Here is a 72089-nt window from a genome sequence, read left to right as displayed (position 1 = left end):
ACTTTACTGAAATAGTGAAATGGCCCTTGTTGGGTTGACCCTCTTAAAGGCCAAAAAAGCCTTAAAATGAAGTTGACAGACATGAAGGTGTCACTCACTCCCACCCTAAAATTCAAACAAACCACAATTGTTGTCTCCCACAAAATAATTCACTTCTTCCTGTTGTAATCAATGGAATAAGTTCTTCTTATATAATTGATTGAATTTTTTTTTTTGGATGATTGGAAAATGAATATTTGGAGAATATATTTTTTTAAAATTAAAAGACATATATTGCAATTGTTGGTAGGGCTGAGCAGGAACCTGACCCACCCGACTTGACCCGATGAGATTTGGGAGGGTTTGAGAATAACCCAGCAGCACAAATTATTGAGTTAGAATTGCAATTGTTGCAATAGTTGTAAACAATTCTAACCCAACAATTTGTTGGGTCAGAATTGTTTACAACTATTGTACTAGGTACCAGCAAGCAAATACCATGTGAAAAATTCACAAAGGTCAATTATGAAAAACTCATTGTGTTTATGTAAAGTGGATTATAGATCCAACCACTTTATTGTATTAATTCTTGTGTTTATATCAAGTGGACTATAAATTCATCTCTGATAAAAGACTTAATAAAAAAATAATAGGTTAATCTTCTGTAGAGAATTTTTATCTTCAGAAGTTATGTAATTTTTCTTTGCCAAAAATCTGTGTCAATGGCTCACTGCACGCAACAAGTTAAGGAATAGCCCTTGGTTGGACAAATTAATGGAGTAGTTGGATTTTAATTGTCTTCATTGGAATAATTTTTCTTTAGAATAGCAACATATACTGTATTCATAGCAATATGCAAAGCCTAAAGTCCAAAGATAAAGTTCATCTTTATCTTAAGGCTCCCAGCATGGCTCTATCTCTCCTTTTCCAAATTTCAATGGATGTCATTTTCTTTTGCTTTAGTAGGTACACGCTTTTCCGACTTATTAATATTGCATCCTTTTCCTGTGGGACAGGTCCTGTCATGCAACATAGCAATGCTTTTCATTGGAAGAGTTTAATGTAAAAATGATACTCAAACTTCGATTTTAGCTATTTGCACTCCAAGCTAAGCAGTTATTATTATTATTATCATTTTGTTGGGTATCAAGCTTAACAATGATTCATGGTAGATTACCTGTTTCTCATCTCCCAAATCCTTTTATCAACTCTATCTCTTTGATGTGTATTAGGGGTATTACACTTGGTTTGGGACTTTTGGTTGAATAATGATTACAGAATGAAACAAAATGACCATATAATATTGTCTTAGAATATCCAAAGTAAACCATTTATTAACCAAAAAATGAACTATTAGGAACATGGAAAATGTAAATTATCACTTTTTCCTTGATACAGTAATTAGGCTTTATCTATTGTAACAATTTCTACCCGGGCTAATTGGCATTAATCCTTGGGAAACAGTAAAAGGGTTAAGAATTTTCCAGGGGTTTTAATTTTAGCATTCACAAACTTCTAGTGTTGGATTATTACTCGTTGATATTCTTTTGGAAGTTATGATCTCCTATCTGGCTATCTCACAACTATTAATTCAGGTTACAAACTTATACACATATAATTGTCCTTTGCATCCACCACGCACCATTGGTACGGTAGTTACTCTACAAGTATAAATGCTTGTGAGGTGTGGGAGGTAAGGGTCGGGGTTCAAGTCTCTAAGAGGAAGCTTCACACACATATACACTTAGATTAAATTAGACTAGAGTAAAAATTCTATATATCTTGTATCAAAAAAAGAAAAAAAAAGTCCTTTGCATCCATTAAAATTCAAAAAAAAAAAATCATAAAAAGAAGGCCTGATATAAGTCAGAATTGACCATCTACATTAATTATAAATAAATAAATAAATTAAAAAAAAATAAAAAAAAAAAAAAAAACTTGTCCTATTAATCACCAAATTAGTAAATTGTTCCCTGAACAATTAAATGAAAGTTAACCCCACAAATTAAAGTCGAGGTTTATTTTTTGAAGTTAGACCTTATATTAGTTAGAAGTGACCATCTAAATTGAAAACCCTTGTCCAATCATGAAATCATTAAGAGTGCATCCTGTCGAATTAAATTGGAAAAAAAAATGAGTTTTTTTATTTATAATAAAATTTGAACTTAATTATGACATGCGTTAATTTCATGATTATTACTTTTTATCATTACTTCAATGCACTAATAATTCTTCATTATTATTATTAACGAGATTCGATCTCAAGTCACTTATTTGACAACAAAATATTTTACTTGTTGGAATAACTAAAATCCATATATAAAGGTTGAGATTTTATTACATATAAAAGTCATGATACATGTTGCACTGAAAAACAATCTAATAGCTAGCTACTAGAAAAACGAGTAAAAACAAGAAAAAAACAAAATATTAGCTTTAATTAAGACAATACTTACATCCAAATATGAAGTTGAGTTTTGATTATGCATAAATGCCATGATACATATACACCAAAAACAATCTAATCGTTTTACTCAAAAAAAAAAAAAGCTAGTAGTTGTTACACTACAAGAAATAGGGGCTTTCCGTTTTTTTAAGTTACATTTAATAAACACGGCTATATGTTTAGTGGTGTAGCTGCGTTTATATCAAATACGACTCAAAGCCATTCTATAGTTGCGTTTTTGTAAACACGACTCAAAAAAACGCAGCTAAAAAATGCATTTTTTTTTTAGCGCTAGGAAAAAGAGTAAAATAAGAAGAAATAAGAAGAATAAAATATTGACTTTGAGAGCCATTTAATTTCTATATGTAAGACAATAATTGCCCACACTCTAAATCCTGAATTCTACAAATAATAATTATGATGTGTTTGGATTCACAGTTGGATATGAAACAATAATTAATAGAGAGTGAAAAGGCAACATTGAAAAGTCATAACCTTCAAAATACAACTAAAATAGTTACTAAGCATTGTTAGTAATAGTAATTTTTACTCTTAGGCATTTTTTGTATGATTCTAAATAATTCTAAAAATTCAATTGATTTCGCTCAATACTTTGCTCAAGTGAATTGCTTAGTTCAATCAAACCATTGAGAGAATCTTTAAATACCTTAAATAGAAAGTTTGATAAACCTTTATATAACATTCACTCAAGCAATCATTGAACTAAAACATCCCTCGACTCTCATGACACTTCACTCTAGAGACTCGCTTAAGCTAACTTTTAAATATGATCGTTATATTTTGTCTCGTTGGATCCTACACTTCTAAACTATGATTAACAAATAAATTACAACCTATATATAACAATAGCATCAAGATTAAAATAAGTTACACGAGCAGTAACAATGCTCCATTAATGTAAATGCGACATGTGTGCTCATTTTTTTATTATTCATCTCCATGACTTATTGAAAGTGTTTAGTTTGGTAACGTGAATCAACAATCCCATAGTTCTGTCAGGAGCCAAACCCTAGAGAACACTGATTATCTTTAACTAGTTTTTGGCACCTAATAATTATTTCATGTGTGTTTTTAGTAAAGATACTGTGATCTCACTTTCTTGTAATGGTCATGTCATGTGCAAGCCAATTCTTGTATTCGTTGCCACGTGCATGTGGTGTGACGGCCATCAATGGCAAAAATAGTTTTGTGCCATTTGAGTAAGCTTTGGAAAAGATGTTAAAGGTATAATGATCCATGTCATGAAAAAGCAACAACAAGAATCCAATGGCAACCAAAGGAAGTGCGAAGCTTTCTCAGTCTCGTATGAGAATCTTCTAAAGCGTTCCCATTTGAGGGTCAAAGAAGCAATGAAGTTGATCAAAAGCGAAAGCCAAAAAAAGAGAGTAACCTAATGATGAACAAGATGAAAAAGAAAGAAAAGCTTCAAACTTTGACAGTTTCTTCGAGTGGACTGTGTGCACTGGAGTTTCAATATGGGTACGGGTCTTGTCACTTGTGGCCCATCCTATGCACTCAGGTAGTGTCTAACATAGGACACTGACATAGATTTGCAAGTTACAGGATTATAAAATAGGCATTGTCATCATATGTGACTGTGTATTTCGGAGACAACATGGTTAAGAAATGGCACAATAAAACTGCATTGTAGGGCACCATTTGTTCTTAGTGCTATTTTTAGTGCGCGTGAATTCAACTAGGGCATCATTATGTAGGCTGAACTTCAAGAACCCTTATCCCTTTATGTAAGTTAGGTTTTCGAAAGCTGCCGTTTGTTTCACGGGGCTCTCGCGTTCCAATGAAACCGATGAATTTGTCGGCGGGCCTTCTCTCTGAGTTTGCAAGTTGCAACTCTATTAATCTTTAAAGACGACAGGCTTTGACCTAAGAATCACTTTTGGTAACCTAGAAAATACATGACGTGTGTTATCAAAGCTATCCCATATTGGTTGACTGTTTTGAGTTCTTACCTTAGCTCTCTAGCTATGATTGGGCATGGTTCAAGTCACTATAAAAAGATATCAAAATATATAATTCATTTATCAAATTCAGTGCATGGGTTAAGTTACAAGAGATGGGTCTGATGAGCCATCTGTGTGCGGAAATATAAAGGGTACAGGTTACAATTTCTGTAAACTGGGATACAAGAGATAAGAAAAGTCATCTGTTTACAATTAGTAAAGAGAGGGAGGGTTTTCTGAGGAAGAGACTTCTGTAAATTTAAGCCTACTTCAGACTGGAGAGGAGGCTCACTTATATAGAGGAAGGGAGCGTCTTCCACTGCTGAAAATCCGGAAGGTAAATTGCTTTTACTCGGGTGAATAATCATTTCAGCCGAAAGCAAATAGTAACCTCGTGATTATTTGTCGGGGCACTGTAGAGTGAACAGTAAAGGTCACTGTACATGAATAGTGTCTTGTCCGGGTACTGTAGCTGTGCAGAATCTTGCATAGTAACCGGATCTGAAAAACTGTACCAAATAGTGACTGGTACTAATTCTTAATCTTCATCCAAATTGTAACCATCATAAGGATCCTGGGCATCCTGGAATGGGTCGAATGAATTTTTGTTGACTGAGGCTGCAGAAGAGGTAGGAGAACTTTTTTCTTCTGACTCTAGCTTTTCTGCCTGACTCTGGATCTGCAGGGCAAGATCCCTTAGTTCTCTGCTAGATTTTCCGGAGATCTGGACGGAGTCTAGGCTGGACTGAGACCTTGTATTGTAAGGGATGGATTTCTGAACCGGGAGAGGGAAGTCTTTATAAATCTTGCGGATGACTTCATTGAACCTGAAGCTATCCCACCATTTTATAGAGAATTCTCTGTCAAGGAGGCTGGGGTTAAGAGCATAGTTCCACTTACTTATCCAGTGGATCCTGTACATGACTGTCATGTGAAGAATCGCCGGAAACTGGGAGCCGTGGGCTGAGAGAGGGAACTTGGAGCTGAAGTACCTGAATGCATCCTGTAAAGGTTCTGGGAGAATTTGGGGAATTAAACCAAACATTTCCCACCACTTTAGAAACCACACAGGTATCGGGCCTTTGAAGCTTCTTTCAAACATCATAAACCAGGAGTGGTCAAAATCCTGGTTTTGGTAGAAGAGGATTTTCTCAAAGGCATCCATGTAGTCGTAGTAGCTATACTGGAGTTCTGTGAGTCCTCTGGTTTCTTTGAGAGTTTTGAGGAGGGAGGGGTGAGGTCCCCACTCAGCACAACTGACAAAGCCTTTGATGATGAACTTGTGGTAAAGAACCTGTGAAGGGTCTTTTTTGTTCATGATATTATCTACTTGAACAGACTTTTCTTGGATAAGGATGTTCTTGTAGTATCTGATGTTTTTTCCAGGGCTTTTGGGGAGGAAGTGCCATCCGTTGGGTAGGATTTCCATAGCTAAGGCCAAGGGATCTGTTATATGGACCAGGTGAGGTTCTATATAAGAGATGTGTTGGACAAAGGGTTTCTTCATGTAGGAAGAGGTGGATTGTCTGGACTGGTAGGAAGGCTTTTGGGGTATAATGGGTCCAAAAGGGTCTTCGACAGTATATGGTGTGATTTGCTTGGGAGGCGGAGAGGCTAAGGCCGAGCAATAACTAGGTTGGCCTTGGGGCGGTCTCTGGTAGTTAGGACGGGGAATGGTGGAGACAACATATCTGTTGGCAATAGTGGAGGCAGGGAGTGGAACTAACTGTTGACCAGGAGGGTGCTTGACCTGACTGGTGTTTGAGGTAGTTTGCTGTTTAAGGGGTTTTGGGGGTTGGGGTTGTACGGGCTTTTTCCCGGACATCTTGGTTTTTATTCTGCAAAAATTCACGGGTTAGGAAATCAGGAATACTGTTTTGAGTTCCTTTTATGAATTCAATATTAAAATCAAAAATTGAAAGGATGGCTTGCCATCGAGCAAAAATTTGTTTTGATGCAATGTTTAGAACATCTTTTTCTAAAACATGTTTTGCTGATTTACAATCAATCCTTAATAAAAACTTTTGATTCAAAAGATCACTTTGAAATTTTGAAATGCATAGTACTATGGATAAAATTTCTTTCTTAATAGTACTATAATTTATTTGTGTGGGAGTCCAAATTCCTGAATGGAAACGAACAATTTGTTCGGGAGAATTGGGACTAGTACGCTGGAGGAGAATGCCACCATAACCAATGTTAGAGGCATCAGTCTGTACTATCTTGAAGGAATTATCTGATGGAATTCCTAGGCAAGGGAGAGACTTGGCATATTTTTTGATTGCTTGGACAGTGGTAGTATGACTTGGGGTCCAAGGAGGTGGATTGGCACGAAGTCTATCAAAAAGAGGCTTGCATTGTTGCCTGAGATTTTGATAAAAATCTGCTATGTAATTGAGAGATCCTAAGAACCTTTGGAGTTGGGTCTTTTCTAGGATTTCATCAGGAAATTTGTCTGCAAACTGAATAGCTCTTTCAATGGGTTTGATGACACCTTGGTGGATATCAAAGCCTAAGAACCTTACTTTAGTTTGGAACAATTTAATTTTTGGGGCTGAAACAACAAGACCATTGAGTTTGACTGTATGAAGAAATGCTCTCAGGTGTTTTCTATGTTGGTCCAGGGATTCAGAGAAGATGAGTACATCATCGATGTAAACAATGGTGTGATTGGAGAATGGATTGAATATCTCATTCATAATGTTCTGGAATTCAGAAGGTGCATTTTTGAGACCAAAGGGCATTACGTTCCATTCGTAATGGCCAAAGGGTGTGGTGAAGGCTGTCTTATACCTATCAGACTCTGTGATTTGTATTTGCCAAAAACCACTCTTCATGTCAAACTTACTGAATATCACAGCTTTGCTAAGCCTGTTAACTAAGTCTCTTTTGTTTGGGATTGGGTACCTTATCCATTCTAAGACTTTGTTAAGGGGCATGTAGTTAATGACTAACCTAGGGACACCTCTCTCAATCTCAGCGTTTTTCTGGACATAAAAGGCTGGGCAAGACCAGGGGGACCTAGAATTTCTGATGATTCCCTTTTTAAGGAGGTCTTCAATCTCGGCTCTGCAAGTATCCATGAGTTCTTGATTCATCTGGATAGGTCGAGCTTTGGTTGGGATATCCTTTTCATGGAAATCTTTGACATAAGGAAGAGCAACCTCGTGTCTCTTCCTGTGCCAAAAGGCTGTTGGTAGATCAGAACAGACTTCCTTTTTGAGTTTTTCTTCAAACTCTCTGATCTCTCTTTGGATGGATTCACCAGTTAATTGTTCCTCAATTCTCTTGTATTTTAAATCATCTTGGAGGTGATTGAGGTGGTGAGTTTTGGCTTGTATAAGGTTAAGGTTCTTAGAAATGGCTTCTTCCTGGAGAGTATTAATGTCTCTAGGTTGAGGGCCTCTAAGGAACTTGAACTTAACTGGTTGGCCAAAAGGATGGGTAGTGATTCCTTCACTAGCCGTGGTAAAAGGATATAATAGACACATAAAGGGATTTCCTAATATCACTCTATCTGTCATGTTCTTAACTAGGACAAATGTGGTTTTAAAGCATGTATTGTCCTGGCACACATGGGCTTTTGGGATTTTGAATTTAATCTGCATTTTTCCTCCACTTGCAGAAGTTAACCTCTCTCTGGTTTTCTGGAAGTACTTAGAGGGAATGATTCCTTCTTGAATGCAATTGAGGTCAGCACCTGAATCCATCAAGGCAATGGTCTCGAATTCAAAATCTTTGCTTATGACAATCCTGACTTTGGAGTGCCATTTCTGGAAATTAATCCGACTGATGTTTACCAAGAACTTGTCACTAGGTGGGACAGGGACTTGATCAACTCTAAGGGTGGGTAACTCTTTCTTAAGGGTTACAACCTCAGACTTAGTTTCTTTGATCTCTTTCTGAAGGTCATTGATAGTAACTTCTTTGTTGGAGATCACCTTGGGTTCATGAAGCCTAGTTTCTGGTTTGTTGGTTTTGTTGACTAGGGGTTCCTCAGTGCTGGAAGAAACCTTGGTTTGGTTACTAATGAGGGTATTGGTAAGGGATTTGGCCTTAGCTTGACACTTTTTACGGGGATGACCTTTCTGACCACAAGTGAAGCACTTTCCAGATGCTTTAGGTATGAATTTTCCTATGGATTTGGACTTACTTTTCTTGTAGGAGTCCTCTTCACTGTATTTTTGCTTCCTGTAAACCTTGGACTTGGTTTTGCTCCTATAAGGATGGTTAGAGGTTTCCTTGTCCCTATGTTTGGATTTCCTTTTGGGAAGGGTAGGAGGTAAGTCTTTGGTAGACTGGCTTTCTAGGTGTTCTATTTCCTTGTCACTGTCTGAGGAGGAGGTACTAGAACTGCTAGAGGCTGTATGAATGTCTAAAACAACTAATCTGTTGGTTTGAAGACGAGGATCAACACTGGTTGAAGTACTAACAGGTGGAGGAGTGACTGGCTCCTGCTTCACTAGTTCTTCAAGCTTTTGGTTGACAATTTCTAAGGCTGTTTTATCCTTAGATCTAAGGCTGGGTTGCTTAGTTGTAGGAAGCTTGACTAAAGGCTTTTCTAAGGCTTTGACAGGTTTGCTAGGGTTTCCTGGCTGGGGAATAACCTTGCTGTCTACCTTGTCTTCTAGTCTATCCAGCTGTTTTCCTATGACACCTAAACACTGGTTGGTGTAGTTGTTTTGCTCTATGACCTTCTTCACAACCGTTTCTTCTGAGGTGGTAGGGGTTTTGAAGGGAGAGGCAACTAGATCTGTTCCACGGTGGTTGAAGACTATGGCTTCCTGAGGTGGATGGTGAGATCTAACAACTTCTGGAGGTTTGGGTTTGCCACTAGCGTCCTTGCTAGGGGGTTTTGTCCAATTGGTTTTGGTGAGAACACAAGTCTTCTTATGCCACTCAAAATGAGTCTCGAAGTACTCAAAGAAAGGGACATTACTTGATATTTCTTTCATGAAGGTCTGCCAATTTGCGAGAACTTCTTTCTTTTGCTCAAGGGTATGGTTTTTCTTTTATGCAACATGTGAGATGTTTCTTGGAATGGTTTGAAAGAGACATCATTTGTGATTGAAGAGTCAAGGTTCTGGTCTTGAGTTTGAGAATTGGAAAGGTTGAGGGTCTTTGAAACTGAAACATTTTGGAGAATGGTGATCTCATTCTGTTCAGGATTTCTGAGAAACTTAAACTTAACCGGTTGACCAAAAGGATGAGTAGTGATACCTTCATTATCTGTGGTGAAGGGATACAACAAACACATAAAGGGATTTCCTAGTATCACTTTATCTGTCATGTTCTTGACTAAGACAAATGAGGTTTTGAAATATGTGTTGTCCTTACACACCTGGGCTTTTGGTATTTTGGACATTGCTTGATATCTCTTTCATGAAGGTCTGCCAATTTGCGAGAACTTCTTTCTTTTGCTCAAGGGTATGGTTGGCTCTATAGGCTTCTCTTTTGAGTCTGTTCTTCTCCGACTCAAACTCATTACCTAAGGCATCCATATCAGGAGTGAACTCTTTCCTGATAGTCATGAGTTCTTTATCAATTCCAGGTTCTTGCTGGAAAGGATCTTGGGGTTCCTGTTGGTAGGGATTTACCATATCACTACCTGTTGGTGATGGGTCTTTCTTCTCTTCTTCCTCATCAGCAACTGATTCTTGTTTGGCTGTGTAGCAGGGTGTGCTAACCTGAATATATATATATATATATATATATGAGATAAGTTCAAGTTATACCTGATGTAACTCTAAAGAGTTACACATTTTTTAAACCGTTAGATTTAAATAGATTCAACGGTTAAAAAAAGACCCATTATTACAAATATTTTTATTAAGATCTCATTAATAAACCTCATTTACTTCCAAGAAACTTCACTACAATTTCCTTCTCCCTTCAATGCAGTCAACCAAAGCTTGGGGTATGAATCACAGATGCTTATCATGTGGGCATGGCTATGAGTCTATGAAGACAATAGGCCGCCCACAAACACTTTAAGGTCACTTCCAAGAAACTTCACTACAATTTCCTTCTCCCTTCAGTGCAGTCAACCCAAGCTTGGGGTATGAATCACAGATGCTTATCATGTGGGCATGACTGTAAGTCTATGAAGACAATAGGCTGCCCACAAACACTTTAAGGTCAATTCCAAGAAACTTCACTACAATTTCCTTCTCCCCTCAGTGCAGTCAACCAAAGCTTGGGAAAACAGGCAGATTCCTTGCAATTCCTATAAAGAAATAAATAAACAAAGACAAAGATAAGCAGGCTAGCCTGATCCACTTTTTTTTTTCCTGTCGGCAACCTATGGAGGTGGAGCAATGGTGGAGGAGACAGAGAGAGAGTCAAATGTCAAACGTTTTTGGGTTTAGAGATATGTTTAGAATGTAATAAATAAGGGCAATTAATGAGATCCTAATAAGAAATATTTGTAATAATGTGGGTCTTTTTTTAACTGTTGAATCTACTTAAATCCAATAGTTTAAAAAATGTGAACCCATCTATATATATATACTAGCATTATGCCTGTGTGATGCACGGCTTAATTAAAATTCATATGTAAATAGTTTTTTTTTAATTAATTTACTTAAAATTAAATAATAGAATATATAATAAAAATAATTAAATATTTTAATTTTAAGTTATATAATAAATTCATATTGTGTGAAACTAAGGTATTATGAAATGCATATATATATATATATATCATATACTATATAATAATACCTTTAACCTCAAACTTCTGGATCTATCCTTAGATCTGAAACAGGGTGTACAGAAACTTCGCCTAATCTTAGCACTCAACCTCCTATTGCCACGATCCTTACTGAGATAACTCCCTATGGCCCTATCCGTCGGGACTTACTGCGGGACACACACTCAGCTGGGGACTTACTGGACTAACTGGGTTGACAACGGCACAGATCACGGTCTTACGAGTCTCAACAGTACACATCTGCAACAAACTGGCTGGATAAAAACAGAAACAAGAAGAAGCAGATAACTGGGAAACAATTGATTAACATGAACGAATAATCAAAGAATAAAAGCAGATAGATTTAGGAGGCTCAGCCTTCCAACAAAAAGACAATAGTAACAACGGTACTCAAAGATAAAGAAGAGAGATGATAAATAGTAACTGGAGTATGATCAGAAAATAGATGTAAAACTGTTAGGAACATATAAATTCAAAATAATGAATATAAATGCATAAATGCACAAAATAATTTGGATAACTATGGCGGTAGAACCGGCCAACTTGATTTAATATATATATATATATATATATTTGATCAAAGTACCTTAAAATTTAGCCTATCTACGATTTTAGTCCTTGAAATTAAAGTAATCTACTCTAGTCCTTAACAAATTTAATCTTAATTCAAAGGCTTTTGATCATAATAAACTCCCTTTTCTAATTGAGTTAGTCCTAATCCTTTGTCCATCCTAGGTTTTGGAGATTCTTGTCAATCCTATTTGATGTAGGAGATTTCTAGTCGAACTAAATAGATGTAGAAGATTTCTAGTCGATCCTATTAGATGATTAAGACCTTTAGTCAATACTATGGGATGTAGGAGAGTTCTAGTTAGTCCTATTGGATAATAAGAGACTTCTGGTCAATCATATTGGATGAAGGTGATCTATAGTCAAATTATATTGAATGGTGGGGATTTCTAGTTGATCCTATTGGATGTAGGAGACTTCTAGTTGATCCTATTGGATGATGGGGGGCTTCTTGTAAACCCTATCGGATGTAAAAAGACTTCTGGTCAATCCTATTAAATGATGAACATATCTAGCTGATCTTATCGAGTGTAGAAAACTTATAGTTGATCTTATGATGATGGGAACTTCTAGTCGATTTTTGGGTTTGTAAAAACATACCATTAAATGTAGATTGACGTATATTAAAAAAATTTAGGGTAAAATACTATTTTGGCCCTTAAATTTTATTAAATATTTGTGTTTCATCTCTAATTAGGGATGAAAAAAGAATTTTTTTTTTTCAATAATTTAGGAGTGAAAAATAAATTTTTAGTAAAATTTAAGGACATAAATCAAACATTTTCAATAGTTTAAAACAAAAGATGAATTTTTTAATAATTTAGGAATGAAAAATAATCTTTTTAAAGTTTAGAGATGAAAAACAAACTTTTGGTAAAATTTAAGAACCAAAATAGTATTTTACCCAAAAATTTATCCTGTCAATGATTTTTGAAACACAATTTTTAATTATATTTGTGACGTCACAAATATAATTAAAAGGGTCGACCCTTTTAAATTTTATTCATATATATATTCTTTTAAATCCAATTTTCATATATATATATATATATATATATATTCTTTTAAATCCATGGTGTTGCAGAGCAATACCATTGTCTTTCACTAGAAATTGTCATTTATCATGAAATTTTTGCAATGACTTTGCATTTTTCTTTGAGCACATAAGGCTAAATACTAAATTGAATTTTGAATTTTCAACACTTGGAAAACATAATTTCATGTGTAAAACATTGTTAATATATAAACAATATAACAAATACCCTATCTCATTTTTGGAAGAAAATAGGCATTTGTTCATACTGCAGATTTTGAAACTATTTAACAAATGTCCATGTTTTTTAAACTTAATTTTAACAAAATCAAGTTACAAGTGGAACTTAACATTAGCAATGTCGAGTTCTATGCATATTTTGTTACTTAATTTTTTAAAAAAATTTAAGCGAAATTCAAAATTGCTAATGTTAAGTTCCACTTAAAAATATACATATAACTCGATTCTAAGGATATTAAATTTTACACATAACTTGATTTTGTTAAAATCAAGTTTAAAAAATAGGGAATAAGAGTATTTTGTTACTCAGTTTGTAAATTAAGGACAAATACCCTTTTTACACCCTTCATTTTTGGATTTTCTTTTCTTTTTTTTCTTTTTTTATCATCATTTTTTTTTTCTGTCGATAATTTGATAGCTACCATAGCGTGGATGGATTTGAACTCTTTACGTCTCATATAATATACATGCATTGTCAAATTCTAGCCCCCCACTGACAGCAATCTCATTCAAAGAAAATCGAAGTTACCAAACTCATTGCCCCTATATTTCAACGAGAAAGAGCATGGCTGAAGCAAAATCAAAACCTGAAATACTTGCTGCTTCAAATGGCTTATGGGCACCTCTAATTTCTGCACATTCGTCTTAAGAGCAAGGAGCTTCAGATGTCTCTTCTGTTCTATTATATCAGTTCGGCTAAGCTCTCTTCCTCTCCTCTGTGACTTTTTCTTCTTTTAAGCTCCTGCACACACTTCAACAGTGCACGTCTCCATGGCCTGTGTGCAAAATGCAAATCCTCAAAAAACGGAGGTCTTCTTTGCTGTTGTGCAGGATGGTTTGAATGGACAGATTCTTGATCTTCTGAAATTTTAAGTACACTTCCTGTGAGTGAGAGATATCTTGAGGAACGTAAACTGTTTTTGGTTGAGTTTGGAGATTACGGTAAGGCTTTGTGGGCTGCTTCAAAAATCAGGAACCTATTCATGTGCTGAGACTTGGGAACCAGTTAAGATTCAAGGCTCCAGTTGTAGATAAGTTTTTGAGTGCTTGTAAGGGCTTTTTTTTTTCTCTTGCCTGCTCTATCTTAAGAGTATTAAGAAAATAGTGCAGATGTACAGGCATTTATGGCAATATTATGATGTTACTTGTAATTTTGTGTTAGTGGCATTTGGCTACAGGATGAGTTGCTTAGATCTGAATTTGTGAAAGTATTTTTTTTTTTTTTTTCAGTCCATCTCCATTTCTGGCAGAGTAGCAGGAGCAGAATTCATTTTAATTAGTTTAGTCGTCTCAAAGCGCTGCTGAAAAGGCTACAGCTACAAAATTCTTGATAAGATTTGAGACATTATTCACATTCATTGCCACAGAAGGATGGAAGCATATTTAGCACCTGAAGATTTTGTTAAGGTTAACATTAATAAATATTGCTAGCGTGCTATTTAGTGTTCTCCAATTATGCATGTCAAGATGTTGTACATATGACTATTGTTTCGTAAAGTTGGTAATGGGTTAAAACAATTTTGCTTTAGCTGCAGGCAACCTTATTTCTTAATGACATACAGGTAAATGCCATTCTATGATTGAAAAAGAAAGCCCATGCCATCATTTCTTCTCCAAATTAGTACATTTTCCATGTTTACCACCATCAATTCTGATGCTCAAGTGGTCACATGTTGTCTGTTTTCGCTTACATTGACAAACCGATAATATAATTGGAATGCAGTAGCGAGAGCTTATGCAATCTTTCAACAAATACTTTGTCCTCCTATATTGGTGCTGATGAAGAAACTTATACCTTACCTATGAAGCCCCCCGCACCCCACACCCCCCCCCCCTTTTTTTTTTTTTTTTTTTTTTTTTTTTTTTTCAGCTAGCCTAGATTCTTATGAATTTTTTTCGGTTCCAAATCATGATTCCAGCAACAACTCCATCGACGACTGTGGCGCGGTGGAGTTCTGGTGTGAGGAGGAGGATATTTTAATTTTATGCTTAGGTTTCTAAAGTCTGAACGTGTTGTTGTGTTGTGCTGCTGATGGGTTTTAATTGGGTTCAAGTTTTGTATTTTAAGATTACTGTAAATAAGTTGTTTTGCTAATGTGGCAGGTCAGGATTAGCTAGCGTAAAACACACCTTTTACGCCAGCTCTTGACCCAATTTATTCTCTTTTAAAATAGCAAAATGTGATTTTCCAATTAATATGATCACACAGCTCAACCAGTGAGGATTATTAATTTCCTTGGAAGAATTTGTGGAAACTAAAAATCCCTTCATTGCCAGTTTGCTAGAGGCTAGAGTGGTGTGGTTCGGCGCACACCCCTGAGGATACACACCATGTTGCTACCCAATTGTTGAAGAGATCTTTGGGCTTGAAATAAAAAAACTAGTCAAGCAAATACAAAGACCCGCAAATAGATGTGAAGTCCCAAAAATGGGTGCAAAAAGCTATAAATGAAAAGGCCTATATAAGAGGCTACAATAGAGCGGAAAGGAACTCGTGAATGGGTGTAAAGGTCCATAAAGTGCTTAATTTCCAAAAGCATTAACCACAGCGTGGAGACATTTACAATTTTACCGAAGAGGGATGCAAATTACAAAATACCTATTTTATTTCTAACCGGACTTATTTGGGACCTTAATTTAAGCTTAATGAAAAAATATCTACTTCTAAATTCTTCAGAAATAGTTTCTTTAAATGAAAAAAGCATCAACACACAAGCCAAGATGCGTGTATATATATATATATATATACACACATACATATGAGTTTAAGGCATCCTCTGAAGCCTTTGTTGTTAAAGATGATAATCCATATTATTCCTATGATCAGACTCTTTTTGAGCATAACTCAGTTGCAACTCCATCCATAGTTGAAGACCGGTTTCCTATTTCAACTCTATAATTGCAAAAGATGATATTGTCGGCACATATCGACGAAATTGCTAAAGCCACTTCTGACATCACTATTGTCAGCACATTCCAACAAATTTCAACTCAATTTTACATCACTATTGTCGGCACTTCTTACATCACTATTGTCAGCACATTCCAACAAATTTCAACTCAATTTTACATCACTATTGTCGGCACTTCTTACATCACTATTGTCGGCACATTCCACTTCTTACATCCTATTTCAACTCAATTTTCTAAGTTTTTATATTCTCCGTAGATTCCCCTTACCTTCCCAATTTCTAATCTTCTAACCTCCGTACATTCCTACTTGGGAAAACTTGCTTCTACCTATATTTGCTGTAAGTGTTTATTTAAATAACTTGTGATGTCCTATGATGTCTGGTACCAAGATTTTTTCATCTCTAAAGTTATGCTTTGCAATGATAGTCTAAAACCCTATTGGAAAGAAAAGTTCATTGATGGTCTGCCTCATCTTTTTGCTCATAAGGTATAAGAATAATTAACGAGTACAACTGGTATAATTAATTATGAAATATTGATGACATCCTTCTCTACTCAGTCTATTGATGAACATTGAAAACATCTATATTCGTTTCTTGATTTTATTAAACATAATGGTCTCATTGTTTCTGCTAAGATAATCAAGCTATTTCAAACAAAAATTTGTTTCCTTAGTTATGAGAAGGACAAATCCGTCCTAGTGATAGAGTCATCTCATTTGCTGATCAATTTTCTAATATTATCACAAATAAAACACAAATATATAAATATATATATATATATATCCACAATCAATTTCTGTTGGTAGAATACCACTACAATCAATGTTTTTCCCTAATGAAAATTAAACGATATTCATACATCTAATTCTACTCTAAAGTCTTAAAACAAATAAAATACAAAATTGAAAATCATTGGTGATGAAAATGATAAGGGTACGTTTGGTGCACTAAATGGAGATTACAACAAGAATTGTAATCTTTATTACTAGTAATAAAGTGTTTTGTAATGTAATAACTAAACCTATTAATTAGTTTAGTTGTGAGTTATTACCTTAGAATGAAACTTAATATTTATTTTAGGAAATATCTTACTCATACAATTATAACTCTTTAAAATTTGTTATTTTTAAATTTAAGAGAGTTATTTGTTATTTTTTATGATTTTTTATTTTTATAATTGTTAGATGTATATGGAAAGTATGTTTATTTGAAAATATATTAAGTTTTGAAATTATTGCACTTACTTAGGAATAGCTAATACAACATTTTAAAGAGGAATGATTATTCCTCATTTTGAAAAATAGTTATTCATAAAGAATAACTATTCCTTGTAATAAAAACATAACCAAACTAAAGATTAACTAAACCATGGGAATAAATATTACATTACAACACATATTACAGTCTACCAAACATGCCATTCGTATCTACATAGCTAGGTGATCTCCTGAACTAGAAGTATATTAACTTACCCACAAACTCAAATCCCATGATCAAAGAGGACGTGAAGTTTTGAACAAAGTAGCAACCTTAAGAGTTTGAAAAATAATCTAAGTCTTTCCGAGGGATGCTTTGCTGCCACGGCCGAGTGATGCATCATCAAGTGACGCAGTATAATCAAAAATAGATTCAAGAGGAAGGTTTACTCAGTACGACAAAAATAACGAAGGAAGATGCAACGTGCAAGAGATAAAATTACACATAAATAGTAATATAGAGAAATATCTAATTGCAACAACTTTTGCACTTCAATTTTTTATTATAAGATTTCTTTGTTTACTCAATCCTTCAAACTATGATATCAGCAAAAATTACGGCTGCAATTTTACTATCCCACCAAATGGGAATTTTCAGGAGAGAGAGAGAGTAGCAATTTTCGTTTTCTGAACATCACCTACTAAAGTTAATACACACATATTTGTACATCATTGAAAATAATAATAATAGAATAAGAAAACAAATAATATGGACACATCAAGCAAAACCAAAAACAAATAATGCTACAATATTGTCAAAGCTCTCAGAGAATGGCAGGGATGTAATGAGATAACTCTGCAGTGAGTGACTGAAATCCATTCACAAGCTGTGTGGAATTCCTAGTCTTCTTCTCCAATCAATCTGAAGTGTACCTGAATGGCCCGCTTGCAAACAGCCATGAATTCAAGGAGTGCAGCAATGAGTTGCTGCAATTCCTGTGAACGCAGCCAAGTTGCGGGCTCACCAGACAGGAAGGCCGTACACACACTTAGGACTCCACTGTTCACCTACACATGTAGTTGGCCAAGAGCAATTAGAAAATAATAAGCAACGCCATAAGTTTGATTACAGTGCATTTTTAAAAAGAATGGGCATAAGGTAATTCTAATTACTCAGAATCTGGAAGTCAGCAATATATATTGTTAAAACTGACAATACAGAAAACAGAAATTAAAAAAACCGAACTTAACAACTTACTTGAACAGCAACACTGCCTTGAAGAATTCTCCGTAGACTCTGGAGACGAGGGAGTTGATCACCTTCAGAACTGGAGGCTCTTCAAGCTTATTTTGTAGTGCAGCTGTCCGAGTTTCAATCATCACTACAAGAAATCTGGGTTTATGCGGTGTTTTTTTTAGCGACGTTTTTAAATCCGCCACTATAAGTAGTATATTGTGACGTTTTTAAAAAACGCCGCTAAAGAGTGAACCTTTCGCGACGTTTTTCAAAAAACGTCGCTGTAACCCGAAACAATAGCAGTGTTTCTTAAAACGTCGCAAAAGTATAGTTTTAGTGGCGTATTTTTTGGTTATAGCAACGTTTTTTAAAAACGTCGCTATAGTTATTAAAGAACACCCAGCATCTATTCCAAAAATTTTTGGGAAAATATATAGTGACGTTTTTTGAAAACATATATCGACGTTTTAAAAACGTCGCTATATGTTTCCCAAAATTTTTCACTTATCCCACTCAAAATTTCGCTGAGTGGGAAAGTTCCCACCGTGTTTTTTTTTTTTTTTTGTCTCCTTTCCCTACATGTTTTTTCATTCTTATCATTCTTTTTTTTTTTTCGCTGAGTGGGAAAGTTCCCACCGTGTTTTTTTTTTTTTTTGTCTCCTTTCCCTACATGTTTTTTCATTCTTATCATTCTTTTTTTTTTCTCAGACAAACTTCCCTTCCTACTTCTATATTCTCTACCCCCACCCTTATCACTTCTTCACACTTAGCCACCAGCAGCCACTACCGACCCACCGATCTACAAGCTCTTCCCTTTCTAGCCACCACCCACTGCCGGCACCATACATTTTTCCCTCTTTTTTGGTGTTCAAATTTCTTTAAAGTGTAAGTCTTTATGTTTTAGCTTATGGGTTTGGTTTTTTTTTTTTTTAATGGGTCATGGAGTTTTTGTATTTTGGCTTATAGGTTTGCTTTGATTTAGTTTTTCTTTAATGGGATATGGAACTTTTGTGCTAATTTTTATTTTTTGCTTGTTTTGGTTGGATTTTGGTGTAGAAAACTCTTATTTAAATTTGGATTTTTGAGCAAAAAGACTTGAGCATCAAAGGCTAAATCATTGTAAGTTTATGTACAAGTTTGTATTTTTTTTTTCTACAATTTTTCTATAGTGTAGATTTTGAATTTTTCTATTGTACTTTGTTTTAATATTGTCATAATTTGAGTGGTTGTTTTTTTTTTGGTAGGTAGACAAGTGTTTTGTTCAATTCAAGATGATATATGTATTGAATCTATGGTTAATGTGTTAGTGTGGACATTTGATAATGTGGAATATTGATGATAGGTATATTTGATCTATTACAAGCTTATTGCAGGCTTATGTTAGTTATTGTTGAATTTTAAGTAGGTTTACATGGCATTTTTAATATTTTAAAAGAAAAATAATGAGTAGGTTTTGCGACGTTTTAAAAACGTCACTAAAAAGTAAAATGACAAATGCTTTTGCGACATTTTTGAAACGTCACTAAATGTATTTTCCTACATTATAAATGAAAATGTTATATTATTTAAAACGTCACTAAAGATTTTTGAATGCCACTAAAGAGTCACATATAGCGACGTTTTTAGAAACATCGCAATAGACCTATATTGACCTCTCTATTGCGACGTTTTTGAACGTCACAAAAAAAAACGTCGCTGTAGACCATTTGTATCTATAGCGACGTTTCTTGGGTTTTTAGTGACGTTTTACAAACGTCCCCTAAATCCAGATTTCTTGTAGTGCATTCCAATTGCATTTTCTACTGGGGAGAACTCAAGAGATTCAGATTTAATTACCAAGAGCCTATTCACAAGGGCAGGGAAGGAGCCCTCAGTCTGAAGCACACTTCGCCTCTTCCATTGGTCTTCCAATCCACCCTGGGTCTTGCCATTTTTCGTAAATGGGGTATCAAACAAAAAGCGGTCAAACACACATGCACGGACACTTCCAGTGGAAAGTGAAAAGATTCTTTCCCTTCTACTTCCCAAATCTTCATCCTCCATTACTGCATCAACAGCAGTTATCTGCAAGTAGCAGACTCCAGGCTGTAATTCATCTACCTTCACTTGTCTCGAATCTAGAATATTGTGTAAACTGTGATTGCCGTCCATCCTAGACTCATTTATATGACTAAGTTTCTCCATTATGTCACCTAGCCGAACATCACGGGGCTCCCGGTATACATACTCCTTTCTATCAAGCTTCCCAAATCTATCACCGTAGAATCCCACCCGATAGTATGTGGCATCAGTGAATGGGATTGGGCTTGATTCCTGCTCAAGAATTGATTCATAGATAGTAGTGAGTAATGTGTGACATTTAGCCAGCTGCCCGTATGCCCTCGTGCTTTTATAAACTGGAATTACAACCTCAAGACTGCTGGCACAGAAGTGATAGAGCTCAGCTTGAAAGAAAAGCTTATTAGCAAGCTGAAGGTACTTCACTGCAGAATCAACTGTGAGCTTTGAAGCACCATATCCCTCTACCTCAGCAGCAGAAGCCTCTGATGTGATCTCATTGCTCACCATTGGGCAAATTTTACGAAGAGCAGTTACATAATCCTTGCTCCAAACACCATCATTTCTAGCCATAAGGGCCTGCAGTAAATTTAATTAGACATATGAGCAGAAGGCAGTTAATATTTAAGCAACAGTAAGCAAATCATGAAGTCAATTTTATAGCTCTGCATTCTACAAGGTGAGAAAATGGGGAAATAGGAAGATTTTCTAAGGTCAACTTTCCATATAAGGACTGAGGGTGGTTGAACCACAAGCCCAAATAACAGTTTACTACCCGCATCACAACACCAGCAATAGCCACAGCACACTGGGCAACTTCAGCCCAAGACTGCATTTCCTGATTGCATCACATAAATGTAGCAACCACATTATGTGAAGATCTGGGACAGGAGCAAATGCCATTGCAAGTTTGTAGAAACTTTCAGCAGTTGCATATCTATCCATAGTCATCACAGATCCCTGTGAGAGAAGGGGGAAAATGATAGTATTATTTTTGCTAGTTTAATAACATTTACTCATCAAGACAAGAAAGTAGGAGGAAAGTAATGACCACATTCAAAATTGGAAAAATTCCTTCAATCGCATTTGTCAAATTTGCGCAAACTTCCTTAAGAGTAATGGTAACAAAGATATGTCTCTGTGTGTATGAAGCTCCTCTCTTATCAACCCAATATCCCACAACACCCACTCCATGGCAGTTCTCAAATATAATTGTATTTGTAATAATAACTTACCTCATGTTTCAAAAGCACTCTATCAAACATTCACATAAATTTGACTAAAACGCTATCGGATTGGTACTGCAAAGACCCTACCTTGACCTTAACCCTATTCCCATAATTTATATCTGCCACTTGCCCAAATAAAATCCCATCCCTGTGCCAATAGGGAGTAGAGAATCAGGTCACCTCTATAAATTGATCCCTTGCCATTCCAGCATACCTGGCACAGGCCTACTTTAAGGTGGGAACTGCGAGGAAGGAGTGGCGAGGGAAGGGGCTCCCTATTAGTTTATAGAAAAGATTTTTAAGAATATTTAAGTTTGTTTCAAGTACATGTAAATTTTCAAAGTTACTAATACTTCTAGGAAATGTGTCCTCAATTGTCCAACTTTACATGTATCTGTAGGTTACTTTGACTTTGATGAAAGAAGACATAACTCTGCCAAAGCAAAAATACTTATACTATAACCTACTGATAAAATTACAAACCCAGATAAGTAATAAAAAATGGAAATAAGCAGCTCTATAAGACTTATCTCCCACCATGAATTAGAAGCAATGTTAAATGTCCACACAAGATGTGCCAGTTACAATGAAAGCAAGAAAGTAAAACATAATTTTAAAAAAGATGTCAGTCTTGTCTTGGGATGTGAGGTACCAACCCTTAACCCTGATTAGTGCAACATTCCCATCCTAATTGGGTCAGGGCATAGTGTTTATTAATTGAGTAATTATTCTGATTGTTTCTCAAACTCAAAGCTGATGCAAATATTGCTAAAAACTCAAAGCTTCCATTAAGAGCAAGAAGAAGACTATTAGAGAGATATTCCACCTCTGACCAGGACCACCTATTCTCTTTCGATCTTTTTGGAATTGTTACCAGAGCACTATCAGAAAGTCCACACTCCCTCAATAGGTTGGGGCTTTTGGCTTCATCTGACATTTCCTCCAAAGACTTTCTAAGCCGTCGTGCTTCACCACTTTCCTCTAGCGTTCCGTCAAGCTTCATCTGAGTCACTTGCACATCAGACATCAGTTCCAATAATGTGATAATCAGCATGACCCTTAACCTTGCTGTCTGCATGAAGCAATAGAAGGAACTTTGCAAAACATATAAATAAAATAATGTAAGTTAAGAACAAAAGCAGCAATCTATGAACTTTAAATGTCATACCTTCATAAGTATCTTGAGCCCAATAACAGCCTTTTTCCGAACACTTTCATTTCAGAAAACTGCAAGTCGAAGTAGATGGAAAGTCACTTGCTTTAAGAAACGATCATTTTCCCTTGCCATTAGAGTTCCTCCATGAAGATCAAAGACATTGTTGAAGACAGGAAACAAAGCTTTCCAGAAAGACACAGGTCGATTTCGGGAAAAGAAGCTCATTAATATGGCTGTGATACAATCAAGTTTTCCATAGTCAGTAGAGATGCTATGGGAGGTAGCCATCATGGAAAATTTCTCTATTATTTTCAAAACCTAGAGATTGATAGAAGCACTCAAGTTTTCTTCCCAAAGCTCCTGAAGAGAATGTGAAATTATCAGTGGCCTAAAATAGCTACAATAAATGTAAAACAAAAATAATAGTCATTTCTTGGAGTAAATGGTGCTGTTGCAGTAATCAAACAACAATTGATTTTTCTATCGAAAACTGTACCAATTTTTGTGTCAATATCGGGAGCAAAGATTCTCGAAGTACTTGTGTAGAAGCTCCAATCCTAGAAGATTGTGCCTGAGCCAGAGCTTCTCTCAAGGAATATGGCTAGCTAGGGGAGCTTAATTGGGAATTCACTCTCTTCCATAAATAACCATTTTCAGGTGTTCCTTGAGTCTGCATTAGATTTTCAAGGCGTATTGAGGATACAATGAATATGTTCTATATCATAAATATGAATAAATTGCAAAAAGAATAACCAAGAAACTACTGACCGATGAAGGTAAATATTCAATGGATGTAAAGTCAACATTACAATCAATGAATGAATAACAAAAGGCAAATAATAGACAAAACACCGAAACATTGATTTTCAGAACTTTAATAGTAAAATTAACTTACTCTGACTTCTTGTCTTGATGCCTCAGATAGATAATTGTTAACTGCAGGAGAAAGTCTATCAGAGTACTTGGGGGAAGCAGGGCCATCCCCAACTTTGCTGCGAGAACTATAGCCCATGAGCATGCCATCAACAGGTTTTCTATGCTGTAAAAGTACATAATCAACAATTAGTTTTAAGGGTAATGTAATTAGAGCAGGAGCCAGAATAACAAAATGTGATACAAAATGCAACTTCAATAAGGACTCGTACAAAAACATATATAAACTGTGAAGGGCCAAAAAAAAAAAAAACAAAGAGCTTCAAAAATATTTTGTTCATGAAAGAGACAATAAAGTACAGGGTGGAAACAGTACGATTTTACCAAAAAGGGATCCAAAATACCTGTACTATTTGGACTTCTTTGAGACCCAAAGTTTTAGCTTAATGAAAATATCTACCCTCTAACTTCTTCAAGATAAGTTTTTAAAATTGGAAAAAGTAGCAACACGTAAGCCAAGAGGAATACATATATACATACATGTTAAAAGCAAGGAGGAATGCACTCAAGTCATTAGCAGATATAAGAATAGAGATGTAGAATAGGGTAGCATTAAGGGAATTGAAACTCAGAGGAATTGGATCAGTCCAGAACTATTAGAAGTGATTGAATTAGTTCCTTATCATGAACACTTTATTCACACGTGTAAGGTTAAAATTTATCAACCATCTTGTTGGCTTTATTCTGTGTCAATTTGCTTGTAATTTAGCACTTAGTAACCCTATATTTAGGTGGGATTCATGTAAGGGTAGTGCGTGAAGAGAGTGTGAAGAATTGCTCAACTTTGTGCCAAGAAGCAGGGACTTGCGGCTAGGACTCGCGACTGACTTGCGACTTGCAAGGCGCCAACTGTTGCACACGTGAGAAGCATGCGGGAAGGTGAAAGGTCACGCCAGCTGTCGCACTACAGGACAAAAGTCCCAGGCTGGCCAAGCCATTATCTTGCGACTTAAACTCGCGACTTGGACAAGTCGCGAGGCCAAGCCGCCAACCAACCCTGTTTGGGAAAAACTGACTCTTCGTATTCCAAACACACACCACTATATATAGACCCTTATACCCACGAAATGTAGAGAGCTTCCAGAGAGAATTTTATGAGAGAAACCCTAGAGAAAAACAAGATTGTCTCATCCCCAATCTTCACTAAGAGACTCTTCAAATTCCTCTACTCTCTTCCTCTCCATTGATACATCCTTGAAAGGTTCTTGACCAAATTCTTTTCTCATCACACCCACGTCTGTGAAAAGGTTCATTTGGTGCTAAGGGAAGCAGTTTGGAAGGGACCAATGGTTATTGGTTAATGCTATGGGCTATAGCAGAATCCGATAAGCTAGAAAAGAAAAAGGTTCGGCGCAACCTCGTTGGAGCAAGAAACTTGGAGGGCTTAGGTACTTGGGTAGATTAGACTTGGAGGGTCTATTACTGTTCATGTATCCCAACTACATTTTCTAGTGGATTATTCACCGCTTGGAGAGCGGCAGAGAGGTTTTACACCGAAGGCTTCGGTTTCCTCTTCGATAACACATCGCGTGTTGTCCTTATGTTTGCATCTCTCTTCCCTTTATCTTTACCATTTAATTACTGCTGTGATTATGATTATTTATGGTTTAGATTGTTTATCAATTCTGTTATAAGCTTGTTATCATTTTCTGCACATACATTGTTTGATATAAAGCTTGAATTGGTATTTTTGTAATTGGGGGTCTAAACGTTCATAGTATTTTGAACGCTATTTGAACTTTCAATTGGTATCAGAGCGGGTGCACTTGTTGTGGTTTAAACACCTTTGTGCGATTCTTGACCCCGTGTTGAGATGGATAGGTCTCAATCCCTAAATGTGCCACCATTTTTTGATGGTAATAATTATGCATTTTGGAAAGTCCGTATGAGGGCGTTTTTGTGTTCTATTGATGATGCTATGTGGGATGATGTTGAGGTTGGTTGGACTAGGCCGGAGGCTGCCAAATCCACTTGGGATAAGGCAGCTCTTGCGGCGGCTAATGCTAACAGTAAAGCCTTGAATGCTATTTTCTGTGGTGTCTCTCCAGAAGAATTTCACAGGATTTCACATATCACCGTTGCTAAGGAAGCATGGGAAATTCTGGAGACAACTTATGAAAGGACTAAGAAGGTGAAAGACACCAAACTCCAGATGCTGACCACTCGCTTTGAGGAGCTAAAGATGAGTGAGGATGTGTCCTTTGATCTTTCTACAGAAAGCTGAACAAGGTGGTCGTCGGCAAATTTAACTTGGAAGAAAAGACGGAGGATTTTAAAATTGTAAGGAAGATCCTTCGGTCATTGTTGGAAAGTTTTCATGCCAAAGTAATGGCCATTGAAGAGAGCAAGGATCTTGACGGCATCAAAGTTCAAGAGTTGGTTGGTTCATTGCAAACGTATGAATTGTCGCTGCCCACACAGAAGAAGAGCAAATCTCTTGCTCTTAAAACAATTGATGAGAGAGTGGCATCTCATGACCCTTCGGAAGAGGATGTAGTAGATAAAGATGTGGCGTACCTTGTAAAAAACTTCCAGAAGTTCTTGAAACTCAAGAACGGTGGGAAATTTGGTGACAAAGGAAAATTTCAGAGTTCTGGGAAGGAGAAGAAAGAATTCCGAAGGAAAGATGATAGAGATTCCCAATCTTCTCAAGGAATCACATGTTTTGAGTGTAATGGACACGGACACTTCAAAAAGGAATGTCCCAACTATTTGAAGTCGAAAGGAAAGGTCTATGCTACTACTTTAAGTGACTCGAATTCATCAAACTCTGACTCTGAAGAGAGCTGTGACGGAGAAGGAAATTATTCCGCATTCATGACCATTGCACATGTGGAATCCTCAGATGATTTGCGTTCACTTGTGAAGGAGCTTGGTGAGCATTCTAATTTGGAGTCTATTGGGGTTGTTAAAGAATCGGAGGCTGAAGAAAATGAAGATACATCTGGTCTTCAAGAGAATTACGCCCTACTTCTTGAGAAATCGGGTGAGTATGCAAAGGTGGCAAAGGCGGCTATGAAGAAAATGAAGAGAGCTGAGGAAGATTACAAAAGTCTGCTGGTATAATACAAGGAGGCAAAATGTGAGATTGAAGCACTTAATGGTGAGCTATCAGAAGTTTACACAAAAGTAAGATTTCTTGAGCAAGAGGTAGTGCAAGCTCATGCCAAGATAGATAGGGTCTCCTCTAAGAAGCTAGATGATGTTATTTCATCTCAAAAATATGCCTCAGACAAGTCCGGGTTGGGATATACCAGAGGGAGTAGCTCATTAGCCAATGTTACCAAAGAAGTGAAGTTTGTAAAGGCCAAAGAGACGGTCGTGGATAAGCCTATTCCTGAGAAAGTTAAAGCTGAGAGGAAGAAGAATGTGGCTGATCAACGGGTGTTTAACAAGTCCCATAATCAATCAGAAGCCAGACTTGGAGCTAGAGGAAGATCACTTCCAAGATCACAACAGGGTCCTAGAACGAACTATCTTTGTCATTATCTCGTCAGAATTGTGATCCAGGAATGATGGATGTGATGAAGATGATCGGTGCCTTCACCAATTGCTTGGAAAGCTTCACAAGAAGGTTTGCAAGTCCTAACTCTCGTACCCAATCCATCAAGGATATCACCCCAAACGCACGTGACATGTGGGTGACGAAGGGTACTCATGCATAAGCATTACAACATGTCCATGCATTAATACTTCCCATGTTTATGAATATGCTTGGTTGTGTGCTTCTTGCTAGTTTTTAGGTTGCCTTTTTTGTTTGTGTGTTTGTTTTTGGTTCAAATGTTTTTACATTGTTATTTAAATTACTTTTGTTAAATCTTTTACTGATTTTGTGTCAAAAATCCAAAAACACATAAAAAGTAGAAAATCCTAAAAAGTTTGATCACCTTTGTTGAGGTTTGTCTTAAAGCGTGTTTTGCCTTGTACCTTTGTACTAATGGCATTGTGCATTTAATGAGCTTAGCTTGTCTCTTATGCACTCATATCATTGTGGAAGAAATTCTGAAGTCTATGTGACTATTGTAAATAGATTTTCAACCTTGTTATGAATGATTAGTGAATGGTTTTGTTGATCTTAAGACTTGCATAGACTTGTGCCTATATATCTTCCCACTTTTATTTTATTGCTTTACTCAATGAGCTCACCAAATGTAAATCTTCAAATGAAAAGAGATATTGAGCTGCAAAAGCCTATCACACATACTAATATTTGACTAGGAAAAAGGGAAAGCGACCAAAATAAATTGTATGATGCCCAAAAAGCCAAAGGCTAACCATCAAATTGAAATATTAAAAATTTCAGGCATCGATCTCACAATGAGATATGTTTATTCAAAAAGATCAAATTTGATGCTGAAAATGGAGCCAAATGAAAAGCTTCAAAGAAATATACTCAAGTTTATGTGGGAGGTCATATATGCATACTTCTATAATTGAGATGGGTCACATTATCTAGTGCTAGTTATGTATGCTTTGATTGAATTGATCATTGAAGCTTCACATTAGACTAGGGACTATCTCATTTTTGATACCCACACATAACACACAAGTCTATGTTCAATAAATGCCATATTCATTTGTGTGATTGTATTTGTTTAAATGTGTTTTCACAAGCTCAATTTTGTTGATCAAACACAAAAAGATTTTTGAGTGTTTTAATTTGTTTTTGGAAAGTATTTTTTTTTTTACAAAAATATCAAAAATTTCAAAAACAGTGTTGCCCTGTTTTGGCGACTCAATCGCGGGTAGGTCTAGTCGCATGTTCCAGTCGCGAGCTCACTCCGAGATTTTTTACGGCTCACTGGCAAGTCAAGGTCTCAGTCGAGAAAAATACTTAGAAAATTTTTCAAAATTTGAGTTTTTATGAGTTTCGCGGCTCAGTGTGGCGACTTGTTCAAGTGTGGAAGGTCCAGTTGCGAGGGGTACTCAAAGATTTTCATGGGTCATCTCGCGACAATCTCGCGGGTAGACCTTCTAGTCGCGAAAAACACTTAGAAGATTTAAAAAAAAAATCTTGGTTTCACAGGGTTTCACGGCTTACCCTGGCGACTGACTGGCGACTTAATCCAGTCGCGAAAAACGCGTGTTTTGCGTTTTAAAGACAGTTTTTAAAATTGTTTTTTAGTTTTCGCTCAAATTTTAGTGATTGTTCATTATCTTCCCCATTTCTCTCTCTCAAACACTCCGTGTCTTTCTGTAAAAGCTTCCATTTTTGCATCATGTCTTCATCAAACACCAAGAAAAGGTATGGGTTATCTTTATCTCACTTCATTGTACTTGATTCGAGCATTTTTTTTTTTTTTGGTTTTATGAGATGTTTTTATGTTGTTGAGTTTTTATGGGTTCGAACTTGGTTTGAGGGTTTGTGAGTATTGAGTTTTGATGCTCTTGTCTTTGCTTTACTTTGTTTCTTATTCTACATGTGTGTTCTCATGTTGTGCTCTATGATGTGGTTCATGAATGTGTTGCTCCATTCATATCATGCTCTTGGTATTTTGTCATTTGAGATTTTGTGATGCACATTACTCATGTGACTCTAAGTTGTTTCTGTTATTCATCATATTTGTTTGCCTATTTCTTTTGTCTGTGTTGCTTATGTCTTCCTAGTGTTAGACTCGTTCTTGTTTTTGTGACTCTAGGAAATCTCTTTGTTTCACAGTCTTATATCTGAATCTAATCAAACTAATGTGTGTACCCTGCGGCATTGCATTTGGTTCTCTGCTACGTGTTTGATATTTTTTTTTTTTCAGTTGACTCGTTGTTCCTCCAAAGGCAAAGACATTGTAACCAATGACCCATCAACCCCGGTTGCTAAACGGACACGACTGTTATCTAAGTCATCTATGGACTCTTCCATTGAGAGATTCAGGACGCCTATTGACTCAAAGTTGTACACAAACACTTTCAAAGAGGCTTCTGCCATTACGGAAAGAGTTGTCAAGTTTGATACCCTAGGGACAACATTTATCCCTAAGATTTTTGAAGAAAGAGATTGAGTTGACCTTTTTGGAAATTTTGAGGATCCAATTGAAGAATTGGTCAAGGAATTCTTTTCTAATGCCAGATACACAGGGGTAGAGTTGAAATGCTGGGTACGAGGAACATAATTTTTCATGAATGCAGACTACATTGCTAAGGTACTTCGCATCAACAGACCAAAAAATGTTGATCGAACTCCATACGGTGACAGAGTACTTCAGGCACAAGACATCCTTCAAGTTCTTAGGAATGAACATGAAGTGGGAAGCACAGGATCTTCTGTAAGCACTGCATTGTTTTCACCTGAACTGACAACTCTAAAGCTGATCATATTTTCCAATCTCTACCCACTGTCAAACATTGCCTTCATCAGTCTTGGAAGGGCTAAATTTTCATGTGACCTCATTAACGGTGCCTCGATTGACATCTGTGCTCACATATTCCAGATCATTGGGAAAACAGCGACTCGTTCAGCAACACGAACAATTCTTCCTTTCTGCAGTCTAATCATGAATATTTTCCTTCGTGAAGGTGTTAGTCCTTCATCAGATGAGAAAATCCTACCTCGTCCTCGACCAATATCAATATACACTCTCCAAGCAAGCAAGAGTCACTCCTCCAAGAAACCTAAGAGTGAGTCATCCACACATGAATCTCCATCTGCTCATGCTACAGTTACTCCTGCACAATCAACCGGCACCTCGTCTGTTCCTCCTGGATTCCAAACTCCCAAGCAAAGTTACTTCATCGAAAATGTGCTTCATCGGATTTCTAACTTGGAACGGCTTCTTAACTCCTTTCACAGTCAAACTCAAATGCGTCTCGGAACCATTGAGTTAGAACTAGATAACATTCAACAGAAGCTGGAAGAAAGCCTTTAGCTATTCGTGCCAAAAAGGGGGAGAGCAGCACAGTAAGGGGGAGAGAAGCCTGAGAATGAAAAGGAGTGTGCATACTGAAAGGGGGAGTTTTTATAGTTGTTATATACTCTGATGTGTTTATTATAGTTTTTATCCTGTGTTGATATGGTTTCTATACTTTTGGAAAACTTGTGGTTCTCTGGTATAGTTATTTATTTTAGAAGTTATTTAGTATATAATATGATGTTCTTCAGCATATCTTACTTTTATGTTTATGTTTGTACCTGGTACCTTTGTAGGTTTTAAGGTTCTTGTTTGTGTTTTGTACCCATATTGCTTTTGTAAGCTTTTAGGGTTTGTTTCTATGCACTTTGTAGGCTTTGTGATTTGTACTTTGCTTTATGCAGCCTGTGTGCTTTGCTAAATTAGCACTTATAACTAAATGTTATGCATTTCCTTCTAAGTACTGTCACTCTTGTGCCCGTGTAGGACTTTATTCCTAGATGCATGGTTAAGAGATGTCATTTTTTGGTTTCACATGCTGTGCAAACCAAAAACCAACTCAGCTAGATGATTTCATTATTTCATTTCAGTTGAAATCTTTGAATAATGGAAGGACATTCTTAAGTTAAAAAAAAAATAAAAAAAATTGTTCCAATAAATCATTGAGGATGACTTTGAGATGAGAAAAGTTGCATAGATCACTATTATCCATAGAAACATCATGAAAAGTTAAATTAAATTAAAGGGAGTAGATATATCATAGAGTCTAAAGAGAATAATTGCACAGATCACTATTACCCATAGAAATCCTTGGGTAAAGTATAAGCGAAAACTAGATTTTGCTTATACTTGAGCTCACTACATTTTCTGTTTTAGAGCTTTTTGGTTTCTTAAGTTATATTTAAAGTTAATTAATTTGTTTCTTGCTACTTTGTGTTTTGTCAGTTGGGCATGAAATATAGATGTGGTTTTGATCTTTGCAATATGTGTTGAGCATGAGAGTTATATCATTTTTGTGAAATGAAAGTTATGTTTTTCTCACCTCTAAGTTTAACTATTTGATCGTCTGGGTGTTTCTTTTGCAATATATGTTGAGCATGAGAGTTATATCATTTTTATGAAATGAAAGTTATGTTTTTCTCACCTCTAAGTTTAACTATTTGATCTTCTGGGTGTTTCTTTTAAATATTATTAGATATTATTCTCATATACTTTAAATGAAAACATGACAAATGTTAATGCCTAACTGATTAAAAAAATTTGTAAGTAACTATCAACCGTCATTCACATGGGCAACAAAGCTCTACATCAACTTTGACATTCCAAAAGTCACAAAGGAAATTATGCCAAAAGGACCTCCTAAAGGACTGGATTGATAACTTTCTTACATAATAGAAAAATAGTTGCTGAAATAGAAGACTTGGAAGCATTAAAAATGCTTAAGAATTATGCACCAAGTTCTATTCTTCATACCCTTTTCTTATTTACTTAATTTTCTATTTTATTTCAGATTATGAGAGATTTCTGTATTTAGGCCACGGTTTTATAATCTGAGCATCCTAAGACTCTTATATCAACATGAATTTAAGTTGTTTCTCACCAAAAAAAAAATAAAAATAAAAAATAAAAAAACATGAATTTAAGTTCTATAATATATATGATCCTAATTTTGAACTCAGTTATAATTATAGATTGTAATTCATTTGTCTTTGTTAGATTGCCGCACTATTTATTGCAACCTTATTTTGGGAATACAAGATTGATGAAAATTGAGAATGCTATGAGTATGCTTTTTTATAGGTGCTACATTAAAAAGCTTCTAATTTCAAGTAATGAATCTGAGTCCTAATTTTAAGTACTGAACTTGATTGTTGACCTTTTAGGTTTATATTGTACAAATAACAACTGAAGGCCATGAACAAGGCAAATATTTGGAGTTGAGAAAATCAAAATGCAAACCATTATAGGAGATCACCAACTTTTGGAAAACTAAATATCAGGAAACCTATTAATCTATTGTGCTTGGTCTCTAACTTTTTTCCTTTTTTGAAGTCCAAGTTGTTCAAGTATTAGGAAAGCAGCTAATCTATTAAATAAATAAAAAGGAATAGCATAATCTTAACATATATACAATTTTATCACATATAGATCAAATTAATTGGTGACATGCAAAGCCAAGATTGTTAATGTTAACAATAGATGGGGTATTATTTTTGCATGTCTTATATGCAACACAAAGGTTAAACCTATCAAAGGAGTTTTATGGTGTGAGTGATGTAAAGGTGAGCCTAAATTATAAAATGATCCCACGCATTGCACAGGTTAAACACTAGTCGTATACTATATATAATAGCAGAAGCTGAGAGAAAGTTGATTCCTACAATTAAGGAGGTGTTGACAAATAGGATAACTGCCTATCTAAAATTTAGACACGCATACAACTTTTAAGTAAAACAGCCACACGTTACAACATTTGGCCTTTCAAAACTCTGCCACGCTTGCAATTAATAAAGGATAAATTAAATAACCGGTTAAAAAAAAAAAAAATGTTGCAAATAAAAAAAGGAAAAAGTTTCTCTGTAGTTTGGGTTGGAGGAAGTCTTTCCAAACTGTGACGTGTCATTATCAGAGAGTGACACCTGTTCCACCCCACTAAGACTCAAATTCAACAGATAACTTCTGTTAACTCAAATGTTAGCCACTTTTTAATTATTTCTCACCACCATCACCTATATCTCTTCACGGCAAACTTCAAGCTTTACGAGGGACAGGTAGCCACTAGACATATGGTTTTGAATCTCACCACCATCACCTAAACGATTACTCCTTTCTCCCTTTCCTTCAACACAAATCGGTTCCCCATCTCTCTATTTTGTTCCAAACCCTTTCTCCCTTTATTCGATCGTTTTCAGCCCTAACCAATGCTACCTCCACTGGTCCCCCCGAATTGTCTCTTGTCTCCGACAATCCCACCCATCCACCAGTCTCCACCATTCCACCCAATCCCTCATTCTATCGTTCCCCTCCCTCACCCACACTGTCACCACTGAGAACCACCCCTCCAAACCCTTCTTTTTGTGGCAATCCTTGTGTGATAAAGATGATTATTTTCGCGGTTATATTAGTGACGAAGACAGAGGCGATTTTTTTGCAGTTAACTCTATGACAAAGACAGATGATTTCGTTTACGATAATCTCTGTGACGAAGAGAAAGATGACTGCTTAACCTTTTTCGAGGGTTGTTTTCCCTTAACAGATTTGAGATTTTTATGCATGGTTTTGTTATTTCTATTGTTGTTCATTGTTTGTGATTGATTTTCAAAGTTTGAATATTGGAGTTTTCCTGATTTTAGTTGAGTTTTGTAGCCCCTAGTACGGGTGGAACTGTGTCTAAAACTGATGTTGTACTATCTATTTAATTTTCCTATCAATTTTTGTTGGTAGTGATTATCATTGGTAGTTGGGTTTGTTGTGGCTAAACTTTGATTACCGGTGGTAATTGGGTAGGGATACTACAAGTTGTGAAGGAGGGTGGCCGGATTCTCGGAGGAGGATTTGATGGTGGAGTTTGGGTTGTCAACCAACTATTGTACAAGGGAGTTTCTTGCTTGCTGGGTGGGGTTTTAGGAAGGATTACAAAGAACATAATGAGAATGAAAATAAAAAATTGACAGGAAAATTGAAAGGCCATTACAGACTTGTGTTAAAGCAGAAACAAATAGCCAATACTCCCTGTTATTGCATAATTCAGAGTAGACTTAGGGAATGGTTTCAAAGTTCATACTCATGCTTAAGTAATATGTGGATCTTCATAGTTTATGGGTAGGCATTAAAATTGTGATGTGTTAATTAGTAGTTTGATAATATATATATATATATATATATTTGTATTATATATAAATGCATTGCACACTTTCTATCAATGATTGAATGGGGAGCCAAAATGCAATAGGCTGTTATGTTTGGATGGCTTAGTTGAACCAAAATGCTAAGTCATGTTATTTTGTCTAATCTATTTTCGTAATTGAGATTTTGAAAATTGTTGATGCTAGATGTCTATAAAGGCTTAAAGGTGGTATAAAGTTCAAACTTTCTTTTTTGCTTCATAAATGTTAAAATAAGTTTCTTTGAATAGATTAAAGTCTAAATCAAACCAGAGAAAAACACTAATCAAGAACCATAATGTATAAAATGGCAATGCTGTATTTTCCTTTGTGAAATTTTGCACTAAACTTTGTAATGGACTTCGCAATGTTACAAATTTGAGTGATACTAGTTCATTTATATATAATTCCCATTATCCCAAAAAAAAAAAAAAACCATGGGCTATTTGACATGTACATGTGGTTTGAGTACTGTATTTTTGTAGAAAGGGACTAGCTAATACAAGCTTCTATACTATGGTTTAGAAGCTCTCATACTGCTTTTATCCCTCAATAAGTTATATTTGAAAACTGTATTCACCATTGGCCTTGTTATATTTGTTCTTTTTTTTATCATATATGTCATATCATGTAATGTTTGCATCTATAAGATGTTTAATTTTTTTTTTTTTTTTTTTTTTATCATGATTATTTCAACATATAGGGAATGGGATGACGAATGTAAGCAAGGGTAAGCAAGAAAATGAAAAGAAAACCAAGAACCGAAAATGAAGGAGAAGACAAAAGTTATTTCAACTTTGCTGTGTGGAGTATATGGAAGAGCAGAAATTCATACATCTTCAACAGGAAAAATCCAAATCCAAATATGCCTATGGAGATCTACAACCAAACATTGGAGTTTATGTATTGTGTGACTTCACCACGAAATCCAATCCGCAAAACTAGCAAAAGAATTTGTTGGGAGAAACCTCCATCAGGGTGGAAGAAGTTGAACACTGATGGATCGTCTATAGGCTGTATGGAGTGAGCTGGATGTGTAGGTGTAATTAGGGATGAGCATGGAAATTGGGTTGCGGGATTCACAAGACACGTTGGAGCAACTAACAGCTTTGCTGCTGAACTGTGGGGGCTTAGGGATGGTCTTATGTTTTGTTGTAGCTTGAATATACCCTGCCTCATTGTTGAGTTAGAATAGGCGCTGATCTGATGGCTAGAATAGGTGCTAACCAAGAACTAGATTTTACTTTGTTTACAAGTTCACCTGTGGACTTAGCTAAGGCTTTGGAGGATGACTGTAATGGTGTATTGTTTAAAAGACTTTGTACTGAACTAGATATAGCTTTTTAGTTTAATGTTATCATCTTCTAACCAAAAGAAAAAAAAAAATTCAATTGGACTTTGTATTTGGAATGTGCATTAGCTGATATCCTTATAGATAAGCATAACTTAAGCCATAATGCAGATATCATTGTTGAAAAGTGGGAGATATTTGCCTCAATTTTTCAACTCTACCAATAGTGAATTATGCTAAAAATGGGAGATATTGCCTCAACTTCATTACATAATATGTAGTTATGCACATATGGATCTTAACATATAGAAATGTACATTTCCATTGCATTTAAAAATATTTTTCATTTTACATATATCATTAGTGCTTAACTAGAAGCTACTCGAACAAGCAAATATAGAACCTAACATGTTTGAGTAGCTTCATTAGTTACAAAAATTGTTAGATTTATTTCCAACAAATTTTCCAATATGTTGTTGTCCACTAGCTATCATTTGTATGTGCCATATATTGTCCATTAGCTATGCAAAAAATTGTCCAAAAATATTGACTAGCTTGCCAAGTAAGACATGCTCTGCAAAAATATAATTTAAAAAGTCTCCAATATGGTACTCTTCAAGGATTATAAATTATCATCAAGAGCTATTGAAACCTGCAAATATGCCACCAAATATAAATATATGTATGAAAAAAAAAAATGAACCATCAAACCAAATGACTTGTCTCAACAAACTTAAGAAAAATATAGGTTCAAGTTGTAGCAAAAATCACAAGGAATATGCGTACCTGATTTGTCTGAACAATTTGTCCAACAACATAGTCTTGTCCAACCAAATGACTACAAAAGACAGATTCCTACATTTTACATTTTAACAAATTTACGTCAATGACATGTTTATCTTATTATTTCCTATGAAAAAGAAAACCAAGCATTACTGAAATTGTGGAACTTCTTAAATTATTATAAATCAAATGGCTAAGTTCTTCAAGAGAATTAATGTGAAACTTGTTTGAGACCAATGGACTTAAATTCCTTGATCTTTTCTGTTTGGAAAGGAAAAATGAACCATCAAAAGATGAGTTCCCTAGCAACCTCAGGGAAGTGTGCTTTTGTAAATGGGAGAAGTTGTTGGATTATTGTTTTGAAAATTGGCATTGGAAATCTGAGTTTTGATTTTGTTACCATCAGCATGCATTCCATAAAAGGTATCAGGATAATCAAACCAATCTTGTGGTGATCAAAATAACTACCCCATCTACTGCTATTTACTGATTTGTGGCCCATCACATGTTCCAACCACTCAACCAAACAAAAAAAATGCAATAAGCAAAAAATTACAGGTGGGCAGTGGACTTTTCATAAGTTGGCATTTTGACAGCACTTCATTAAAAGTAAAATGTAGACGGGACTAGGATTTAATTAGTGTTACAAGTTGAAAAAAACAAGACACAATCCAAAACACAAGCGACTATCTAAGCCTTGTTTTAGGAGATGAAATCTAGACTTAAGTATAAGTAACTCTATCTAAGCCTTGTTTATTCACAATCCAAAACACAAGCGACTCCTAAACAATTTCAAAATTCAAATAAATCTAATTCCATTTACTATGAAACTTGAAAACTCAAACCCAAAGATTCATACCTGAGTGAAATTATCCACCAACTGTGAAACTTGTTTGACATTACTATGTTCTTCAAGAGAATTAATGTCAACTGAGGAATTGGCCTATAACATGTGCAAAGAATGGTCACATAAACTTAAAATAAATTTATAGACATATAGATTCATATATTATAGTGCAATGTAGCATATCTTACTTTATATAGGCATCCAAGTGATTGAACTTGTCTTGACTCACATGCCTTTTTTCTTTGAGATTTAGGATTTCTTGGCCATTCTAACACACCATTCAACCTTGATTTTGGATGTCCAATAGTAGGTTTTGTTTAATCCCACATATATCTTGAAAAGTTATTCCTTCATGGGATTGGCATCCATTATCACCTTGAAAAACATCCCCAAGAACAACTTCATCATAGACCTCTATCTGATCCTCCATGCTAAGGAAATAAATTTTTTTCCTCATTTCTTGCAAATCCTTCAATAATGTGTCAGAATCTTTTGGCATAATCATACATTATCTCAAACTCTACTGCAAGTATGGCAACTTCACGAAAATTGTGACATAAATGAGAGTAACGCTTTCCCAATGACTCTTGAGCATTACCTTTAATATCAACACCATGATAGTTCTTGATAGAACCAACCTTTGCATCTTGTGTCCATCTTTTCAATATATAATGAGTTGGAAGTATCTTAATGTTTTTTTTGTCAATAACCTTCAAAGCATGGACACAAAGAATTCCTACAAAGCTGAACTTCATGCAACTGCACTGAACATTAGTTGTTGAGATTTCATATTTAACTAGGTGCTCTTGAGTTTTTTTTTGCCAATTTTTAAGTTTTTATTCAATGATAGTATCAGATTTACTAACCTTGAAAATTGTACAATCCCCCATCTTTATATATTCATCTTGAAACATTTTGAACATTTTTCGGGGTACAACTTTACAGCATGTCTCAATATCTCTACATCAAGTTGTAAAACTGGTGTTGTCTGCCTCATTTTGAACTCAGTTTGTAGTTCTTGACATCTCCTATCAGCCAAAACTCTAGAGTAATGTCCCAAAAACGGCAAAAGATTATATTTTGATTTCAAGTATTTCTTCAACACATTGTTCATTGACTCACTACGTTGGGTGCTTTTCATATTAGCAGTAAACATATGTCGACCATATACCATGGCCCATTTTTCTTTTAGATCAAATATCCCACAAAACCATTAATTAAATTTAACTATGTGTTTGCCCCTAAATAGTTGAATTTGATTAGTGAACTGTTAAAAGTGCAAGCAACGTTCCATAGCAAAGTTGCATAACCCAAGCCGCAGAGGTAGCAAGTGGTGCAGTAGCTGCTAATGAGAAATGCACTAGCCAAGCCCTAAGAGTAGTAGGCAGTGCAGAAGTTGCTGATGCTAGTTGCACTGGTCAAGCCATGAGGGCAGCAAGCAGTGCAGCATTTGCTGATGAGGAGTGCATTGCTCAGACCACAAAGCTTGCATCAGATGCCTTGATTAGCACAGAAGTCTTGGAACTGATTGAGGCAGTGCCATATCATGAATTCTTCATCCAAGAGCATTGAAGGAGTTAGTTCCGTGAATCAAGGAGGTTGTTACTCAAAGACTGACACGAGTACAGTTTCTAGAAGTTTCAAATAACTGTTTTTTTTTTTTTTTNTTCTAATTGCCACAAAATCTGAAGCATTTAGATGGTACTTGCAGCTTTTACTGGATAGCTATGGTATATAAGCTACAAACTAATTTGGAAGGGAAAATATGCTAATTTGGATTACTAAGAAAATAGTGACATATTCTTGTGCAGGTGCGTGAAACTATATTAGGAAGAAATTCCCCAAGTTTAAATCGTGAAGATCATGTGTTTATAGGATGGTTAAGGCTAACGGTTAACAACAGAATGTCCATAACAAATTTAATGTGTAGTGATAGTGTGCTAATCTTGATACTTAGTGTGTTCTTTGTAAAAAGATAATTGAAAGTAGGCATCGCTTGTTTTGTGATCATTTATTCTCGATGAATATATGGTGAACCATAATGAGCTGGTGCCTTTAAAAAATCCCAAAGTTTTGTTGGCATGAGATTCTGCTCAAGGATAAGAATTGTGTCTAGATTGGCATTCTGCTCTACTATGTATCATATTTGGTTTAGGAGGAATGCTAGTATTAATCAAGGAAGACTACCTTCTGAAGAGTCTATGGTCAAAATGATCAGGTGGGAAGTGAAGAACAGAGTTGAATGTAACAGTTACTGAAATTCTGTTCAAAACAGAAGAATAGTAACAGTTAATCCCTAAATATTCAACAACATAATTTTAAGCAATATGTTGGCTATTTAATCAAGTTCAATGAGGGGAAAAAACATAATTTATTGTAAAAAAAAAATTCATTGATTCTTTAAAACAAATATACATTCCTTTAAACAAATATACAATCAAACAGGGAACATGATTTTTTAGCACAAACATTAAAAGGGTTTTACACATTTTAGTTTTAGGTAATAAATGCGCAAAGCAGCAACATTGAGCAATCAACCATTATTAAACGGCAAACATGTTTTTTCCTACACATTTTCAAGGGCTAAACCTCTTGATGCCACCCTAAAAAAAAGTGGATTCAAAGTAATGAGTATAACACATCAAGTAACAAAATGCTAGCCTAGAGTATAGGTGCAGCAGGAAAAGAAGCAAAACAAAGTTGTGCCGTTTGTTTGAGGATGTAGCAATTTAGGGCTTTATTAAGTGGTGTGAAATGGTTTAAGTTGTTAAAAAAAATTATTAATAATTTCAAAAATGATTTGTAATTGTATTTGAAATTTTAAATATCAAACAAATGGGTTTTTCATTTTTTGTTAGTGGAGAGAAAATAGTAAAGAGAGAGGAGAGGCAGCAATTCAAAAGGCTTGAAAAGTCATCTAATGGCTTAGGTTGTCCCTGATGACATTGACCACTTCTAGGGTTCTGCCATTCTTGTCCATGCCATAAGAATTAATATTCACAACAAAGCATCTAAAGAAAGAGAATGAACATTTGAATTTCAATTCAAATTCGAACTTAGAGAATTGATACGCACCTTTCGTCGGTCTGCGTTTAGTTCCGATTATGTTGGCCACAGAGTTGCGCCGATCTCTATCTTCGTATCTCAAATTCCTAAATTGACAACAACCCTAAAGAAGACAATAGGGTAAGAGATTAAACCAAAGCTAACCCATCTATTTACATAAATTAAACAAAACTACTCCTAACCAAAAAACCTAAATCATAACCAATCAAACCAAAATACCTAAATCATAAATAATACCCAAATGAATCTCCCAACAAAAACCCCACTTTCTAAAACTAAAAATAGAACATATGGGTGGCGATCCTAACAGTCGATCCCTATGTCCGTATCTCAATACCTTTGGGATGAACGTTTGATCACATGATTCTCCACTGGATTGCAAGCCTCTTTTTCTTTTTTTTTTTATCCTTCCCTTTCTCTGTATTGCAGTATCGCTTTTTTTTTTTTTTTTAGAGAGAGAAAATGTTAAGCAGTCCGATGAAAAGAAATCAGTAGGGTTTTTTTAAGGAAAAAGTTTCTCTACAATCTGGGTTGGAGGAAGTCTCTCCAAACTGTGATGTGTCATTATCAGAGAGTGACACCTGTTCCACCCCACTAAGGCTCAAATTCAACAAATAACCCCTGTTAATTCAAACGTTAGCCACTCTCCCGTTAATGGACTGCGCTATATTTCCCTCTTATTTTTTTCTTTTTTTTTTTATTTATATATTCAAAAGAGCAATTATTTCCCATCATAACCAAAACGAAAAAGCTCAGTCCCCAAAACCACACCAACCACTCACACTCTCTCTATCTCCTTCCTTCAGCCTTATATAACTCAAATCCCTTCTCCATCTCTCTCATTTGTTCTTTTCCCTTTCTCTCTTCAATTGATCTCAACCGCACTCAACCAATGCTCCCTCTGCCTATCCCCCCCAATCTTTCCATTGTTTCCGATTCCGATAGTCCCACCCATCCACCACTCTTCACCATTCCACCCATCCAATCCTTTCCCTCTCAGTTGGCGCCACTCCCTCCAAACCTCTCATTCTGCCGTTCCCACTCCCTTCCCCCTTCTTTCTCTCCACCTTCCCCATCCCCCACCCAACTTGTCGTCACCGAGAACCACCTCTCCATACCCTTCTTTTTGTGGCAATCTCAGTGATGAAGACGATTATTTTTGTGGTTATCTCTATGATGAAGACAAAGATGATTCTTTTGGTGGTAATCTCTATAACAAAGACAAAGGTGATTCCTTTCGCAATAATCTCTATGACAAAAACAGAGACGATTGCTCAACCTTTTTCAAGGTTTTTTTTCCATTAGCAGATTTTAGTTTTTTATGCATTGGTTTGTTATTTCTATTTTTGTTCATTGTTTGTGATTGATTTTCAAAGTTTGAATATTAGAGCTTGCTTGATCTTATTAGTTGAGTTTTGTAGCTTCGAATTTTGGTGGATTTTCAAAGTTTGCTCTTGGGTTTTTTTCTTGATTCTTGTGGATTTTCTTTTAAAGAATTTTTTGGAGGAAAATGTTTAAATGGGAAATTTTTTTGAGGTTTTGTTTGTTTGGATTGGAAATCTTTGTAACAGTGTAAGGAAAATTGAGGCTTTTTTTTTGGGTTGAAAAAACTTAGCTACAGTTTTTGAATGGTTTTAGACCCCTTAAAACAATCAGATTAACCTAGTTAATTAGCCAAGTGATTAACTTAGTCAATTTATGCAATTCTAGGTTATCACAAACATACAATCATATCAAGAATATAAAGCAGCGAAAATATAAATAACACAATGATATGATCACCCAGGAAACCACACGGTAAAAATCTGGGGAGGATTTGACCTAGCTATCCTCAAGGTAAACCTGAATCCACTATGAAAGAATCGAAGTTCATACAAAAGGGCTTACAAGCTCCCTGCTTGACTTCCTAATGCTACCCACCAGTAGAACTTACTGACACGACCATGTGCAAGCTTCGAATCCACGGACTCCTTCTTTCTTGGATTCTCCAATCAGCTACAAGCACCCACGCTTGATATTATTTAAACTTTAATGGTAGCAACCGAGTTGATCATCAAGATGTTGAAGTAATCTCTACCTTGAAAACCCTAAGCTTTGTGTAAAGGAAAGCTCCTCTAGATCTCATAAGAGATTTACACAAAACAGAAAAGCATGAGCAACAATACAACTGGAGCAACTCTAAAAACGTGGCTAGGGTTTTTCTTTATATACCTAGGGTAAAAACAGAAAACCCAAAACGTTTAATAAGTTAGGGCTGAGCTGGAAAATTCTGCAGAAAAGCATTCTGCCCGATATTCAATCGATCGAGTCTTTCTTTCGATCGATCGAGCCAGGCCGAAATGCACCAATGCATCTGCAGCCACTCGATTCCAACTTTACATGAAAGACCCAACTTTGAGCAAGTCTAAACAAGACTAAATAACCTGTTTTGATCATGGTTTGCCAACAATACAAATTAGAGTTCTAAATACATAAATTCCTAAATCTTTAGAACCTAACAAACTCCCCCTTTGGCAATCCGTGACAAAACACAAACAATAAGCTCAAAGTTTACAATTAAAAAGCCCTTTACAAAAATAATGCTCATAAAGACTAAAATTCAATCCTAACTACTATCCATCAGTTGCAAGTGTAGACAGCAGCTCAATTGAATCAACCTGTATATTCCTAAAATACTCAACAAACGCATAAACGCATGTGTGACAGAAAATAGTATATAAACAGGTATAACATTCTTGTATGATTCACAGAACACATAATAAAGACATATATCAATGAATAACTCATAGAATATAAATCAATAAACAGTGAATCCAAAGAAACAAGAATCAAAATAAAAATCATGTATATCAATCAATGTTACTCCCCCTAACATGAATATCCCTAAAAAAATGATATACAAGGTGAACCCTAAATACAATCTAACAACTCCATAAAACAAAAAAATATCTCCCTAACTACAAAACTCCTCTACAAACTCTACTCCCCTTTTTTGTGACCGAATGCAAAGGCAATCACAATCTATCATCAAAAAGGAGTGGTGAGGTGATCAAAGACGCGCTAGATCAGCTCGCAATGCATGGATCTCATCAAAAAGGTCCACCAAAAGCTGAGCCATGAGCCGCCTGAACGTCATGACAGTCTCCAAGGTACGACGGATATCAAAGTCATCCGATGAGGTGGAGACAGCAGCAGCAAGCAGCATCAGGATTGAACATCCTTACCAGCAGGACCTGTAGAAAAAGGGGAGAACGTTTGTGTTTTGTCACGGATTGCCAAAGGGAGAGTTTGTTAGGTTCTAAAGATTTAGGAATTTATGTATTTAGAACTCTAATTTGTATTGTTGGCAAACCATGATCAAAACAGGTTATTTAGTCTTGTTTAGACTTGCTCAAAGTTGGGTCTTTCATGTAAAGTTGGAATTGAGTGGCTGCAGATGCATTGGTGCATTTCGGCCTGGCTCGATCGATCGAAAGAAAGACTCGATCGATTGAATATCGGGCAGAATGCTTTTCTGCAGAATTTTCCAGCTCAGCCCTAACTTATTAAACGTTTTGGGTTTTTTGTTTTTACCCTAGGTATATAAAGAAAAACCCTAGCCACGTTTTTAGAGTTGCTCCAGTTGTATTGTTGCTCATGCTTTTCTGTTTTGTGTAAATCTCTTATGAGATCTAGAGGAGCTTTCCTTTACACAAAGCTTAGGGTTTTCAAGGTAGAGATTACTTCAACATCTTGATGATCAACTCGGTTGCTACCATTAAAGTTTAAATAATATCAAGCGTGGGTGCTTGTAGCTGATTGGAGAATCCAAGAAAGAAGGAGTCCGTGGATTCGAAGCTTGCACATGGTCGTGTCAGTAAGTTCTACTGGTGGGTAGCATTAGGAAGTCAAGCAGGGAGCTTGTAAGCCCTTTTGTATGAACTTCGATTCTTTCATAGTGGATTCAGGTTTACCTTGAGGATAGCTAGGTCAAATCCTCCCCAGATTTTTACCGTGTGGTTTCCTGGGTGATCATATCATTGTGTTATTTATATTTTCGCTGCTTTATATTCTTGATATGATTGTATGTTTGTGATAACCTAGAATTGCATAAATTGACTAAGTTAATCACTTGGCTAATTAACTAGGTTAATCTGATTGTTTTAAGGGGTCTAAAACCATTCAAAAACTGTAGCTAAGTTTTTTCAACCCAAAAAAAAAGCCTCAATTTTCCTTACACTGGTACAAAGATTTCCAATCCAAACAAACAAAACCTCAAAAAAATTTCCCATTTAAACATTTTCCTCCAAAAAATTCTTTAAAAGAAAATCCACAAGAATCAAGAAAAAAACCCAAGAGCAAACTTTGAAAATCCACCAAAATTCGAAGCTACAAAACTCAACTAATAAGATCAAGCAAGCTCTAATATTCAAACTTTGAAAATCAATCACAAACAATGAACAAAAATAGAAATAACAAACCAATGCATAAAAAACTAAAATCTGCTAATGGAAAAAAAACCTTGAAAAAGGTTGAGCAATCGTCTCTGTTTTTGTCATAGAGATTATTGCGAAAGGAATCACCTTTGTCTTTGTTATAGAGATTACCACCAAAAGAATCATCTTTGTCTTCATCATAGAGATAACCACAAAAATAATCGTCTTCATCACTGAGATTGCCACAAAAAGAAGGGTATGGAGAGGTGGTTCTCGGTGACGACAAGTTGGGTGGGGGATGGGGAAGGTGGAGAGAAAGAAGGGGGAAGGGAGTGGGAACGGCAGAATGAGAGGTTTGGAGGGAGTGGCGCCAACTGAGAGGGAAAGGATTGGATGGGTGGAATGGTGAAGAGTGGTGGATGGGTGGGACTATCGGAATCGGAAACAATGGAAAGATCGGGGGGGATAGGCAGAGGGAGCATTGGTTGAGTGCGGTTGAGATCAATTGAAGAGAGAAAGGGAAAAGAACAAATGAGAGAGATGGAGAAGGGATTTGAGTTATATAAGGCTGAAGGAAGGAGATAGAGAGAGTGTGAGTGGTTGGTGTGGTTTTGGGGACTGAGCTTTTTCGTTTTGGTTATGATGGGAAATAATTGCTCTTTTGAATATATAAATAAAAAAAAAAAGAAAAAAATAAGAGGGAAATATAGCGCAGTCCATTAACGGGAGAGTGGCTAACGTTTGAATTAACAGGGGTTATTTGTTGAATTTGAGCCTTAGTGGGGTGGAACAGGTGTCACTCTCTGATAATGACACATCACAGTTTGGAGAGACTTCCTCCAACCCAGATTGTAGAGAAACTTTTTCCTTAAAAAAACCCTACTGATTTCTTTTCATCGGACTGCTTAACATTTTCTCTCTCTAAAAAAAAAAAAAAAAAAAGCGATACTGCAATACAGAGAAAGGGAAGGATAAAAAAAGAAAAGAAAAAGAGGCTTGCAATCCAGTGGAGAATCATGTGATCAAACGTTCATCCCAAAGGTATTGAGATACGGACATAGGGATCGACTGTTAGGATCGCCACCCATATGTTCTATTTTTAGTTTTAGAAAGTGGGGTTTTTGTTGGGAGATTCATTTGGGTATTATTTATGATTTAGGTATTTTGGTTTGATTGGTTATGATTTAGGTTTTTTGGTTAGGAGTAGTTTTGTTTAATTTATGTAAATAGATGGGTTAGCTTTGGTTTAATCTCTTACCCTATTGTCTTCTTTAGGGTTGTTGTCAATTTAGGAATTTGAGATACGAAGATAGAGATCGGCGCAACTCTGTGGCCAACATAATCGGAACTAAACGCAGACCGACGAAAGGTGCGTATCAATTCTCTAAGTTCGAATTTGAATTGAAATTCAAATGTTCATTCTCTTTCTTTAGATGCTTTGTTGTGAATATTAATTCTTATGGCATGGACAAGAATGGCAGAACCCTAGAAGTGGTCAATGTCATCAGGGACAACCTAAGCCATTAGATGACTTTTCAAGCCTTTTGAATTGCTGCCTCTCCTCTCTCTTTACTATTTTCTCTCCACTAACAAAAAATGAAAAACCCATTTTTTTGATATTTAAAATTTCAAATACAATTACAAATCATTTTTGAAATTATTAATAATTTTTTTTAACAACTTAAACCATTTCACACCACTTAATAAAGCCCTAAATTGCTACATCCTCAAACAAACGGCACAACTTTGTTTTGCTTCTTTTCCTGCTGCACCTATACTCTAGGCTAGCATTTTGTTACTTGATGTGTTATACTCATTACTTTGAATCCACTTTTTTTTAGGGTGGCATCAAGAGGTTTAGCCCTTGAAAATGTGTAGGAAAAAACATGTTTGCCGTTTAATAATGGTTGATTGCTCAATGTTGCTGCTTTGCGCATTTATTACCTAAAACTAAAATGTGTAAAACCCTTTTAATGTTTGTGCTAAAAAATCATGTTCCCTGTTTGATTGTATATTTGTTTAAAGGAATGTATATTTGTTTTAAAGAATCAATGAATTTTTTTTTTACAATAAATTATGTTTTTTCCCCTCATTGAACTTGATTAAATAGCCAACATATTGCTTAAAATTATGTTGTTGAATATTTAGGGATTAACTGTTACTATTCTTCTGTTTTGAACAGAATTTCAGTAACTGTTACATTCAACTCTGTTCTTCACTTCCCACCTGATCATTTTGACCATAGACTCTTCAGAAGGTAGTCTTCCTTGATTAATACTAGCATTCCTCCTAAACCAAATATGATACATAGTAGAGCAGAATGCCAATCTAGACACAATTCTTATCCTTGAGCAGAATCTCATGCCAACAAAACTTTGGGATTTTTTAAAGGCACCAGCTCATTATGGTTCACCATATATTCATCGAGAATAAATGATCACAAAACAAGCGATGCCTACTTTCAATTATCTTTTTACAAAGAACACACTAAGTATCAAGATTAGCACACTATCACTACACATTAAATTTGTTATGGACATTCTGTTGTTAACCGTTAGCCTTAACCATCCTATAAACACATGATCTTCACGATTTAAACTTGGGGAATTTCTTCCTAATATAGTTTCACGCACCTGCACAAGAATATGTCACTATTTTCTTAGTAATCCAAATTAGCATATTTTCCCTTCCAAATTAGTTTGTAGCTTATATACCATAGCTATCCAGTAAAAGCTGCAAGTACCATCTAAATGCTTCAGATTTTGTGGCAATTAGAAGCTACTATAACATACTGATGGAAATAAAGATAAATGCAGCGGAAAATAAGTTTTAAATGGATCTACTTCATTCGATATTGATAACACGTACTAAGTAAATTTCAGAATTTTGAGAACAAGAGATTGTACCTTGAAGCGGTGAATTTCAAAAACAAAGATTGAAGTACTCAGGAATAATTTTAATCTTCACTCTAATTCCACTAGCGCCCAAGATGTGTGGTCTCTCAATTGGTAACAAAAGGGATGACTAGCGAGTGACAAAAAAACTCAAATGCACACCATTTCAATGTTGTTTTTCACACTCTGAAAAATCTGAACGTTTTTCCCTTTGTATCTAACCAATTTATCTAATTGGGCTGGCCTTTTGGGCCTTCCCAATTGGTTTAAGTGTGTGGCTTGGAGTGGGACCAAAAGGGACCAATAAAACACTAGCTCCAATAGGCCTTGGGCTTTTCTATCAAATCTTGACAAGTCCAAAGTTACCATTAACTATATTTAATACAACTATATAAATATAGTTACACTCTAGGTCTTATCTATAAATTATATCCCAAGACTTTATTATACATGCAACCCCTTCATAAAATATTCGTAGTAATACAAAGTCATTAATATAGACTGCCACTTTGTAAATTACTACATCTTAATCCTTGAGTACCCAGTTTAATCCTTTAATGTTATTCATTATATATTTATGAAATCCAATTCCATAAATATATACTTTAGTCTTACTTAAGTGGTTAGGCCTAACTCTCTGAATAAAAAACTCATTAAACTTATCTCACGGGAATACTTTAGATCTCCGTTAAGAGACTATGAATTCCATCTTGAGAATACATGTTCCATCAACACTAAATGTGGTTGCCCAACATACTGAGATTTTGACCATAACTTTAGATCTCACTCCTGATATATCAAAGCAACCTACACCTCATGATCAGGTCCATTATTCTCTCAGGATTAAGAGTTCATGCAAATGTAAGTCGTGAGATTTATTATTCATTTGACAGTCTTTAGGAGAATAATAAATCTCACAGCGGTCAGTTCAATATGTCTTAACTCTTAAAACATATTAACACATCAACAGAAGTCACCACTTCCATGATCAAGACAAATCATCATGATTGATATGTTATAGTCTTCGCAGATGAAATGCCAATTTCATCACCGACTACAACTATAATTCTGAGTTTACAAAGAACTTGTGATTTATATCTTCTGTGACTCTTCACATAAATCACATACTATGCATCTCATGGACTAAATGATAATGTCCTAATATTCATGTTACCATATTTTCAGATAATAATAAAACAAATTTATTAAACATAATATTAAGTCATACATAATGTCAAACACAATGTCACACTTAATATTATACATAGCATCTTACAATAGGATTTAAGGGCACCAATCCTAACAATCTCCCACTTGCCCTAAAGACTATTGTGCACTAATCTAACTCCCATTCTTTCCAAATGCGACTCAAAAATCCTTTGAGGCAAAGCTTTAGTAAATGGATCTGCCAGATTGTTTGCACTTTCAATCTTTGCTACCACCACATCTCCACGAGCAACAATATCTCGAATGATATGGTACTTCCTCTCAATGTGCTTTCCTTTCTTGTGATTCCTTGGATCTTTAGATTGTGCAACTGCTCCACTGTTATCACAAAACAATGTGATTGGAACTTGCTCCATTCTTATTACACCAAGGTCAGAAAGGAACTTCTTGAGCCATACAGCTTCCTTTGCTGCTTCACAAGCAGCAACATATTCTGCCTCCATGGTGGAGTCTGCAATACAAGATTGCTTAATACTCCGCCAACTAATGGCTCCACCTCCCAAGGTGAAAACACATCCTGAAGTGGATTTTCTGAAATCTAGATCCGATTGAAAATCTGAATCTGTATAGCCAATAGGTATCAAATCCTCACTTTGGTAAACAAGCATATAATCTCTCGTTCTCCGTAGATACTTGAGAATATGCTTTACAGCTTGCCAATGTTTTGGTCCTGGATTTGATTGATATCGGCTGACCATGCCAACTGAATAGCAGATATCTGGTCTAGTACAAAGCATGGCATACATGAGACTTCCTACTGCAGAAGCATAAGGAACTTGTCTCATCATATCTTCTTCTTCTTGAGTCTTAGGCCTTTGGTCATCAGACAGAGGAACTCCATGTCTGAAAGGAAGCAATCCTTTCTTGGAGTTTTGCATGCTAAACCGTTCTAGAACCTTATCTATATATCCAGCTTGTGATAATCCTAACATCTTATTCTTACGATCTCGCAAAAGCTTGATCCCTAGAATAAAGTTAGCCTCACCTAAGTCCTTCATATCAAATTGGCTTGACAACCAAACCTTTACTGATGACATTACCCCTACATCATTTCCAATGAGTAGAATATCATCAACATAAAGCACTAGGAACATTACTACTTTATCTTGATGTCTTTTGTACACACATGGTTCATCAAGATTTTGTTCAAAACCAAATGTCTTGATTGCTTGATCAAATCTGATGTTCCATGACCTAGATGCTTGCTTAAGTCCATAAATGGACCTTTGCAACTTGCATACCATATGCTCTTGGTTCTTTGCTATGAAACCTTCCGGTTGCATCATATAGATTTCCTCTTCAAGATTGCCATTAAGAAATGCAGTCTTGACATCCATTTGCCAAATCTCATAATCAAAATGAGCAGCAATGGATAAGAGAATTCTGATAGATTTAAGCATTGCTACTGGAGAAAAGGTTTCATCATAATCAATACCTTCTTTTTGTGTATACCCTTTCGCCACTAGCCTTGCTTTAAAGGTTTCAACCTTTCCATCTATCCCTTTCTTCCTCTTGTAAACCCATTTGCAACCAACAGGTTTAATGCCGTTAGGCGCCTTTACAAGATCCCAAACTTGATTGGAATACATGGAATCTAATTCAGATTTCATAGCTTGGACCCAATGATGTGCATCTATATCATTTATAGCTTCATCATATGTGTAGGGATCCGATTCAACCTCTTCTGAGATAGCTTCATAAGTTTCTCCCAAACCTATGAATCTTATAGGAGGCCGAACAATTCTCCCACTACGACGAGGCACCTGAGTACTAGACATGTCATGAGTAGTATCTTGTGGTGTATCTAATACAGCCACATCATCCCTAGTTTCATCTATTGGTTGTTCATTTACAGATTCATTCATTTCAGCCAACACAACTCTACTTCTAGGAGTAAAATTATTCATATAGTCATTTTCCAAGAATTTGGCATTTGTGCTAACAAACACTTTATTATCTTTATGACTATAGAATAAACCTCCAACAGTTCCTTTTGGATACCCAACAAAGAAAACCACTTCTGTTTTAGACTGTAACTTGTCAGACTTTCCTTTTAACACATGTGCAGGACAACCCCAAATATGGAGATGTCTCATACTAGGCTTACGCCCATTCCACAACTCCACAGGTGTTTTAGGAACAGACTTCGAAGGTACTAAATTCAGAAGATACATTGCTGTGTTTAAGGCATATCCCCAAAAAGAAATAGGTAGAGTTGAATAACTCATCATGGACCTAACCATATCTAAAAGAGTCCTATTCCTTCTTTCTGCTACACCATTTTGTTGTGGAGTTCCAGGTGCAGTCAATTGGGATACAATCCCATTCTTAGTTAAGTAATCCTTAAAATCCCCAAGAAGGTATTCGCCACCACGATCAGATCGAATGGCCTTTATGCGTTTACCTAATTGATTCTCAACTTCAGCCCTAAACTCTTTGAACTTTTCAAAGGTTTCAGACTTCCGTTTCATTAGGTACACATAACCATATCTTGAGTAATCATCAGTGAAAGTAATGAAATACTCATAGCCACCTCTTGCTTGGATTGACATAGGACCACAAACATCAGAATGCACTAGCTCTAGCAAATCTTGGGCTCTTCTACCTTTTGCATTAAAAGGTCGTTTGGTCATTTTACCTTCCAAACAAGATTCACAAACAGGAAATTCATCAAAGTCCATGGGCTCTAAGAGTCCATCTTTGATCAGTCTTTGAATCCTATTTGAATTAATATGACCTAAACGCAAGTGCCAAAGATATGCATCACTAGTAGAAGGAAATTTTCTCTTTAATGATTTTACATGAGAGTCATTATCTAATTCAGAATTATATAATTCATGCTTATCAGGAGTTAAAATATAAAGACCATCCACAATATTGCCAGAACAGATAAACAATTTATCCTTCTTTATTACAACATTGTCTTTCAGGATAACACAATATCCATTTTTACCTAAGTAAGTAGCTGAAATTAAATTCCTACGAACATTAGGTACATACAAACAGTCTTCTAATATTAGAACTCTAGATTCAAAACATAAATTACAAACACCAACAGCTACAACTGGAATCTTGCTCCCATCAGCCAAAGTAAGAAACAACTCCCCTTCTTTAAGCTTTCTGGTCTCCTGGAACCCCTGCAAGGAATTGCAGATATGATTAGTACAACCTGAATCCACACACCAGGAATCCGTGGGATTCTGTACCAAACATATTTCAAGAAGGAAAGTATTAATTATACCTTTGTTCTTGGCAGTCTTAAATATTGGACAATTTCTCTTCCAATGTCCTTTCTCACCACAATGGAAACACTTTCCTTTGATCTTCTTTCCTTTGTCAGCAACCCCTAAGGCAATTTGTTTACCCTCTTGTTTGGTGAAGTTCTTCTTCTTCTTCTTCTTACCCTTGCCTTTCGACTTAGGTTGAGAAGTAGAAGCTTCACCAACATTGGCTTCAACATTGGAAGTACCAAGAATGCCTTCTGCCGCTACCAATTCATTCATTAATTCAGACAAAGTATAAATCTTTTTATTCATATTATAGTTAAGTTTGAATTCCTTGAATGATTCTGGTAGCGACTGGAGTATCATATCCACTTGGGATTCTCCATCTATATCGGCACCTAAAACTTCCAATGTATTCAGATTAGAGATCATTGTAAGACAATGCTCCCTCACTGAAGTACCTTCAGCCATTCTGGTATTATAAATTTGCCTCATGGTCTCTTGCCTTGCAGAACGGCCTTGCTCACCAAACATCTCCTTCAGACTTTGCATTATGTCTGAAGCTAGTTCTACATCCTGCATTTGATGCTGTAGAACATTTGAGATAGATGCTAGGATGTAGCACTTGGCCATCTCATTAGATTTCTGCCAACGATCATATCGTTGTTTTACCTCAGGAGGTGCATCTAATGAAGGAAAGCTAGGACATGGTTTAGTAAGAACATACTTATGCTCTTCAGCAGTAAGAACAATGTCCAAATTTCTTTTCCAGTCAACATAGTTGGATCCAGTCAGTTTGTTTTGATTAAGAATAGTTACAAGTGGGCTAAAAGATGCCATGATCAAATCTGAAAACAATAAACATGAATATAATAATTAAACTGACATTATCTATTTAGCATATGAACATATAGTATGGAACCTTAATAAAACCATAATATAATATATGCAACGACAACCCAATCTCATATTCAATATCCCTCAGCATAGAGTGAATATAAAATACTATGATTGATTGAGAACTATTCTCATCATTAGTGCTATCATGATAACTCTTATCAAACACTAATAATATGCCGTTATACATTTGGCCTCTAAATAATTATAGTAAGAACTCAGCATAGAGGATACTATAATATTTAGTCTAGTGTATACCATTGTCTAGAATCATGTGTACCCACATTTCATCCCCTTAACAGGCTTATTTTGTAGTACCATGATTCAAAACACCCTCCGCATGGAATGCAAAGCTCGAGGCTAAGACAAGGTGTTTGAACAAACTACTACAAACCAAGAAATTCAATCTTGTAGGACCATGAAATAAATACTCTCCGCATGGAATGCTAAGCTCAAGGCAAAGACAAAGCATTTATTCCATACTACTATGAACCAACAATGGAGGCCGTGAGACCCAACCCTTGTATCTCTCTCCCACTAGATGTTTTAAAAGAAAGGTTTTTAGTTTTAAAACATGCATAATTTAATTACACATTGTCTTGCCCCTTTTATATGAGAAAACACTTAGAAAAAATTCTAATTTTCTTTCTTTCGATCAATCGAAAGTGCCCCTCGATCGATCGAAAAAATTAAGAAATTCGAACTTGATCATCTGACTCTTTCGATTGATACTCGATTGACTTTCGATCGATCAAAAAACAGATTCGATCGATCAACCAGCAATCGAAAATCAATCTATCTAAAAATCTGATCACTATCTCACTCGATCGATCGAACGTGATTTTCGATCGATCGAAAGTCGCAAAACTCAAATTTCCAGAATTTTTTCTAAGGCAATTTTCTTCTTTTTTCATGAACAAACAACTTTCAAACGAACATGATGGACAGAGAATGATGTCAAAACTGAAAATCATTGATGTTAAAGTCTTAAAGATCAATTTAACATACTTAAATTCAAATTTAAACAACATCATAACATCAATTTTAGTTTTCATCAAATCATAGTTTCAATAACATGCAAAAAATTAAGAAACATAATCTTCTAACAAAATGAAACTATCATCTCTAATTCTAAAACTCACAAAACATGTTAAAAAATACGAAATTGAAGACCGCTCTGATACCATTTGATGGAAATAAAGATAAATGCAGTGGAAAATAAGTTTTAAACGGATCTACTTCATTCGATATTGATAACACGTACTAAGTAAATTTCAGAATTTTGAGAACAAAAGATCGTACCTTAAAGCGGTGAATTTCAAAAACAAAGATTGAAGTACTCGGGAATACTTTTAATGTTCACTCCAATTCCACTAGCGCCCAAGATGTGTGGTCTCTCAATTGGTAACAAAAGGGATGACTAGTGAGTGACAAAAAACTCACATGCACACCATTTCAATGTTGTTTTTCACACTTTGAAAAATCTGAACGTTTTTCCCTTTGTATCTAACCAATTTATCTAATTGGGCTGGCCTTTTGAGCATTCCCAATTGGGCTTAAGTGTGTGGCTTGGAGTGGGACCAAAAGAGACCAATAAAACACTAGCTCCAATGGGCCTTGGGCTTTTCTGTCAACTCTTGACAAGTCCAAAGTTACCATTAACTATATTTAATACCACTATATAAATATAGTTGCACTCTAGATCTTATCTACAAATTATATCCCAAGATTTTATTATACATGCAACCCCTTCATAAAATATTCGTAGTAATACAAAGTCATTAATATAGACTGCCACTTTGTAAATTACTACATCTTAATTCTTGAGTACCCGGTTTAATCCTTTAATGTTATTCATTATATATTTTTGAAATCCAATTCCATAAATATATACTTTAGTCTTACTAAAGTGGTTAGGCCTAACTCTCTGAATAACAAACTCATTAAACTTATCTCAAGGGAATACTTTATATCTCCGTTAAGAGACTATGAATTCCATCTTGAGAATACATGTTCCATCAACACTAAATGTGGCTGCCCAACATACTGAGGTTTTGACCATAACTTTAGATCTCACTCTTGATATATCAAAGCAACCTACACCTCATGATCAGGTCCATTATTCTCTCAGGATTAAGAGTTCATGCAAATGTAAGTCGTGAGATTTATTATTCATTTGACAGTCTTTAGGAGAATAATAAATCTCACAGCGGTTCAGTTCAATATGTCTTAACTCTTAAAACATATTAACACATCAACCAGAAGTCACCACTTCCATGATCAAGACAAATCATCATGATTGATATGTTATAGTCTTCGCAGATGAAATGCCCAATTTCATCACTGACTACAAACTATAATTCTGAGTTTACAAAGAACTTGTGATTTATATCTTCTGTGACTCTTCACATAAATCACATACTATGCATCTCATGGACTAAATGATAATGTCCTAATATTCATGTTACCATTATTTCAGATAATAATAAAACAAATTCATTAAACATAATATTAAGTCATACGTAATGCCATACACAATGTTAAACTTAATATCATACATAGCATCATACAATAGGATTTAAGGGCACTAATCCTAACACATACAAAATTATTGTGAAAGCCTCAAGAACCCTTTAAAATGCATGAACTTGCCATCATCTGAATGAGAGTTTCTAATTTATTTATTTTTATATTTATCTGTTTAATGATTCGTTATAGTAAATATATACAAAATGCAGTGGGGCAGTTATACATTTGGATTAAAAATGTAGCAGGCCCAATTTTTTTAGGCAATATTGCATTTGTTTTTGCATTTGCCCAAGATTCCAAACTAACCTAAATTAAGTCAAGTGCTTAAATAATTAGAAAAATTAAATGGAATCTAGTAAAACCTGAAGGATATAAAGATGAAAAAAAAAAATCTACGTACTTCTATTGATCCACTAATTCACTAATTGTCCAGCAAATTCAACCACAAATGCTCTACTTCAATACTCTGCCTCTCTGCTTGACCTGATGAACGAATGCTCTGCTTCAATACTCTACCTCTCTGCCTGACTTGATGACTCATCTTGAAATACTTCCATCTGACTTCTTATCATCTAAATTTTAACATTCCCCCTCAAGATGAGAATCTGAACTGTTGCTTGCATCTGTCTTCTTTGCACCTGACCCTTTATCACCTAAACCTTTGCATTCCCCCTTAGGATGAGAAGCTGAGCTGTGGATATTCATAGCATTCATTTTACTCAACAAGTATCTCAGCTGTGAACTGTTAAGGGCCTTAGTAAGTAAATTTTCCAATTGTGTATATGTAGGAGTAAAGAACAATCTAACCACATTGTCTTGCACCTTATCTCTGACAACATGACAGTCAACTTCTATATGTTTGGTTCTCTCATGAAATATAGGGTTTTCTCCAATATAGATGGCTGCTTGATTGTCACAAAATAGAAGAGTAGGTTGAGGATGGTAGATCTCCAAATCCTTCAATAATGCTAGCAACCAAGTTAGCTCACACACTGTAACTGCCATAGCTCTATATTTTGCCTCTGTCGAAGATCTAGATACTATAGACTGTTTCTTAGACTTCCAAGAGATTAAAGAATCACCCAAAAATATACAATACCCTGTGGTTGATCTTCTGGCATCTATACAAGATGCCCAATCAGCATCAGTGTAAGCTTTTAAATGGAAATCTGAAGATGCAGATAAGAAGATTCCTTGACCTGGACACCCCTTTATGTACTGCAAAACTTTGTAAGCTGCATCTAAGTGAGGTTTCCTGGGTTTGGCCATGAACTGACTCAATTTGTGAACCAGGTATGCTATATTTGGTCTAGTGATAGTTAGATACAACAGCCTACTTACTAGCCTTCTGTAGACTTCAGGATCAGATAACAATGTACCTTGAAGCTTGCTCAACTTCAAATTTTGTTCCATTGGTATTTTACTAGGCTTGCAAGTTGACATTCCTGCATCCTTTAGAATCTCTAAAGCATACTTTCGTTGGCATAAACTGATTCCTTTAGCTGACCTGGCTATCTCAAGACTAAGAAAATACTTCAAACCTCCAAGGTCTTTAAGTTTGAAGTGTTGATCTAAAGAAACTTTCAGTGGCTCAACTTCTTGAACATTGTTACTAGCTATAAGTATATCATCGACATAAACCACCAATGCTATGAAAAAATTATCAAACTTCCTTGTAAACAAAGAGTAATCAGCCTTTGATTGCTTAAACCCAAGCTGTTTAAGAACAGAACAGAATTTTGCATTCCATTGCCTTGAGGCCTGTTTAAGTCCATATAGAGACTTATTTAACTTGCAAACAACATTCCCCCCTTTGCTGTGAAAGCCTTGAGGGAGTTGCATATAGACTTCCTCATGTAAATCCCCATTTAAGAATGCATTGTTGACATCTAATTGGACTAAATGCCATCCCTTCACAGCAGATATGGCAAGAAGGGTCTTAACAGTTGTCAATTTGGCAACTAGTGAGAATGTATCAGTAAAATCCAATCCCTCTTGTTGAGTGAACCCCTTTGCAACTAGTCTTACTTTATATCTTTCCATTGACCCATCTGCCTTGTATTTTACTCTACAGACCCATTTGCATCCGATAGCCTTTTTGTTGGAAGGCAAAGGTGTAAGAGTCCAAGTGTGATTGGAAACCGAGGCTTCAATCTCAGTATTCATGGCCTCTTTCCATTTTGGATCCTTAACAGCCTCATGATAGAATCTCGGTTCAGGTATGGAGGTGATAAGTAAGCAAAAATTGGCATAGGAAGAAGAGAGATGGGAAGAATCAATGTAATCAGAAAGAGGATATTTAGTACCTGACTTGTTGATGAAATGAGTGGATTGTGTTAGCTTATTCGAACTGATAGTGCTGCATTTGTAGTCATGCAAGTATGCACGAGTTTTGGAAGGCCTAGAGGACCTTCTTAAAGAAGGAATGGAAGCAGGTGGGACAACTATGGGAATGTGATCATGGGACAAAGAATCATGTTCTGCAGAATGGTTATGATTAGAATCTGATGTAACGGATTCTGGTTCTGCAGAATTTGAATTGATAGGAAGTATAGGATCCAGTGCTTGATTAGAAACCTGAGTAGGACTACCAGTGGAAGAATGCATGCTTGGAGAAGAAATAGGATCAAGAAACATGGCATCAACTGGATTTGCTACATTAGGACATATATGAGGGAAAGAAATGGATGATTATGGTGAGGTGACAGAAGAAATAAAAGGAAAGACATGTTCATGAAATGAAACATCCCTTGAGATGAAAATCTGTTTTGTGACCAAATTTAACAATTTGTAACCTTTAACACCAAAAGGGTAGCCAATGAAGACACAAGGAATAGATCTAGGAGCAAATTTAGACCTATTGTGAGCTAGGGTAGATGCAAAACAAAGACAACCAAATACTTTTAAATGATGATAAGAAGGAGTTTGGTAATAAAGTTTCTCAAATGGGGTTTTATGGTCCAAAATAGCTTGTATCCTGGAGGAAATCCCACTAACTTGTAACATTTTTCCATGTAATGGCCAAGTTTGCCACAGTGGCTGCATACAGGTCTGCCGTTGCCTTTGTTCTTCCCACCTTGATTGAACCCTTGAGTCTTGACTGCAAGAGCTGTTGAATCAACTGATACGGCACCTCTATTGAAGCCTAAAGCCCTCTGCCTTTCTTCTTGTATCACTAAAGAAAAGGCTTTGTCAATTGATGGACTTGGTTCCATCATTAGGATCTGAGTCCTAACTTGTGAGAAGGCTTCGTTTAAGCCATTAAGGAATTGCATCAATGTATCTTGATGATTGAAGAGTGTAACTTTATCATTCATTCCGCAGATACATCCACCACAAGAACAAGATGGCAAAGGCCTGAGATTGAGCAATTGATCCCAAGAAGCTTGAAGATTAGTGAAGTAGGTGGTCACTGTTGCATCTCCTTGCATAATTGTTAAGATCATTTTTTGAAGCTGTGAAATCTGTGGACCATTGGTTTGGGAGAAACGGTTTCTAAGTGAATTCCAAACCTCCATTGCTGTGCTTCTGTAAATCACACTTGCAGTGATATGAGGTGAAATGGAATTCAAGATCCATGAAGAAATCGTGGAATTGTTCTTTGACCAAGCAACCTTCTCCAAAGGTGTGACAGCCATGGAAGCTGTGATGGATCCATCCACAAAACCTAGCTTGCTTTTCGCATCTAGTGCCATAAGCATAGCCCTAGCCCAATTAGGGTAATTGTCCTCAGTTAAGAGCTGAGTGACTAGAATCGCACCTAGTGATTCTCCATGGTGCAAGAAGAAAGGGCTTCTTGGATCCTCCATTGGAGTAAGCTCACGATGAGCAGTAGATTGAGAAACAGAAGATGAAGAGTTTTGATCTTGATTCGTCATTTTTGAAAGCACGAGGCTCTGACACCATATAAGAAAAATAGAGTATCACAGTGTAGTGAGACTAGAGAGAAAGATGGAGAATCAAGATTGAGAAATATCTGAGATCTTTCATTAATTTACAAAATGAATTACAAAAGGTTTATATAGCAGAATTAGCTAAAGGAAAATCAAATAACTAACTCTAAACCAATTCCTAAATATGTGGATCAACTATCCATCATGGAATTTTTTGGATTAATTAAACAAAAAAATTGATAACTAACGTGTCTTACAAACTTTGCAACAAATTTTTTCTTTAAAAATTGATTTTATTAGCCAAATTTCTCTTATACTTACGAGATTTCAAATGATCTCGTGCATTGCGCGAGTTAAACACTAGTATATATAATACTTAAGATCAATTTGTACAATAACATGAGTATATGACACATGTAAATATTATGCGGTATTTTAATGTTAGAAAACCGATAAACATATCTATTTTATTTTATTTTATATATCTGAATGAGAAGGTGGGGCAGATGGCGCTTAAGCTTGATATGAGTAAGGCTTATGACAGGGTTGAATGGGAATTCTTGGAGCGAGCTATGAGGCACCTTGGGCTCGGGGAAAGGATGGTGTCTCTTATTATGTCTTATATTAGCACAGTTTCCTATTCTGTTCTTCTGAATGGTCAACCTGTGGGTAATATCAAACTTAGTCGTGGTTTATGTCAAGGAGATCCACTGTCACCCTATCTTTTTCTTATGTGTGCCATGGGTTTACAAAGTTTGTTGAATAAAGCTGAGGTGGAGGGGCATATTAGCGGTGTGGCTATATGTAGGAATGGACCAAAAGTTTCTCATTTATTCTTTACAGATGATAGTGTTTTGTTTTGCAGTGCTAAGGAAGTGGAGTGCTAGAAAATTCTTGAAATTCTAGCTATTTATGAGAAGGGGTCAGGTCAAAAAATTAACTAGGAGAAAACTAATTTATTTTTTAGTTCGAACACTCCTCATGAGGTTTGGGTCTGAATTCAACAAGTTTTGGGTGTCCCAGCTATCTGCCAATTTGAGAAATATTTGGGGTTGCCAGTGTTGGTGGGAAGGGCAAAAAAACAAAGCTTCATTTACATCAAAGAAAGGGTGTGCAAAAAGCTCCAAGGGTGGAAAGAAAAACTATTGTCTCAAGCGGGTAGGGAAGTGTTGATTAAATCAGTAATTCAGGCGATCCCGACTTATACCATGTGCTGATTTAAACTCCCTAAAGGGCTTGTAAGGGAACTGGAAAGCATGATCTACAAATTTTGGTGGGGGTATAGTGGAGAGCATCGAAAATCTCATTGGGTAAAATGGGAGCGGTTATGTGAAGCCAAAAAAGTGGGTGGTATGGGCTTCAAAGAGATTGAAAAATTTAATGATGTTTTATTGGCTAAACAAGTATGGAGATTGATCAATAATATTGACTCTCTTTGTCATCGAGTCTTTAAGGCTCGGTTCTTTCCGGATTGTTCCATATTAGATGCAAAAGATTCAAGTTTAGGGTCTTATGCATGGAAGAGTATTATTGGTGCTCGAGACGTGATTCGAAAAGGAATGGTGTGGCGTATAGGGACAGGTGAGGCAGTGCGAGTTAAGGAGGATAGGTGGCTGCCTGGACGTGCAAACTGTTCAGTCATTTCACCCCTCCCTTCTATGGCCTCGGATGTGAAAGTTAGCTCTTTGATTGATCTAGAAAGGGTAGCCTAGAGAACAGTGGTTGTGCAGCAACTATTTATGCCCCATGAAGCTGACATTATCCTAGGTATTCTGTTGAGCTCTCAATGCCCCTATGATTACATTACTTGGGCACACATGCCTTCTGGTATGTTTACAACTTGTAGTGCCCATAAAATGTTGGTTTCCTGTGGTATCTCTTCTAGCGCAGGTAGTTCAAATCCGGACAGCCAGAAAAAATTCTGGAAAAGCATCTGGCAACCTCAGGTACCCAACAAAATAAGGCATTTTGTGTGGAGAATGTGTAACAATACACTACCAACATTGGTTAATCTTCACCGACGCAACATTGTGCCTAGTCTGAGCTGTGCACCATGCCATAATTTTCCTAAAGACTCTCTTCATGCGGTGTGGTATTGTGAAGCAATTTCAGGAGCTTAGTCGATGTTGGAGTGGCTGCAACAAATTGCACCGCAACATCCTACTTCATTCAGCGAATTACTAGTTGGTTTCTTGTTCTGCAGAGAAGAGTTTAGAGCAGAGCTCTTTGTGGTCATAGCTTGGCTTCTTTGGAATAGATGGAATGCTATTCATTTTGGTCGCCCTTCTTTGCCCGTGGATAATACATGTAGCAAAGCAGGTAGTTATCTGCAAGAATTTTTGCAAGCTCAACCTGAGGAGCCTGTCCCACCTCGTCCTCCCATCATGCAACAGTGGCGTCCACCGGATCCTCATTGCTTGAAGATAAATTTCGATGCTGCAGTGTTTCGTCGTTCAAGTTTGGCGGGCATTGGTGTCGTTGTCCATAACAATTCAGGTGAAGTTGAAGGTGCTCTGTCCTCTTCCATCCCCATGGCCCAATCAGTGGTAGATCTTGAAGCTTTAGCATGTTTGAAAGCTGTCTAGTTTGCGCTGGAATTGGGAATCACTCGAGTGGTGTTTGAAGGTGATTTAGCAGTAGTCATTAACGCCCTTCTTCAGGGAGCGGGTGCGTTCGCTAGCTTCAACAATATTTTGGATTATATTCGTATGCTCTCTACTGTCTTTCAGTTTGTAGACTTTGTTTTTGTTAGTCGTAGTTATAATACAGTAGCTGATGCTCTAGCTAAAAAAGCTAAGCTTATTGTTAGGGGTCAAGTTTGGCTGCATGAAGTGCCAGCAGACATTGCCCCCTTAGTCCTTCACGATGTTCATTGATTTTGAGTTTGGTTTCAATAAATGACCTAGGTCTTTGATCTAGCTTCTCCAAAAAAAAAAAAAAAAAGAATAGGTTCTGTAGTAATTACTTTTCATAGTAAAAAATACAGTTTTAATTCTTATATAATGGTTTTGAGATTAAATTCTATAAGGACGTGGTGTAAAACCCATGTTTTACTCCTCCAATCCTAACATGCCACATCATCTTATCACATATTTAAGAATAAACACAATCATACTTAATCAATTCTAATACCCATATATAAATCCAACCAAATTGGAAATCTATCGAGATGTTATTAGGTGTGGTAGGATGTATTAAATTTTAATAAATTATAGGTAAAATGCTAATGTGGCAATCACTTATTGGATGGTGTAAAACATAGGTTTTATACCCATCCTTATATAATTTAATCTCAATGGTTTTTAGTATTTATATAAGCCTTAAGTACAACTTATCCGGTTTTGTCAATCTCATAAAATGATTAAATTATAAAAAATTTTGAACTATGTAGTAACTTTTTTTTTTTTTTTTTTTTTTTTTTTGAGAACATATATAGTAACTATTTTGAGTGTTTGAAACTTTAAAGTGTAACTTAAAAAAATATCTGTTTATGTTATATATATATATATATACATTTTTTTTTTGGGTAAATAATAAGCTATTGCATTAAAAATTCGAACTCATAACACTTTTGAAAAATAACAATATTTTTTGCTTTTTTTCTCTTGAATTAAATTTGTTTCTCATTTTCTTTCCTATTCTTATTTTTATTTCATAAATTTTGACCCAAAAAAATATTGATATAATATGAAAATATTTCTTTATATATATATATATATTTAATGAAAATTGACACATATCAAAGACATTGAAAAAAAAATGTGAAACAATAGAGAAAAAATAATAAAATAAAGGGGGACCTTTGGTCGGGTCGAGGTGGTGCCAGCTTGACCATTGATATATATATATATATATATTTAATGAAAATTGACACATATCAAAGACATTGAAAACTAAATAAATAAAAATAAAAATGTGAAACAATAGAGAAAAAATAATAAAATAAAGGGGGACCTTTGGTCGAGCCGAGGCGGTGCTAGCTTGACCTAATATCAATGTGCGCCAGGCCCGGCAATGACAAGGCAATGCACACACGCTAAGTACTTTTTCGGTTTTTACTGAGCAAACTTGGTCAGTTTCCTTTCCCCGCTCATTGGTTTTAGTTTTACATTAAAAATAATAATAATGCTAAGACCACAATTTTTGTCATAACTTTGGTTACAACTCGTTCATGTGGTAAGTTGTGAGTGGTAAAGCCATAGTGGACCCACCGTTTTTACTCCATGGCTCATGACTTGCTACAAGCAAGTTGCGACAAAAGTTGTGGTCCTAGCATTTTCCTTAAATATATATATATATATATATACATGGCAAAAGTTGTTTTTGCAGTATGTATTTCTAGAATTTTCCGGTACCTCAAGATAGTACCATAAGGAAATCAATGGTGGAGGCCAGAAAATACATACTGCAAAAAGAAAGATGTGTGAGATGAAGGAGATGATGACGAGTAGAAGAGTGAACGTTAATGCTTTTTTTTTTTTTCCTTTATTAAGAAGAATTAATGCTTAATTGGCTAATTTCTAGAGAGCAATAATGACATTATCATGAGTGTTTTTTGACCCTTAGATCTAATAGTAATCAATGGTCCAAAAAATGTGTAATTCTTGTGAAGTTACACCAGGTGTAACTTGAACCTATCTCATATATATATACACACACACATAGAAAAAAGAGTCTCCACACTGCCTATACAAGAAAAACCATCTCAACTCCCAAACACCAGCAAAATGTAAACCCCAATTTCTCTCATTGACTCTCTTTCATTTGCATCACTCTAAATTACTAAAGATCACAACAATCAATCATGAGTTCAACTTTGAAAGACCAAGGTGTTTGTAGTTGTACAAGGTGTTATCTCCTTAGATTACTGCAAGAATGTGCCAAAAACAATATCAAATCTTGTTATCAAGCCAAGGAACTCTCTGCCAAGTCTTCCTCTGCAGTTTCTGATAAGAAAAATCGCTCAAAGGAGGAGTCCATGGGAAAAGTCACGGACTTAAATTGCTGGGGTCCTAGCACAACCAAGTGTTAAATTGTTGTGTAAAATCAGTAGTGTGTGTTTATTATAACAATTATGTGTGAAAATATGTCCTCTTATTTCAATGCACTTGAAAAAAAAAAAAAATTGCTTCCAATTCATTTGTTTTTGAGCTTGAATCTGTTTTTGGTCCGCAATTTTTGTGAGTGTTTTCATTGATCCAAAAAAATTAGGAGAAAAATGGGCAAATGCCCTTTTCACATAAATTATGTAGCGTTTTGCCCCCTTTCCCGAACTAATTAGGGAAATGCCCCTCTTTTTAAACTCGATTTGAGATAAATCGAGTTAGGCCCTATAGTGGCATTTTTAAGGAGCTTATAGTGACGTTTTAAGGACCTATAGTGGCGTTTTGTAACTCGACCTCCATGAACTCGAGTTATAGATAAAAAAAAATTAAAAAAAATTGCCTATAACTCGAGTTCATGGAGGTCGAGTTACAAAACGTCATTATAGGTCCTTAAAACGTCACTATAGGCTCTTTAAAATGCTACTATAGGGCTCTAGAATTTTTTTTTTTTTTTTTTTTTTAACTCAATTTTGATCCAATTGAGTTTTAAAATAGGGCATTTTCCTAATTAGTTTGGGAAAGGGGGCAAAATGCTAGAAAATTTGTGTGAAAGGGGCATTTGCCAATTTTCTCCAAAAAAATTATAATGTTTTATTTAGTCCATAACCTTTTAAGCCTTATTCTTATTGTTTCAATTAAAAAAGGGTTAAGCTCAAATCCTTGTCTTTCAAATGGAGATGTTTAGGTTCAAATCTCTCTTTCTCTAATTTATATATATATATATCGAGTTTAAACGTTATTAATTTTCTATGATTAGTTGGAGCTAACATATTATCATGCGGCCATCTAGAACTAGTTATTTGCACGACTTGGTTGAAGTGGTGTTAAGAGTAATATTTAATTATCATCCTGTTTAAACTTAGGCTAAATTATAAGTTGTATCCTGTAACTTTGCTTAAAATTAAATTTAGTTTTGTAATTTCTCTTTGTTCAATTTATTCCTCCAAGTATTAATTTTATTCAATTTAATTCTTTATTAGTCTCCATTACAATTGTGTCATTAGTGACCACAAAAACAATGTAATTTTGATTCTGTTTTTAGTTTCTTTAATTCAAAAATATGAAAAATTAATATAAAATTTTTTTGGGTTCACTTCTTTATGTTTGGTTCATAAATTATGAACATTAATTAATCGTAATGCACATAAGTACTTTGAGTAGCAATGTAGCATTATAGTGAATTTACACCAATGAGCAAAAGTTTTATTAATGAACTATTGGACAGTAACTGAATGTTGAACAACATGTAGCTCTATCACTTTTACTTGCGGTGAATATTTAGGAGTGATTGAAAAACTGGTTTGAGATACAGGGCAGCTCTACTATAGAAGCAAATGAGGCGGTCGCCTAAAGCTTCAAGTAGAAAAAGGCTCCCAAATTTTAACCAATAGAGTAAATTTTTTTTATTTTTTTTTATTTTTTATTGTAATGCAATTAATTAAGCCCAAATATTAGCCAATAAATAAATTAATATTTTTTAATGAAATGAAAAACAAGAAAAAAGAGAGAAAAATGTTATGTCAACAACATTTTTCACAGCAAATCTAAAGTGGCAGGTTGTTACTGGTTGTTATTAGTGGGCAAAAAAGTAATTTCAGTGGTGGGTTCAAATTAGAATTATTAACAACTTAATACTTGGGATTTGTTGTGAATATAGCATTTTTCACAAAAAAAAGAGCAATATACAATTAATTTCACAATATTTTGCACAACAGTTGAGTTGACAATTTTTTATTAGTTTTCATCTAGGCCTATTACTGATATCACATTTTTACTTACTACTATCAATCTGTCATATCAATAGTTGTGAAAAATTTTGTCAATTTTTTTGTATCTATAAATTTTTTGAAGAAAAAAAATTTTCTACGTGGTTAATTAGTAATTTTGCATCTAAAACAAGATAATAGAATTTAAGTAATATTAAATATGAATTTTTTTCTCAGAAAATTCATATTTAAATATATAAAAACCTTAAATCAATTTTCACCTAAGACCCCCAAATGTATCAAGTCGCCTTATTGAGATATAATGTATTATTACATCTTAACATCTTTTATATGATATGTGCAAAGCTAAATTGTATTCCTAAACTTTGTGAGAACATATTTATGTCAAAAAGCTTTATTCTAAATGATAAGTTTATCTGCTACTAAGCTATTTTTTTTAGCTTAGTAGCATTGCTTGATCTTATTTACAGGAAAACCACAGTTCAAATCCACCTCCTTGCCTACTTGTCAAAACGATTGAATAATAAAATAAAATAAAAATAAAAATAAAAAAAATGGCAACTTTATTGATGTGGGTGGGTATACATATACCATTGCAGAGTTATCAAGCTTCTTAGGAGTTACACAGCAAGATAATTCCTCAAAGCATTATTCAACCACATCCCAGCAATGAAACTTTGGGAGGATATCTTGTATCTAACTGAGCCTGAGAAATATTGGTCACCAAATGTGATGTACCATGCATGCCACAAGAATTCATGCTTCCAATTTGGGTGTGAAGAAGGCAGAACACTTCTACAAACTAGTGTTGCTCCCGCGAGTGAGAGAAGATATTTGAAAGAATTAGCGGCTTCATTTTGCTTTTATATCAATCTTTTAAGAAGCCACTTTACAAACCTGTTGCTTTCTTCACAGGAGTACTATTCCCTCTATCTGAGGTATACGATCTTCAACATAATTTGGAGGATTCCAAAATTTTGCTGAGCTTTCTGATATATCTGCTTCAATAGTCACAATGTAGTGTTAAACTTTGAACTTTTGATCTACAAAGTTTGGGTGCTTGCACTGTTGCACATTGTTTCTTTTGGCTTTAAAACTTGATTCTTCAGTGTGTTTGGTGATAAATGTTCTTTGTGCTATTTAGTGATATCTGGGTCCAGTACCGAATCTTGATTCTTTAGTGTAGGGACAAAAGTGAAAGAAGATGATACTCATGATCCTATTTTCTTACAACTCAATGCTTGTGCTTGTTTCTATTGGGCTTTGTGGAGCCTAGTTTATGTTTGATCCGATTGACGACCCGACCCAGCTCGAATAATGTTGCGTGGTTTTTGGCTCATTTTGTAGCCCATTGTGTATCCTGTGCGCAGGATGTAGAAATCGTAGCTTGATGATTAGGGTTTTATTGTTGTCGTGTTTTAGAGAGAGAAAAACACAACACTGCCGCACTTTGTAATTTTTCCCTGATAGTAGTGAAATCCTTGCAACTCCGTGGACATAGGCAAATTGCCGAACCACGTAAATATTATCTTGTGTGTGTGATTGTTTTCTTTGGCGTGTGTTTTCTCTAATTTTTGTTTCTCACGTTTTAGGAATTTCGGGTTAGATTCCCTACAACTGGTATCAAAGCCTAGGGTTAGGTTTGAGTGGGAGCAATGGCAGAGGAAGCAAGAAAGGCGTCTGGAATAGAAAAGTTTGATGGCACAGACTTCGTGTATTGGAGGATGCAGATTGAAGATTATCTCTATGGGAGGAATTTCATCTGCCTCTTTTGGGGACAAAACCTGAGGCTATGAAGGCTGAGGAATGGGCTCTTCTTGACAGATAGTACTGGGAGTTATCAGGTTAACTCTGTCTAGGTCTGTTGCACACAATGTTGTAAAGGAGAAGACCATAACAGATTTGATGAAGGCTTTCACTACAACAAAATGTATTTTTAGTGACGAAAAAATTTGTCACTAAAAGTCCAGTTTTTCGTCACTAAGGACCTTTAGTGACGAAATTAGACTTTTAGTGACGAAACTCATTTTGTCACTATAGCCCCGTCACTAAAAGTCTTGGTGATGAAAAATTTCGTCACTAAAAGTCCGATTTGATTTAAAAAAAAAAAAAAAACTTTTTAGTGAAAAACATTTCGTCACTAAATGTTTTCCTCACTCAAAACACTATTTAGTGACGAAAATATTTCACCACTAAAAATACTTTAATTTACTAAATCATATTTAGTGACAAATAATTTCGTCACTAAAACTATGTTCGGGTACATATAGTGACGAAAAAATTCGTCACTAAAACTATTTTGAAGAAAATCCAGGCACATATAGTGACGAAAATTTTTGTCACTAAAACCATTTCTTGCAAAATTTTGTTATATTTAGTGACAAATTTTTTTTCACTAAAACAATTTTTTGTTGCTATATTTGTGACAAAAATATTCGTCACTAAAACTTATTTTCTGTTTTTATTTTTTTCATGGTTTTGATATTAACTTGTAACCTGTCATTACATTATTAAAACCTCACATTTGAATAACACATTTATTTCAACAACACATTTATAAAAAAAAGCTCCATACATTCCACAAGTAAAAAATAAAACAAGTATCCAATTCAAACTCCTTCCATACAATAATTGTTTGCAATACATACAATAACTCTACCTAAACCCTATTTTAGAACTAACGGAAGATGTCCTCATATGTCTTCAAGTAATGCCAAAAGTAAATCCCCTAAAAGCCACCAATAAGAAATCTGCACAAATATAAAAAACAATACTTCGTTAAAATCGTAAAGTAAAAACATTAACTATGTTATAAGAAACATTTCTAACAATGCATTAAGAGTAACCACACCAATAAATTAAAATCACAACTCCTAATGTATAAGTTGTAGAAAGCAAATAAAGTACTAACCAAAAAATGTTTTAACTTGAAGTTGAACCACCCCCATAAGTAAGAGCATCATCATAACCCTTGCTCCTCAAAAAGTTAAAAATATTCTTTTGGACCTCATCTTGCTTAGTTTGTGCCTCTTGGTCCTTAGCACGCTCCTCTTGATCTCTAGCTCCTAATGTATAAGTCCACAACCGCTTTTGCAAAATTAATAAATGCATTGACCCCTTCAATATATGGATGACTTAATCTACCATCGAGTGTTTTACCCATTGTCATCCAACTTTTATCCATGTTTGACTACAATTACAAGATGAATGCTACTTTAGTAAAATAAAGACAACTCATGCATAATGTATTCTAACATCTAAGTCTATAAGCTACTTTGATAAAGTTCTATCTCATTCATGAATGCACAAGTCTATATTAATACTTAAACACTCTCAATATAAATTTAAACCACCTTATAACACCATGCAAGCCACCCGCTTGCTCCATCACAACAACCCACCACAAAACCAATCACAAACATCACAACTATAATGCTTACTAGTATTGAAATCAAATTAATAAAGGAACACAATTGCTACTAATCAACAATACTCATTAACATTTGCAAGAAATGAAAAACACTCCCAATATGAATTTAAACCACCTTATAACACCATATAAGCCACCCGCTTGCTCCAACACAACAACCCACCACAAAACCAATCACAAACATCACAAGTATAATGCTTACAAGTATTGAAATCAAATAAAATACTATTCATCACATCTAATCAACAATATTCATTCACATTTGCAAGAAATGAAAAACACTCTCAATATGTATTTAAACCACCTTATAACACCATGCAAACCCCCCGCTTGCTCTAACACAGCCCACCACAAAACCAATTTCCAACATCACAAGTATATATAAAGTTTTATAAGTTTTTAACTAGAATTTACTTACTTTGCTCAAACTGAGTTTACAACTTTTAGAAAAAATCTAAAGTTAACTTGTGGTCTTCACCTTGTTCCACACAATTTCTTCAACCACAAAAGAGAAAGAGAGCTAGAGATAAAAGAAAGATAACTTTTAGTGAACAGGTAAGTAGACCCAAATTTAAAATACATATTTTTTTTATTCTTTTTCCCGTTTCTGAATAGTGGTATAGCTTAGAATTCAATATTGAAAAGATTGAAACCCCACTTCGTGGTATCAAGTCCCCACATTTCACTTCGTTCATATTGCTAGTAACCAGATCCAATCATACCTCAAAAATATTCCTAATGTTTAATTAGTCAACATAAAACATGGAGTTAAGGTGCCAAAGGCCCACACCCAACATTTGATAAGCCTCCCAATGATTTAATGGCTGCAGTCATCAACACATTCTATGTATCAATAGGATTTCACCTGCATGCAACACATAGAACAGTGAAGCTTTACCTCTTGATGGAGACAATGTAAGAATTTCAATAAAAAGATGACTCTCAATCTAGAATACCATAGATTCACATAATAAATAATAAGTAGATAATTGACATAAAGTCATTAGAATTAGGTAACAAAGTTTACACCTTCACTTGTACACTACATATATACACTGGTGTCAATGTGGAAACCAAACCAATGATCAAAGAGATAATGAAAAATATGTGCTCAAAACAATGATCAAAGAGATTCAAAGAAGCCTTGGTGACTATCCTAATCGATCCTCAATGTGAAATGTATGTGATGGGGATTTCCTTATTGGTTGGTTATGGATTTTAATGGTTTAAAAATATTGAGATCACATTCTCATATGCTCACCAAGGACTTGCATTTGAACCAGTTACAATGATAACCCAATTTGACTGAATGGAAGATAAATACAAAATTATGCTCAAAGAAGTTCCTCACAGCATTTAAAACACCTTCTTTAGCAAATTTCAATAATTCAAACTCTCTTTTGTAATTTGACAAATCCATAAAACAAACAAAGACCACTCATAGAAAAAGGTATGTAATGTGGTTGATTTCCATCGAATAAATTTGCAATCAGAATCAATTTCCACCTAATAGACATAAACTCGCCAACCAACCATGCCCATTTTGCAATGATCACCATCCACCCATCAACAACCATGAATTTCCAGAACAGAACCAACCCATATATAAAAATCAAAACCCAAATCTCCAAAATTAAAATGCTTTAAAACCCATATATACCTGTTTTCTTCTAGCAAGATTCTTGAACTCTTAAATCTGCAAAACCATCCATTATCCATACAAATCAAAACCCAGTTCTTTAACATAGTTCAAGTCTATTATAGTTCAAAAATAATTGAAAATTAGTTATCATAGCAGGAAATCAAGAACTTTAACATTCACAAAACACACATAAAACTTAAAGCAAAATTTGAGAGAGATTGTCTGACCTTGAAGGCTTGGAGTGAAACTCATAAAGCTTTACACTGAAAAACTAGAGCCTCAAAGTCAAGGATGCTGAAACTAAGATTGAATGTTGAGCATTTCATTTCAAAAAAGATTGAATGTTGAAGCTAGAAAAGAAAGGTTTAACTTTTTAAGTTAGAATATTTGAAAAAGAAAACTCACCGTCGCGAACGGCCGGTGAGCTGAACGACGAGCTGAACCATCGCGAACAGTCGACAAGTTGAATCGGCGCGAACGGTCGGCAAGTTGAACCGTCGTGAGCTGAAGCGAGCAAAGTGGATCGGTGATGGTGAGGCGAGGTGGATCGGCGACGGTAAGGCAAGGATCAACGATGGTAAGGCTGGGTTTGGCGACAGTGAGGCTGGGTTTGGTAACGATGCGGCTGGGTTTTGTGACGATGAGGTTAGGTTTGGCGACGATGAAGCTGGGTTTGGCGACGGTGAGCACTTTTTGTGGTTTTGAGA

At 35.5% G+C, this 72089-nt stretch overlaps 1 long non-coding RNA gene and 1 pseudogene across 1 annotated transcript; both read right to left on the bottom strand.

The window, feature by feature from the left end:
• Positions 1 to 17888: 17888 nt before the first annotated feature.
• Positions 17889 to 26065, bottom strand: LOC112036424 (guanine nucleotide exchange factor SPIKE 1-like; annotated as a pseudogene).
• Positions 26066 to 70185: 44120 nt separating this feature from the next.
• Positions 70186 to 71698, bottom strand: LOC136069183 (uncharacterized). Its single transcript, XR_010630428.1, has 3 exons — positions 71610 to 71698; positions 71401 to 71436; positions 70186 to 70260 (listed from the first exon to the last, which is right to left on the bottom strand). It is a non-coding gene; the product is annotated as an uncharacterized LOC136069183 (long non-coding RNA).
• Between the last annotated feature and the right edge of the window lie 391 nt (positions 71699 to 72089).

This window comes from Quercus suber, unplaced genomic scaffold (genome assembly GCF_002906115.3).
Source record: "Quercus suber isolate HL8 unplaced genomic scaffold, Cork oak 2.0 scaffold_9, whole genome shotgun sequence".
Lineage (NCBI taxonomy): Eukaryota > Viridiplantae > Streptophyta > Magnoliopsida > Fagales > Fagaceae > Quercus > Quercus suber.
Note: the sequence above shows the minus strand (reverse complement) of the source record. Positions and strands in the feature narration are given on the sequence as shown.